This window comes from Onychostoma macrolepis, chromosome 07 (assembly GCF_012432095.1).
Source record: "Onychostoma macrolepis isolate SWU-2019 chromosome 07, ASM1243209v1, whole genome shotgun sequence".
In the NCBI taxonomy this organism is placed as follows: Eukaryota; Metazoa; Chordata; class Actinopteri; order Cypriniformes; family Cyprinidae; genus Onychostoma; species Onychostoma macrolepis.
In genome coordinates this window covers 26596587-26668675 of record NC_081161.1, presented here as the reverse complement: position 1 = coordinate 26668675, position 72089 = coordinate 26596587, and positions in this window count along the sequence as shown.

Below are 72089 nucleotides of genomic sequence, written 5' to 3'. Positions count from 1 at the left end.
AGGTCAGAGGGGTGGACCATCCCGCAGCGTTACAAATATCGTGCATCGATACACCAGATGAGAAGGCCTTGGAGGCCGCCATACCTCTAGTAGAATGAGCCCTGACCCCCAGAGGTGAGGGGAGATCAGAAGACTCGTATGCAGTAGGGGTTGCACAGACTAGTCAACTGGTCGACTTTAATGCTCTGCCGCGACGCTTTTTGATTGAAGTCGACTAGTCGTGTGGTGCAGATTATGTGATTTTAACGTGAACATGGCAGCCTTACACACGAGGACCGATCAGGAACCCGGTGGGTCATTTCAGCAAAGCAGCAGTGGCATATCAAGTGTGTGGAAATATTGCAAAATATGCAAGTCCGTCCTGAAGTACAACAAAAGTACAAGTGTGATGCACACTCATCTGAAAAGGCATCCACTAACGCTAGGTGAGGAACAACGCAAGTCATCTACACAGCAGTCAATTAAAGACTTCACCAAATGTCCTACTGTGACAGACACAAGACGGAAGCAAATCACCAATTTACTGGTTAATTTCATTGTCAAAGACATTCGACCATTAGCTGCAGTGCACGGAGAAGGTTTCCGAGAAATACTGCGCTTTTTTGAACCTGGCTACAATGTTCCATCTTACAACACATTGTGGAACACAATCAAACACCAGTACGAGACCACACGTAAAAATATCGCAAAAGAGATGAGAGGCCAGACGGTGTCGCTAACAACTGACTTGTGGACATCCTCCACAATGGAGCCATACATAACGGTAACAGCCCACTATATCACCAACACATGGCAGCTAAAGGCCCGAGTGCTGTGTACATCTATAATGTCAGAAAGACATACTGCAGCCAACATTGCCAACCGTCTGTCTGAGATAATTGAGGAATGGGGCATACAGGTGTTTTGCACGGTCCACGATAATGCCAGTAACATGAACTTAGCCATGGAGCTATGTGAACTGTTTCCCAATGATCTGGGTTGCACCGGGCACACACTACAGCTGGCAATAAAAAGTGGCTTAGCCTTACCTGACGTTGCTAAGGTTATTGATGCAGCAAGGAGAGTTGTCAGCCACTTTCGCCACTCAGCAGTGGCCACTTGTGCCTTGAAGAGACGGCAGGAACAACTTGGCATAAGAGCCAAAAAACTCCAGAATGACTGTGCGGTCCGATGGAACTCCACATACGTAATGCTGCAACGGCTGTTCGAGCAAAGGATCGCGGTGCAGTCTGTGCTCGCAGATGAAACGGTAACCAAGCCATCCGTCCAAAAGTCACTCGCCATGAGAGCATCACAGTGGGAGCTGCTGGAACAGCTGATTCCAGTTCTGCAACCTTTGGCCAAGGCCACCGAAATAATGTGTGGTGAGTTGCATGTAGGACTGTCTTTCATCTTTCCAGTCCTCACACTGGACACACACAATTAAGCTTTTCCTGATCAGAATCCCGAAAGGGAGGTGGACAGAATGCCTGAAGAATAACTGGCCATGGAACAACTGAGTGCACCTTCGGGACATACCCCGGCCTGGGGTAAAGAAATGCTCTCGCCATACCAGGCGCAAACTCGAGACATGATGGGGCCACTGACAGGGCCTGCAGATCACGACTCTCTTCAAGGAAGAGATGGCTAAAAGAAATACAGTCTTGACTGTAAGAAATCTCAAAGGAACCTCTTCCAGGGGTTCAAAGGGAGCTTTAGAAAGGGCCTCTAGAACCACAGCGAAATCCCAGGTAGGGATTTCCAGCCCCCAATGGAGCCCCACCTGGGCTCGACCGAACTTCTTCCAAATCTGCTCCATCACCTTGGTGTGGAGCATCCATTCCCCGTGCCTCAGCCCCTGTCTCGACAGGATGTCTTCTCCCTGACTGAGGTACCCAGGGATGTACACTGCCCTCAGGGATAGCAGTTTCCCCTGGGCCCACAGAAGGATCTGTGAGGGAGGCATGCGTCGTTAGTGTTTCGCAACGAAACGGAGCCACCAACATGGGGCCTTGTGACAGGAACCACGGTTTCTTCCACATGTCTAAGGCATGTAAGCATCGCATTTTCCTAGGGGAAAACCCTGTGGTCCTGAGCCACCACTGCAAGGGTCTCATGTACAGCAGGCCAAAAGGTATCACGTTGGACGCAGCTGCCATCAGACCCAACAGTTTCTGGAACTGCTTCACAGATGTGCCTGCATCATGATCGAATCCCACACCACGCCCAGATAAGTGGTCCTCTGTACTGGAGGAAGCGCACTTTTCTTTGCGTTTATTCTTAACCCCAAGTCTTTCATGTGAGCGATAACAACATCTCGATGCCGAACTGCTATCTGCTCTGATTTAGCTAGAATCAACCAATCGTCGATGTAATTCAGTATGCGGATGCCCTGGAGTCGCAAGGGAGTCAGAGCAGCATCCACACACTTTGTGAAAGTGCGGGGTGAGAGTGCTAGACCGAACAGAAGAACCCGATATTGGTACGCTTTGCCCCTGAAAGCAAACCTAGGAACTTCCTGTGTTGAGGAAGGATGGATATATGGAAGTAGGCATCTTTCAGATCTATAGTCACAAACCAGTCCTCGGACCTGATTTGAGACACGGCTTGCTTGATAGTAAGCATCTTGAACTTGAGTCTCATGACTGAGTGGTTCAACAATCGCAGATCTAGAATTGGACACAACCCCCCATCCTTCTTCGGAACGATGAAGTATCGGCTGTAGAACCCGGACTCTCTGTCGAGAGGAGGGACCACCTCAATGGCCTCCTTCCTCAAGAGATTAGCTACTTCTTATTCCATTACCAGAGCCTGCTCGGGGCCCACCAGAGTGGGAAACACCCCATTGAATAGAGCCTCTCAGGACCGCTACGTTCCCGGGCGGAAAACCCGTTTCCGGAGTGTACCGCTCTTCCCCAGAAGGGCCTGCCCTCAGACGCCCTGAAGCGAAAGCGTCAGGACCTTTTGGAAGAAGCCTTCTTATTGAAAATGACGGTCTACTTTGAGGACTTTGACCTGGAGCGCCGTCCCCCTCCTGTCTTTCTCTTTGAGGATGGGTACAAGTGGCAACGGAGCGATATGAGGACTGGTACACGGCTGGGGCTGATTCCGCCTATCAGCCCCACTTTGAGAACGGTGAGGGAGAAACCGGTTTCTTAGCCTCCTGTAACCTGTTTTGAACAGGCCAGAAGGAGGAAATAGGGGCGTCTAGTAGAAAGACCCTATCTAATATTAACGATAAAGACAGTGTCTTTCTACTAGACGCCCCTATTTCGCCTTCTGGCCTGTTCTCCCTCGCAGTTCTCAAAGTGGGGCTGATAGGCGGAATCAGCCCCAGCCGTGTACCAGCTCCTCGTTAATATTAGACGGGTCAACCACAGATGTCTCTCCGTGGCCACAAGGGCTGCCATAGACCGCCCAATTGCTCTGGCGGTCTCCTTTGTGGCCCGAAGCGACAAATCTGTGGCTCTATGCAATTCAGCGATATCATCGTTTTTAATATCTTCTCCCTCATCCATTTCTTTTAGCAGGTCAGCCTGGTATGACTGCAACACTGCCATAGTGTGCAAGCAAGCTCCAGCCTGACCCACTGCCATGTACGCAGCTCTAGTTCCTGAAGGGGAACAAGATTTGTGAAATATTTTTGCAATTAAATATACTTTAAAATACTAACTTTTTGCAATTAAATAATTAATATAACTGTTGTGCTGCGTGATCATTTTTTGGGAACCTGTGATACTTTTTTCTTTGATTCTTTGATGAATAAAAGTTCAAAAGAACAGCATTTATTCAAAATAGAAATCTTTTCTAACAATATAAGTCTTTATATGACTTTTTACCCATTAACATATCTGAAAAAAAAGTATTAATTTCTTTAAAAAAAAGAAAGAAAAAAGCATTCCCGTGAAGCAAAGCTGATTTTTCAGCATCATTACTCCAGTCTTCAGTGTCATGATCCTTCAGAAATCATTCTAATATGCTGATTTATAATCAGTGAAACGGTTGTGCTGCTTGATAATATTTGGGACCTGTGATACTTTTTTTCACGATTCTTTGATAAATAAAAAGCTTAAAAGAACATTGTTTATTCAGAATATAAATTTTGTGTTACAATACACTATCCAAAAGTTTGGGCTCAGTAAATTTTTTCTTTCTTTTTTTTAAAGAAATTAATACTTTTTTTTTTTTCAGATATGTTAATGGATAAAAAGTCATATAAAGACTTATATTGTTAGAAAATATTTATATTTTGAACAAATGCTGTTCTTTTGAACTTTTATTCATCAAAGAATCAAAGAAAAAAGTATCACAGGTTCCCAAAAAATGATCACGCAGCACAACAGTTATATTAATTAATTATTAATTTATTTATTAATTATATAATATTATTATATAGAGAGATATTTATTAGGGAAAAAAAGATCATGTATCTTACTAGCAGCAAGATACATTGATGCCTGTCACAAAAAAGGGAGGAGTCAACAAATCAGTGATGTGCCCACAAACACACTGAATTTTGAATTGTTCATAGAATTCTAAAAAAGCAAAAAAAGCTTTCTGTAAAGAGCTCCTGGTTCACCTGGACCACAGCATGATTCACAGTTACACGATCTGACTTACTGGGCTCTCTGAGAGACACATTTCCTGTTGGGGTTGTGTTGTGTGTTTCTGGGTCAGTGGCCTGGTTTTTGGGGGATGAGGGTCTTTTGTAGAGCACCAGAGTCCTAATACAATAGAGGCTCTTCAACAGCTGCCCTGTTCTCAGCCTGCCAAATGAAGTGACCAAGCCCTGATGAACTTTTCCCTATTGTTCTCTGGCTCTGCCATCTTTTTCCCCCTCACTGGATTGGCAAACTCAAATCATTAGGCTTCATTGGAAGTGATGTACGGTTGGGTTTTGTTTGGGCAGTGCTGTTGTCATATCTTGTAATTCATTAGACACAGCAGAGTGCACAAACACAACAGGGACTGCACTGAATCAACCTTACATGCATGTTGATTATGTAATGTTGAGAGTGCATGATGATGATGGTTGTGTACTGATTAGTGTTGATAAGCAGCATCTGTTTAGCTCAAACCTGCAGAATAACCTTTCTTTTCTTCTAAATAAGGTTTCTCTGCACATCAGTGGAGAGGGACTATCTTCTGTGTGCCAGAACGTCATGGTTTATTTTCATCAGATTAAATGATTCTGATGTTGAATCACATCTTTTGCAGCCTGCATAAATAAAAAAATCCTTAAAATGCGATCTTCAAGAAATATTTAGAGGCAAGGCTGCAACATTTGATGGAGAAAGTTAAAGAAATACCAGTCACATATATGCCGTACTGTAGTTTACAATACAGCGTTTTAAGTAATGTTTTTTTCTTTTTTTAAAATGTATACATTTTGCTCTGTGGGATGTATAAAATACTTTGCCTTAGAGCAAGAGAGAAGCTGGGAGATTGTTGCAGAAATAATGTTATCCTGACAGTATAAATCAGCTCCAAAGTAAGGTAAACATTTGTGTAGCTGTCACATTTAATAAAGTGCCCTGGCATTTCAAGCAGCTTTGAAGAGTTGTTCAGCGTAATAAATAATATATCTAGCCTTGGACTTCAAGACCTCGTATGGAAGCGAACAGTAAATATTAAGAGGAATTTTGTGTTTCGAGTGCCGACTAGTCATCAGATTTAAAAACGAAACCTGCAAGGGTCGACTGTGTTCCCAGACATACAGCCCATTCTTCTCCATACTATAAAAAATGAAATTGCCTTGACAAAATACACTGTCTGTACTTCATACCATGTCAAAAAATGTGATCTAAGTTGGCATGGCAACAAATCTCCAGGGAAGGAAAAGGTCATAGTGGCTATAAATTCATTGCTTCAGTTAGAACGAGGTGGTTTCCTATTATCATCTCCATTCTGCAGTAGCTTTATTCTCTCTCTCTCTCTCTCTTTCTCTCTCCCTCATGCTCTTATAAATGTGGTGATTCACTGCTCCAGAGCTAAACAAGCTGATGATTTTAATTTTCTGTTTTCAGAGTAATAAACATTGACATGAGAATGTGCCTCAGGCTCAGGCTCCTAATGAGAAAATGAAATTAGTTTTTCAGCTGACTGATCAGCAACATTTTACACGTAATAATCAAGCATTTATTTGAGTGTGGGAGCTCTCTGTTTATGAATGCTAGTATGTGTTTTGTATGTTTGCATACATTTCTAGAAAAAAAAAAAAAAAACTTCTGATATGTTTGTGCCCGGGAGTTGCGATGTGTAAAGTTCATATTTTTATTCATAGCGCCACTGAGCACATAAATTAGTGTTTTTGATTTTGCTGTCTTACATCGAAGGTTGCAAACTAACACGGTCGTATCTATAATTTATCTTTGTTGTAGTTTGGAGGTAAAAGAGGTGGCCCAATTACCTATCTGACACAACATTTATTCCATTTACAAACTGTCTGACCTCACATCTCAATGAATAATGCACTCCAGGTGTGTATTTGCTGCAGTGGCACAGGTCTTGAGTCATACACCAGTGTCTCAATTGCTTACAGATGCGCAATGGCTGATGCAAGAAGCGGTCAATAAGAGAGGCCCTCTTTGCCCCTTTCTGCCCTGGTGTATAGAGTACGGTTGTGTTCTCTCAGACGATTTGATTTGAGAAATTGTTCAGGAATCCCATACACCAGAGATTTTCAAAAGGTCCCTAACAGGAAACATTAATTGGACAAGGGTGAAGCTAGGAGAGCTGTGCATGGTGCATTGTGGGTAAATGTAGTCGAGCGAGAGTGCTTGCCAGGCTACTGTCCGCATAAGTTTAAAGTTTACTCATTCACGTACTTTGGTCCAGACTCGCGTGAGCCAAGTCTCTCTATCATTTCGTCCATATTGAGCTGTCTACCTTTGAACTGAACATGCTTTATTAGTTTTATTCCTGCTGTTGGCAGCCAGTGTTGGGGAATCACATTCATTAGTGTCAGTTTCATTGCCCGCTGAGTTCAAAGCATTTATCTGATGAGAGAGAGTTGGCGCGGTTACACTGAAAAACCCACAGCACCTCTCCCCTGCTACCACTTTACATCTGTCACTCAGCTGATGCAAAACACAAAAACAGCAACTTGTTTATTGGCATTGTTTTGTTTGGTTTTCTCTGTAGCGTTTCTCAGAGGAGCACCTGCTGTGATCATTTTTGTTTGATAGAAACTTGTAACAAGTTTGCTTGCCCTTGAGGGTTTTAATTAGCAGTAGTGAATAAACAGGGAGAGCTGTATCATGCCCTTGTGGTCAGTTAAAGGAATAGAAAATACATGAAAGTTATATATACTGAAAAATAAAATGAATAAAATCTTATGCCAGTTATTCAGGTCTATTTCTGTGTGCTGTGTCTTCTTTTAGCGTTTAATAAACACATAAACATAAAAAATGCTAGATCATGAGTTTTGAGCCAGAGGTGGGAACTGGTAGGGAGCTTTTAAGTCATTAAAAAAAAAAAAAACATTTGATAAAAATACTGATTTTCAGGTTGAAATCGTGTGTAACTCACTGTGTATAACAGTAACTGATTTGATTGATTTTGTAGTGGCCTCATTTACAACTATTTTCTTTGACAGAGCAAAACTAGATAAGGTAACCAGCAATAACGAGTGTAACACAATTCTTAATTATTGAACTGTTCTTGTGTGATATTCTCTAATGATAACATATCCTAAAGAAAATATGAATGTCCAGTGAAGTGCAACACCCTGGACTAATCTACAGATCATCTAGTGATGATTTGTGTCAAATCATGATGAAATATGCCTGTTTGCCGTTTACTCTCACCCTCTGAGCTTGATGTTGGACAGGGCATCAATTATTTGTAAGTGTTTTATACAATTTACTTCTAGGGTTTGGATCTCACATAGATTAAACAAACTACATCCATATAGATTTTCTCCCAGGCTGTTCTTTCTTTGAAAGCCAGAATTCAAATATTTAGCCTGCACCTGAGTTTCAAGCTTTCACTCTCACTAAAGCATGGATAAAAATAGTCAGGAAATGTACAAGAATTTGAGAAAACCATCTAATCAAATGAGGCATGAAAAGATTCTAAGACTTTCTCAAATAGTTGTAGGAGTGCGCATGAAAGCACATTTCACATGTGCTCCTGCAAAATTACAAAAAATAAAACAAAACATGGCTTTCCAGTAAAAATACTTAAAGAATCATCCTTAAAGAAGATACAGTTGTTTTAAAAAGCAAAATTGTACAAGATGACTAGTTTTTATGTTTAAACACTGAACTCTAATATATATATATATATATATATATATATATATATATATATATATATATATATATATATATATATATATTTTTTTTTTTTTTTTTGCATGCATGCATGCATGCATGTATGTATTTATTTATTTATTTTGTGCAGTACTGTAATTTTTTTTGTTGTTTGTTTTTACTATACATTTTTATGGCTGCTTTTCTTTCTTTTTTTTTTTTTTGATTGAATGTGGTTTTATCAACATTATGTGACAGTTTTCTGTTGCTGAAATAATAACTCACCTTACCATTTCCCAGCAACCTCATTAAGCTTTGGTTAGACAGATGTGACAAATTCAACACCATGTGTAAAAATCACCTCAGGCTGTAATTCAGTCAGGTAACACTGACCTAAAGCCCAATTACAGACCTGTGATGTCCTAGTACCAACTCTCAACGCTGACCCTGCACCTCACAGGTCTACATAATCTCCCACCATCTGCTTCTGGGAACTACAGTCCTGAAAAATTTCAAAACAGATGCTGCTACACCAGAGAGTGACAGGTGACTAGGGAGGGAGCAACAGTAAATCAGCAAAAACTATGAAATGTCCCACACCATTTATGCTACAGACATGAATGGTACCTTAGATTTCATGTATTATTGACAAGATATTTGTGACATTGCTTTTACATGCAATTAGACTTTAAAAATTCACCTGGTGTTTGAAAAAAATGTTTTAGTAGACTATCTATGTTTTAGATAGTAACCTCTTAATACCCTAAATAAATAACTGCCCAAAATAAAACTATATTTGAAACACTTCTTAGGCATCAATTTTGTACATACCTGGCACAAAAGGCTCCTAAAGGCTAATGGATATTTCTGAAATTAGTAGAAATTTTGAGGAGTGGGGGAAAAATCAATTCACATATGAATCTCAAGTCAGTCTTCTAGCGATTCGCATCAATTCACAAATTGTTCTTTAGAGTCGGCTTGGTGTGTCCCAGCCTTTAGGGGTTCCGTAGTACTCGTCAATTCCTTTCCGAACATGATGTTCGGATTCGGGCACATCCCTAATGGGAAGTGTCAAATATTTTTGATTTATTAGGAAGTTAATAGTTAATAGGAGATTTCTTGAGTTAGGACTACCCATACTAAAGACTGGTGCGTTTTTGTATCTAAATACCGGTGCGTTTGACTTCCAGTGTGCACAAAGCAACTGATGAAAAACTGTAAATCGTGATTGAAAATGGAAAAATTGTGAATTGATTTTTAATCGGATCATGACCCCAAGAATTGATATGAATCAAATCATGAGGTACCAAAAGATTCCCATGCCTAGTAGTAGTAATATACTGTAACACAGTATGCTAATGAGAAACATGTACTGTATCACAAATGAGTAGCGGGAGAAAAAAAATCTCTCTTTAATTGCTGGAATGATTTCCTAGCAAATTTTTTGAAAAAAACAACAACAACAACAAAAAAACACTTGCATATATATATTAAAATACCTTACCGTTATTTTCAATACATAAATATATTTAAACACATTCATGCGTATAGCTTCATCCAACATATTGGATGAAAATGGTCTGATTTCCAAATTAGTCTTCAGAGGCAACATTTTTGTAGGAAGGTGCCATATATATCTGTAGCAGCCTACCCAGGAAACATAGCCGCATTCCTACCTCAATTATTGTCTGAAATTGACAGCAATTTCCGGCTTTCCTCAAGTATGCATAATGTAGCCTACCTGCCCTGTAACCTTTTTTTGAACCTTTTATTTTTAAGTCTGTGCTTCACTTATGTTAGTCCACTTTTTTGATTTTGATTTATTTATTTTTTTTAAATTTGATTATTTTTTATTATCTATTTTTTTATTTTGCTATCATTGTGGTTGTTGCTTTCTTTGTATTTCTAAAAGGCATGCAGTATTTAGGAGATCATATATTCCACTGTCTGTGATTCTGGAGCGTGCTGACTAATGGTAATGGAAAATATCTGTGCTACTGAAATGCTTCTATGTCATCTTTGCTAAACAGTGTAGCTCTTTGATGTGCCGTACATGTGAGTTTAACGTATGCTTCTGTTGTACATGTCGCCATGTAAATATAAAATCAGAATATTATGGTTTTGTGAAATTGAAAAGGAAGGTTCAGTGGGGGATTATGATTTTCTATCCTCTGACTTGAACCCTAACGCACACCAACACAGAGCTGTGCTGAACATTATGTAGTGCAAAGCACAAAATGAATATTTTCATATCAACTGCAATTGGTTTTACCTAAATGACTGCTCCCCTCAGTGCCAGGTGCACATGCTTTATGTGCAGTTTTACATTATTGCATTCTGTTATTTATTTATCTGCACCAAATTGAATTTTCCATCTGGCTCAAGCTATAAAGCCGTCTTTGTTTGCCGTTAGATCATTACTCATGATTTTACCTTCTTTTTCCTCTCAGGGGACGTCAGGGCCGCTTTATCCAGAGGAGAGAAATGCACTGTGAAACATTGCCCCGTTTCCACAGCGTTAGGGTTATTTCATCCTGCTGTTGCTATGCAACAATGTGAAATGTTGGCACAACATGATTTAGATCTCGCACAACAATAAAATCCTGTGCATAGCGGCGAATGAAACCTCTCTACCTCCACACCTTTAATGTTGCCAGCTGTAGGCGAACACAATATAAAACACTTTTATTATAGATTTTCTGTCTCAAGTACACCACGGTCTGTTTCTCATTCAGAAAGCTATTTTTTATTTTCTTCTAATCTTATATTAATGCTTGATGTCTGTCCGTATAAATTTGATTTGGGATCACTGGTATATTTTGCATGAGACAAAATAAAAAAGAGAGATGCTGGCTATGTTTCAACTTCCTGGTAACTGTGTGCACATGTATTTTACACTAACTGCTGCAGAAAGAGAGCATTCAAATAACACTTTAATCAGCCCCGCTGTTGATACGTCCTAGATAGCAGCTCAGAACAGGTGTTATTCAGCTGATAAGATCTTTCTTATGTTAAAACTGAACTGATAAGGTGCAGTGTGGCATGAAATAGGCATAGTTTGAATGTAAGGTTAATGTTTTTGGGCTGCATGTTTGATAAAGATAAAACTCAATTACCAAAGCTTTTATTCACAGATAAGAATTGCTTAGCCCTTTACGACTTATGCAGAGCCTATAAAGAAGGGTGATGCAACTGCTTTAAAAAACTAAAGTATGAACTACAGTATTATTGTTAGCCTTTAGTTCTGTTTCCAATCAGCAAATGTATAAATTCGAAAAATGAATTCATATTCACACATCAGCTAAAGGAATCGATCATCTCAGTTTATAATATTTAAAAAGACGTGAGCCGACGTCTAAAATGGCTTTGAAAGCAGCCTGCCATTTAAGTTATGAAATCACCACACTGTTTTCAATAATAAATCTTACAGTAATATGAATATTGCCAACATTAATGCTTGCTGGTAATTCTACTATCTCAATTTAACCTCTACCGTGGCGAGCTACAATCATCTGACATTGTGTCTATATTAAGAAATGTGAATTACAGCATATTAAACACAATCAACGTACTTTATGTGGGCTGTAAAGAAAGAGTCTCGAGGATGTGTGTGTATGTGTGTGTATGTGTGTGTGTGATGGGGAGGGGGAGGTATAATAGTGCCTGAAAAAGGAGCAGAGAACATTAATCATGGCTCTCTTTCACGGCCTTGACACATGAGTCACAGAAAACTCTGTTTATCTGTGCTCAGAGAAAGAAAGGGAGAATAAATATAAACGCTTTATAGATAATTCCCCACAGAGCTGCAGAAAGCTGTCCTTTCAGACAGCTCTCTCTTTCTCCTGCCATCAGACAGTGCCTCAGATCATCCAATTATTTCCCCCACTGCCACATACCAATTAGTTAAACCATCCCGTCTTTATCTCTGATGGCTGCACCAGGTGCTTCGCTTAACTTCCTGTGAAAGGGTGTTTAAGTTTGAGGGAACTCTATTAAGACGGAAACATATGGGTGACTTTCTGTCATTGTCCTGACACCTTTTATTATCAAGAGAGTGAACTCTTTGTTCATGCTGACATTGACATTTTGATGTTAATGTGTGTTTGTTGTGGGGGTGTTCATTAAAAATAATTAATCAATGGAAATGAGCGTGTGTTCACTCTTTTCAAACTTCAAATGACGCTGACATACAGTGCTGCTGGAAAGTTTGTGAACCCTTTAGAATTTTCAATATTTCTCCATAATTATGACCCAAAACATAATCAGATTTTCACACAAGTCCTGAAAAGAAAACCCAATCAAACAAATGAGACAAAAAATATTTTCTTTGTCATTTATTTATTCAGGAAAATGATTGAATATTGCATATCTGTGAGTGGCAAAAGTATGTGAATCTCTTGGATTAGCAGTTAATTTAAAGATGAAATTAGAGTCCATCTGTGCAGAGGTGTTTTCAGTCAGCACTATCAAATGTCAGTACGTGACCTGTTTTATTCAAAGAACAGGGATCTATCAAAGCCTGATCATGTTTGTGGAAGTGAATCATGTCACGAACAAAGGAGATTACTGAAGACCTCGGAAAAAGAGTTGATGTTGCTCATCAGGCTAGAAAAGGTTACAAAACCATCTCTAAAGAGTTTGGACTCCACAAATCCACAGTCAGACAGATTGTGTACAAATGGAGGAAATTCAAGACCCCTGTTACCTTCCCGAGAAGTGGTCGACCAACAAAGATCACTCCAAAGCAGAACGTGTAATAGTCTGCAAGGTTCCCAGGGTAACTTCTAAGCAACTAAAGGCCTTTCTCACATTGGCTAATGTTAATGTTCATGAGCCCACCATCAGGAGAACACTGAGCAACCATGGTGTGCATGGCAGAGTTGCAAGAAGATAGCCACTGTTCTCCAAAAAGAAAATTGCTTGCTAAAGATTATGTGGACAAGCCAGAGGACTATTGGAGAAAGGTTTAATGGATGGATGAAACCAAAATAGAACTTATTGGTTTAAATGAGAAGCTATTATGTTCGGAGAAAAGAGCGCACTGCATTCCAGCTTAAGAATCATATCCCATCTGTGAAACATGGTGGTGGTAGTATCATGGCTTGGGCCTGTTTTGCTGCATCTTGGCCAGGACAGCCTGCCATCATTGATGGAACAGTGAATTCTGAATTATACCAGCAAATTCTAAAGGAAAACATCAGGACGTCTCTTTAAGAACAGAGTCTCAAGAGAACGTAGGTCATGCAGCAAGACAACAACCCCAAGCACACAAGTCATTCTACCAAAGAATGGTTAAAGAAGAACAAAGTTAATGTTTTGGAATGGCTGAGTCAAATTCCAGACCTTAAAACCCAATTAAAATGTTGTGGAAGGACCTAAGCAAGCAGTTCATATGAGGAAACCCACCAAAATCACAGAGTGTAAGTGGTTCTGCACTAAGGAATGGACTAAAACTCCTACATGTTATTGTGCAGGACTGATCAGCATTTACAAGAAACTTTACCTTCAGTTACTGCAGCAAAAGGGGGTCACACCAGATACTAAAAGCAAAGATTTGCACAGATATGTAACACTGGATCATTTTTTTCAATAAATAAATGACAAAGAAAATATTTTTCTCTCACTTGTTTGATTCGGTTCTCTTTGACTTTTTGACTTATATGAAAATCTGATGATGTTTTGGGTCATATTTATGCAAAAATCTAGAAAATTCTAAAGGGTTCACAAACTTTCAAGCAGCACTGTATATGGTTACTTGCCTACCAAACAAGAATATTTGATATATAGTCAGTTCAGGTTCCTTTGTGCATTCCAGACACACAGTGGGAGGATTGTGAAGTGAGTTTTTAGAGTATATCAGTGCATCAATAGGTATTGACTTTGTCTTTATGAGTGAAACTGACTCATTCATTCAAGCGATTTGTTCAAAAACACCCTGCCTCTCAGTCTGCACACTATCCACCCTAAACAGTATTACAGATTAGATCTTGAATAGGATTTATGGTGGATATTATGCAAATCTTTTTCAGTCTGATTGTTTCAGAAATGAAACAAGTGCCTGTCATTATAATATTGAATCATTAACTCAATAATTTATTCAAAAACACAAACTGTATGTTGCAGAGTTTTTGATTATGCTTTGGCTTCCTTTCTGAACTATCTTCATCGATACACTAAAAATACACAAAACTGACAATATTTGTGTCCAAAATGTAAGTTATTTAATAACATATTGTTTATATAAAAGCAACATCATACTGACAATCATGCTGATGGTCAACAACAGCACATCACTCTTGCTTATATGATTTGAAAAATTGAATTAAGACCATAATAATTCTGTTAAACAGTAAAAGGTACTTCAATGTTTCGAAAGTAAACTTAATTGCTTAAAACGGATAACATCTCACTGTGTTCAGCTTTCAAGCATATAGCTTTGTGAAAATTGCTACTCTTCAGACAGTCTGATAAAAAAACACCATGGACATAGCAGAAAGATAGACTTATGAACAGCTTTTAACCTGCCATTGTGTGTGTTTCTTTCTTTTCTCCTTCTTTCTTGTGTAGTATTCATGAGGAAAACAAGAAAGTGACATAATCACACTGGGAGGTGGACAGTCTGACAGTTTGTGTGAGTTTACACCAGGAGAAAGCCATGGTTGTTCTCTTGCTCTCTCCCATCTCTTGCTCACACTCCTCTCCTGCGCTCCCCCTCAGCGTGAGTTTAATTATCCTGCTCATTCTCTTATCTGATTCACACACACATCCAAGACTCCATTTTCTCTGCTTTAGGACCCTTACCACTTCCTACTTTTATTCAGCCTGAAAGGGAAAGCAGAGACTCAGCTGGCAGCATGGTGGATTTTATCATAAAGAGGTTATTGTTGTTTTATGGCCAGGGCAAGCTGAACAGATTTCTTAGTGCTGTCTGAGAAAGTTGGTACAGTAGCTTTGTCTGTACTGCTTTGCCTGGAGTGGGTTGTTGGTGGTTGGCTGTTTTTTAAAACGTCAGGACATAATGTTTACTTTTTGTGTGTTCTCATGAGAGATTACAATGTATGGTGAATGAACTTATCACATTTCCTTCTTATAATAAGATGCCGTAGCTTGAAAAACTAAAACAAACCATTCACTTAAAATGTTTTTGTTTGTTTGTTTGTTTGTTTGTTTGTTTAATTGTTAATCATTACAGAATGAATTTCCAAAAGATGTAAAAAGTATTCCCTGGTTCTTAAACTTTGGAAAATGCCACAGCAAATGGCCTGAAGCTTTCTATCGTGTAACTCTTTAAAATGTCAAAATGTGAAAACTCATTCTCCACCTAAGGATTTTAAGAGCTCATTTTCATTTTATGGGATGGATTGATAGTCTTTCACAGAGCTATTTGCATTTGCTCAGAACAGCCCTCACCATTACGTGCAGCTAAGCCAGTCATGTAAATAGCTGGTTCTTTAGAGAAGCACTAAAGGTCAGGTCTACACAAAGATGGCTTGTTTTTAAACAAGGAGGCTGGAGGCTGGGACTTCACCAAGCTACAATTGACTTAAATCTGAGTGTTTCACACTCAGCCTATAAACCAGTATGGAATACAAAAGACAATCCACTACCAACATGTCACAACACAAATGGAAAATGGGATTCTAATTGTGCTTTCTCTCCCCTCCCCCAGACACAGAATGGCTCCCCCTGTCATAATTGATACATGGCTCAGTCAGACTAATTCGTATTGAGAGTAACACAACATAACTGCAATAATAATGTTGTTTTTAAATGCAACACACTGGACATGAAACAGTAGACAAAGACATAATATATTCTAAAGCCAATGGCCAAGCCTTTATGTCGATGAAGCTGTGGATTTGAGCAGCACCTTTTACAGAAGGTTGAATGAGAATATAGTCTCTATGTGAAATATAGCCTCAGGTTTTTAACATTTGTTTGGTCAAGAGACACATAGCTTGGTGTATCTGCAAACCTCTCTCAGAACTGGTCTGCATCTCCACTGACTTGATCACATAACCTGCCCACAAATAAACATGGTGCATCACAACCCAAAGTCATTTAATTTATTATCTTTATCCCATCCGTGATAGTACTGGTTCAGCTGAAAGGGATACATGCTAGATTGTTCAGGAATGACTGATATGTAAAGAAAGCAAATATGATTTCAATCTATAGATATTTGGGGGATGCTATCAGTATAACTATGCATTGTGGATATTTCTAGATGTTTTACATCTCAGTTTTCTAATGTGTTGTACATGCAGTATACTGTGTTCCATCTATACTTCATTGGGTACTTTTGAACAAGGGATTTTTGGTTGTTTTACAGTCTTTTTGCTGTTTCTGTGCAACCCCACCTCTGACATATAGTTTAGTGGCTGGATAAATTGTATAAAACACTCACCCTGAACTATATCAAGCTGATCTCCACACAATTTAATCATTTCTTAAACAGAATCAAAAGTTTGAGACAGTACCAATATTTTAAGATCTTTGGACTAGAGCCATTCACTGGTTTGTTTATGTGCATGTAAGCAGTCTCAGTAAACAGTCTGAGTTTGTTTATGAGCTGGTGATGCTGAGGGTTCCTGACAGGGCAGAGAGAGAGAAAGAGATGCTGATAAAGGTGCACTTTAGCCTCCAGACAAACACAACATGGGCGACTCAAGGCAGACTGTTGCTCTGACTATGTTGCAACTGCAGTTTCAGTTATCCTTGCAGATAGAGAAAGAAAACAGACGCCTACGGGCATCTAAGTTATAGATTTTGGTGGATTTTCTGTTGTTTGTTATTAGTAAATAAAACAATTTTATGAACTTGTTAATGTGTTGTTCTTATATTCGTCTATTTTTTTTCTTCAGTAACTCTTTCTGCATGTTACTTTGACTCACCAGTAGGTGAGTAGCTTTATAAGAGAATAAATCCACCCATGAAGAGCACTTCAGTGTAAGAACCATCATGGCCGCCATGTAGAAGGGCCATTCCAAACCGAAGTGCTCAAAACTGGCTGCTTCAAAGGGCCTTCGTAATGAAGGATTTCGAAGGGTACAACTGATGGACACTTTGCTCCCATGATTCTTTTTGCGCAAGTTTTGTTTTTTAAGGTGTATTTTTTTGCCATTTTGCCTTTAGGACTAGGGTGACCATACGGGCCATTTTTATGGGATGCATCCTTGCCAGGATTTCTATATTGCCTAAAATATTCAAGTTTTGGCTGTTTGCACTGTGCAGGTCGACCGTTGCGTGACATTTGTGAGCGCTATAGAGAGCAGAGCAGATGGCTCCTTATGCTTTTGAATCGTTCGCACGCTTTGGTGACTTTTTTGATCGGTGCACAGCGACGCTTCAAGTCGAACGAACGAACAAAGGCTTAGTTCACACTGCAGGTCTTAATGCTCAGATCGGATTTTTTGCTGAAATCCAATTTTTTTGCGCAGTTGTTCACATTGTCATTTAAATGTGACTGCCATCAGTATCATGTGTGAACCGTATACGGCCCTGAAGTGACCCGCATGCACAGAAGAAGACGTGACGTCAGACGCAGCGCACTGTGTTTGCGGACATAAAAATGGATGCTGCGAGTGTTAGCGAGTGTTTAGCCATTTTTAAGTTAATGTGCAATCGGAGCCTAAATAACGAAGTGATAAGAAGAAGGAGAGTACGATTTCCTCCAGCGCAGAATTGTGATGTCTGTCGCATTTCAATGACGTAAAAATCGCATGAAAGACCGTTCAGACTGAAGTCGCATTGCAAAACATCGGATATGTATCCGATTTAGGACCACATATGAAAGTGGCCTGGGCCTGATTTGAAAAAATCGGATTTGTGCTGTTCAGACATTGGTCACAGACATTGGTCACAAAGAAAATCAGATATTGGTCACATAAACAGATATGGGCAAAAAGTCGGATTTGGGCCACTTTAGCCTGCAGTGTGAACCTAGTCAAACACGTGCGCATATTTGCATCGCTTTGAGCGTTCTCTGTAGATCTCAGCTTCCCACGCACAGCGCCACGATTGGTCGATTATGTACAATACCTGCATGTAATTGGTCAAACTACTTTGGATGTTTTAGGCAATATTAAAATCCTGGCCAAGACGTGTCCCGTATAAACGGCACATATGGCCACCCTATTTAGGACAGTGTAATGACAGGAAGAGAAGTGGGAGAGTGGGATCGGGAAAGGTACACGAGCCGGGATGCGAATTCAGGAAGCCCATAGTACAACAGCAATATGTCGGTGCCCTGCCCACAAGGCTATCGGCGCCGACTTTTTGCATGTCAACCTTTAAGTAAAACGCTGTTTTACTGTTCACTGAATCATTCATTCAACCAATTCATTTAAACACACCGATTCACTTAACTGATTAGTTTAGGATTCATTCAGGAGCGCCACTGCGTGTTGGTTGGAGATGGGCACAACATATTTTCTGCTTTAATTTAGTTTGGAATCTGTTATCCGCACAACAATATACAAAGTAAATGGCAATTTTGCATCTAAAATGTAATTTACTTAATATTAACTTGTAGTCTTGTATAAAAAAACATGACACTTGCAATCATGCTGTTGTTAATATGGAGTATCAAGTCAATTTAATTTATATAGCACTTTAGAGATCTTTAAGCAGCTATTAATCTATTTGACTTTCTATTAAAGAGAGTAATCATGTCTTAAGATCTATTTTATAACATCAGCTCTTTTGCTTGTGTAACACAGGTTATGTTAATAACACAATCATTTTAATATTAGGCTATATGGTCAGACTTTATTTATTCTCTTGTGTTTGCTTTTGCACACAACAAACACACCAGCCCAGTTTTCTCCTATCAAGATAAACATTGGCTGTTAGCTTTGGAGTGTTATGAAATAAATTACCACCCACAGACCAGAGTGAATGAGGAAAAGCACTGCTGTGATGTTCTGTCTTAACTAGCTAAAGTCTGAACTAACAATTCTGCCTTTGCCCTCCCTGACAAATTATTCATCAACTGTTTAATATGCATAGCTGATATAAAGGGAAAAGGGCTTTCCGTCACATCTGAGTACAGACATAGTCCACCTGAACATAGCCTACAGTTATTTTTATGTGTGGAAATGCAGTGCAGAGTGAAATGGCAAGCAAAGGCCATTACTGTAAACTAAATTATGTATAAATAATGCTGAACATTACTTGTAGTTATATAAGCCCAGTTCAGTTCGTGTTAGGTCAACCATAGTGAAATAGTGTGAGACGACTAGTTGCTCAGGTATGCTATAGTAATAAATATCATTGCAAATAAAATAAAAACAGATACACGTATACGATAGCAATTTGATGTGTGTTTGTATGTGAATTTTTTGAAAATTGCAGACAATTTAAACACACTGCCATGGGAAAAAACAGGTAATTATAATACCATTTTCAACAGATTCATCTGGCTGTGTGGGGGTTTGAATTACCCTTTCCTTATCAGGAAGGTTAAAGGTACTGTTTTTCCCTTTAGTCTTCAAATGATTCACTCTGCTACATTCAGTAGTCCAATAAAAGTCCCTTTTAAAATTACTCCCTTTAACAGCAGGACAGTTATCTCAGAGTGAAGCAGTAAACAGCATGAGAACAGACACAAAGAAAGACCTCATTTCACTGTTAAATACTACTTTGCTCTGAACATGTATATTTTTTTAGCAAATGTGTATTTCATAAATGGCTGCCTTTGGAAAGCAGCTACACAGGAAGATAATGGTGTAGATAGAGATGTTTGTGTAGGAGGATTAAACAACAGTCCTTCATTCAGAGCTAATGCATTCAATTACCTGGCCGTGCTGACGGCAGTCTCTTCACAGAGAGCTGTGGGTAAGTGGTTGCATTGTTGATTACCTGAAGCTCCTCCAAACACAAAGACCCAGCTGCTTTCTCATGTCTCTGCCAATGACAGAGAGCCCATCGGCCTTGGGAGAGGACAACGAGAAACCATCTAAAAGAGACTAAGGGGAAAGTAAAGAGAGATGCACAAGAGGGGGAACAGATAGAAATTGCATTTGTTCCACAATGTATTCACAGACATCTGTACTAAAATGAATAGCAAACAATTTACATACCGCCAAGGCAAGGTTTAGTTTATTTTCTGCCATAGTTGGCATGTTTCCATCAAAGCAAAAAAAAAAAAAAGAAGAGTGTGTGTATATACAGATATATATTTGAATAATCTGAAATATTTTTATGAACAATTTTAATTGCAAATAAAGCAGCTTGTTTCTAAGTTTCCATCCCATGTGTTCAGGAGAAATTGTAACTCATAGAAATTTTGTCTCTGTAAAATAAAAAGATACTCTTATGAACAGTTTTCTTATGTCGGTGAGCGGCATCGTATTAGACAGTTCATCACGTATTCAGTAACATAACTTGTGGAATCTATTTTATTCACATATTGGTGTTTCCATTTATATACAAAAATAATACAAAATATGTGGATGTATAATTGGTCCATGGTCACTGTAGCATCCAAACGAAGCTGATTGTATTGTTTATTTTGTGTTATTTGGGAGTATTTCCCTTTTTACATCACTTACTCATTAGAACCAGGCAGCAATAGACCAGTTAGCTTAGATTAACCTTGGATCTCAAATTTCAGTCTGGTTAAGAAGGGACATATTGACCCGGAGCACAACAGACCTTCTCTTTCTTCTGCCACTTCTCCTTCAAACACACCCAGTCAACTACACACACACACACACACACATCCCTCCAGTGGTGGTAAGTGAGGGGGCTAAAGTGTGTGATTTTATTTTTACATTTCTTCCAAACAGATTTGCTAGCTACAATTCAAGAGTCTGTATTAACCTATCTTCAGCCTCTTCCCCTTTGATTGCAGAAACAATCAATTTCTTTTTTTTTTTTTTCCTACGGCTGTTTTTGAAGAACATGTTTGTGGAATTGTATATGTGTATATATGATTACACATAGGCATTTTGTCATCCTTTTTGTCAAAATGGTCTTATTCCTCTCATCTTCCTTATAACAACAGACATTACATTATGTAATGTCTGTTGCTATCATAGCCAAATGTAAGTGCTGCATTAAGCTACTTGTTGCACCCTTGAGTGCTCAGAGACAATCACACAAGGTTTTCTGCCAAAAGGGCGGAGCACAGCAGACCGACAAGTGTATTTTCCTGTTCTCAGTGAGTTCAGTGTGAGAACAACCCTTTGTGAAAGTCAAGTTTACTATTTCTGCTGCCCATGGACTCTGCCTAAACTCTACAATAAAGGATGTGCACCTAAACTGAATTCACATTTTAATGCATCCAACTAAACTATAATGCATCCAACTAAACTCCTAGACAGATATATCTATCTATCTATCTATCTATTAGTGCTGTCAAACGATTAATCACATCCAAAATAAAAGTTTTTGTTTACATAATATACAACCCAAATTTGAATAAAATGAAAACTAAAAGACTTTCAAATTACATGAGCCTATATTTTATTCACAATAGAACATAGAGAACATAACAAATGTTTAAACTGAGAAATTGTACAATTTTATGCACAAAATGAGCTCGTTTCAAATTTGATGCCTGCTACAGGTCTCAAAACAGTTGGCACAGGGGCAACAAAGGGCTGAAAAAGCAAGAAATTTTGAAAAGATTCAGCTGGGAGAACATCTAGCAACTAATTAAGTTAATTGACATCAGGTCTGTAACATGATTAGCTATACCCCAACGTCCCAAATGTCACATTTCCGGAATTCGGGTTGTATGTGCCTGTACTGTGTATATTTATTATGAATATATAAATACACACACATACAGTATATATTTTGAAAACATTTCCATGTATATATTTATATTAATAGAATTTATATTACATATAAATATTTTAAATGTATAAACATTACATATTTTTGAAATATATACAGTCATGGCCAAAAATATCGGCACCCTTGGTATATGATCAAGGAAGGCTGTGAAAATTAATCTGCATTGTTAATCCTTTTGATCTTTTATTTTAAAAATTCACAAAAATCAAACCTCTGGTTGGATAATAAGAAATGAGGGGAAATATCATTATGAAATAAAAGTTTTTCTCTAATACAGATTGGCCACAATTAATGGCACCCTTTAATTCAATACTTTTTGAAACCTCCATTTGCCAGTTTAACAGCTCTAAATTTTCTCCTATAATGCCTGATGAGGTTACAGAACACCTGACAAGAGATCAGAGACCATTCCTTCATCCTTCATCCAGAATCACAAGTTAATTAATATTACATACAAAATAACATACAACTGATTATGTAAACACTCAATTTTTAAATAACAACATTGATACATTGTAGGCCTATAGGCTATAGGTTTTATATGTAAGGAATAATTGACGACGGGCCGTTGGTGGTGACGCGGTCACGACGCGAAGCGGAGTGGCCGTTACACCTCGGGTGTGCATTATTTTTATAATAATTCAACGGACCGAAGTCAATTATTCCGCTTATACTACAGTTGCCACACCTCAAGACATCGATCAGATGAGATATTTCAAGGCATTCGTCCGGTAACGTATTTCTACTTAAATCGCTATTGTGAGTAGGATTATTTCTTCCGCATCTCATCCAGCGCCTCAGTTGCTAATTCCTAAACGACATTTTAAACCTAGTAACGGAGGTTTGAGCCGTTGATAAGAGCCTAATAATGCAGTTAATACAGTTAATAACTAAGTTATGAGAGAGAGAGAGAGAGAGAGAGAGAGATTACCTCTGTGCGTCTCTCAATAGTGTTCGGCAGCAATGTCTCTAGTTATAGTGAAACTTAGTTCCTTTTGTTCATGAACAGCGCCGATGTTGTTACCTCGCTTGTGAGAAATCATGTAGTTTTTAAGTTGTTTACTGATAAAATCGTCAGAGTAGCGCTAACAACATTAGCGCGATGTATGCTAGTGTGTGTGCAAACTGTAACTGTTATGTATGTGCGGTCTGTGAGGGAGAGAGAGCGGGAGAGATAGAGTATGTGCTTTCCGTACATAATAAAGCGTAATTTTGTGGCAAAAACATGGACATGATCTGTCGTTTTTATCATATTGTTTACTATATTTATTTGTTTGGCCAGTGTCATTGTGGGTCTTGGTTATTTTGCTGTTGTAAGACCTTTGAAATAACAGAAATCATTTGGCGAAGTGATATGGTCATGTAATGCGGTCAAGAGCTGCCTGGAACTACTTCGCAGTGAGTTTCCTTGAAAATAATTGCACACCTTAGATTAGAACGTTCGGCAGCCAATCAGATTCAAGCATTCAACGGCCCCGTAGTATAAATAAATATATATATATATATATATATATATATATATATATATATATAAAATTTATTTTTCAGACATCAGTTTCTTGTCACATTTAAATTGGTTGTCGACACTAATTTGTGGAAATTCAGCTCATTGTGAGTTCCTCAAATCTGAATGCATTAGGCCTATTTGTAAATTGACTGTTAAGATAAAACATTTTGCACGGTTTATTATCTGTTACACCATTATAGCCACTGGATGCCTGTATAAAGCTCTATGTAACAATCCCTAGTTGCTAAGAAATTGTCATCACACATAAATTAATTTTATTACATTTGGATTTGGGTACATGTTTAGATATTATCAATGGCTACTTTTTGATTTTATTTGTTTTTTTGTTCAATTGTTTTGTTGTTGTTGTGTCAGTTATTGCATTATTATTTCAGTCAAACCTATAAAACCTTTTGTTACCCCAAACTACATAGGCCTATAAAAGCCTGATCAGTGACATAAAAGTAATCAGAATGCAGCTCCTTGTTCTTTTTTTACTCTTTGACGTGTGAACTTCCCCTTTAAATAACGCGACGCTCTGCCCTCTATATGACGCTACTCCTTTTAAGTGCTGTTGGAAGCGAATTAATTTTTTTTTTTTGGAAGCGAATTAATTGATTCAGCATTTCGACACTTCCATCAGGATGCGTTAAATTTGACAAAGTGGTTTAATAAAGTATGTATTGATCTTAATTGTATTGATTTTAATTGGCTGTAAAAGTTTTATATGTAAATATTACACGACACACTGAACCTTTAACAATGCATTGGCGCAAAAACGCACACCTTTTAGACCAGTTTGACATGAAACATGATTTCTCGACTGCTACATACGCCATAAACAAAATACTGATTTTGTGCACTTTTTATGTAGCCTACCGATATTTTAAATTGGCCTTTGAACTTGCATGGCAAAAAAAAAAAAAAAGCCTTACCTTGCCAAAACACTGACTGAACCCATTGATCTAATGGCATTGTTGAGCGCTCCAAACCCAAATGCAAACTTTGCATGCAAAAATCAGAGGCAGCAATTGACAGCGCTCTGATCCAATGGCATACAGGCATCGTCAGAATGACAGTCCTCTAGCCCAATGATGTTGGGGGATCCAGTGGGGGCGGCAATCATATTTCAGGGTGTCCGTGCCACTCTTGATCACAACCCTGTTAAAATGTAGTGGCACTACGTGCGCTCATTGGCGCCCCCTCCAGCTGGTGGCGCTCTAGGCGACTGCCTAGCTTGCCTATGCCTAGAAACGGTACTGGCGTGTAGGGCAATAGCACATACAGCTTAAAAACCATTACGCCTATGGAATGTCCCCACTTTTCACAAACACAAACATGTGTGTGTGTGTGTGTGTGTGTGTGTGTGTGCAAATTGTGTGCTGTTTTAGTTGAAGCCCTTGATAAGAGGGAAACATGCCCTGCATGGTGCGCATTGATAATAACTTGTAAAACAACACCGTATCTGTCAGAAACAGGACCTTCAGTGTGTCCTATAAGTAGCACTGACCATCACATGCTGAAATCCCTTCTCGTGTTCCTTATATCCCACGTATCTTATCTCTCTTAAACAGTCTACTTCACATCTTCAGTGTGGCAGCAGGTTTTTTTAGCCTGAGCTACATTACGATGCACATTTGGATCTGCTGCAGCTACATTAGCTCTATTAATCTCTGTCCCAGCTGCCTGGGAAAGCTCACTGAGCACAGTGCTCAAATTTAGGATCACATCTGCTGTCAGTACAGCCTAGAATAGCAGCTCTGCTTATGTAAAACCCTTGTATGACTGCATAGGGCCAGGCAGCAGGCAGTGGGAAAAAGGCCTGGTCTTGTCATACTCTGTGCTGGTGCAGCACGCCTGGCTGAAATGAGATATGCTGAAAGAAAGCTAAACAGCAATGGACATCAAGCATTCCAGGAGGAAGTGACAGTTCATGAGAAGGCTATATGGGGACAATAGAGTACAAGAGTATTATCTACTCTACTCTAGAGTCATTTATTAGGAGTCTTTCTTCATTTGTTTAAAAAAATAATTGTTGTCTTATTTGAATAGGACCAAACATTCAAAGCTTTTCTTTCCAACTGCTATATTCACTTCTGTGTTATACCATATAACATTACATATTAACAACACACCTTTAAAATGTGCTTTCATAAAACAAAGTAGACATTTCCCCCCCCTGATTTAAGTGTAGAGGACGTTTTCTTTTCAGTATTTTTCTAATGAGTGCTGTATTGAATAATAACATTTTTTGTTTCTGAAATAAATTTACTTTTATTCATTAATGATTCATTAAAGAGGTCAAAAATGACAGTGAAAACAATTATAATTTTACAAATGACTATTTCAGTGTGAAATAAACAACAGTTTGTAAACCTTTGTCAAAACGTCCTCTTGCAGTAGTGAAATGAAAGAAACATCTTATGCATTTAGCAGTTATATTATAAGACAGTTTATAAGAAAGTTTCATCTCATGCTTTTCTCCGCACTTCCCATTGGTGTGATTATATAGTTTCAGGGATCAAACCTTATCCTCAAACAGTTCTCAGATCAGTTTAACACCTCAAACTAGGATTCTTCACTCTTTTCTAACCATTTATTGTCCAATCTTTAAGCTCTTTTGCCCATTCTACCCTTTTCTTCTTATTTTTCAGTCAGATATAGCTTTTTCTTTGAAACTCTTTCTAAAAGAGTCTTCTCCTCACTACTTTAGATAGTGTTTAGCATGTATTGTTGAATGAAACTTCCAGCTGAGCATCAGTGAGAGTCTGTTTCTCAAACTAGAGGCTGTGATGTAGGCCTACATGTTCTCTTGTTGGTGTGCATCTGGGTCGTCTGCCGCTCTCTCTGTCCTGCTTAGATCCAGCTTGCTTTCTTCTTTCTAGACAGCAGTGCGTGGAAAAGTCTTTCTCTCTGAAAAGAAAGAATAGACTGATGTTTCTAGAAAAATGTGTTTGTGTCAAAATATTACAAGCGTATTTTTTATTGTGCACTTTAATTTTCGACTGTATTAATAATTACAAAGATTTCTTTGGCTAAGACAGATTAGTATTAGACTCATTTCTTAGATAACAATGTTTTCTTAGGTGACTGGACTAAAGGCTACTGCAAATGGGTAGAAATGGGTAAATATTGGACTGTGTCCTATGGTGTGACATAGCAAAAGCGTAGGGGGGGAAAAAAAAAACTTAACATACAAATAACATGAGAAAAATGTATCTTCATTCTTAGAGTTACAAATAGCATGAGAGAGGTTTATCTTTCAATGTTAGAGGTTATTTATTTTTTTATTTTTCCATCACACCATATGGCACATTGATACGTCAACTACCCAAATACATTTCTGTGTTCATGGTGACGATTTGTCTCTGTAATCTCAGAGAGATCAAATAACAAACTAATCAGTATTATTGAGAATATGAAAACCACTTTCTTAGAAAGGTTTTACAAATGGACAATGGCAAAAACCAATTAATTACAAGTTTCAGAGCAACTGTCAAAAAAAAAAATTATAATATGACTATACAAGCAAAGATACGTCTCTTTAAAATAAAGCTCTTATTTAGACTTTGCATATAAAGTAGGTCAATAAAGGATAAACATTTTAAATCAGTCAATTTAGATGATTTTGAGACATCAGGCTGACGCAATGAAATCTTAAATACTCTAATACCTTAAAATGTTCATCATTTACTTTAATCCTAGATGAGGCTGCAAAGAGGCAGTGAAAGATATGTACTTGTTTCTCTAATAAAAGTTTGTGCTGGTGAGTGATCCTTCATTATTGATGAAGTTCCTTATGGAAAACTCAGAGTCAAATTGCAGTGGATTACATCTTGTTGTTTGAGTGACCTGCTAAAGCCACAGCATCTATTGTGAAGCAGCAGCAGGTGGCCTATGTACATGCTCTTTGTTGTTTGTGAACTTGAGATGCTTTGGCACATTAGTAGTAGTCCCAGGAGATGGCTGATGGGATGCAGGATGTTAGCCTGGTTCTTGAACTTCAACAAGGCTGATGGAAGAGGTCATCTTTGTGTACTTTTTGTGTGTGTGTGTGTGTGTGTACATATATATATATATATATATATATATATATATATATAAATTTATGTTAGTGACCATTCTCTCCCTCAATTTCATTCTTCATAAACTGGCCATTTATTCTGCTGTGCCTTTAAAACTTATGCAAGGAAGTCTTTCTCATTTAACAGCTCTTTTTGCACTGGGGAGAACATTTGAGTTCTCAAAATTGAAGTATGTTTTTAAAGTCTTTTATCTCCAAAGATCAAGGAGAATTTCATTCCTCACAATATGACAACAGTAATATAAGTCATTGCTCATTAGTTTACAAGATAAAAACTGTAATTTCATAAATTAGAAAAATAGAACTGTCCTTGTCCGTCAAATTATGAAGAGGTTTTGCTGAATAAGTTCAGTTATTAATTTATTTTCTTTTGTATTATAAAAAGTCTGAACAGGTTTTCAGAACTGGTAAATTAAACATTTGACATTTTGAGACAGAAGCACCAAGTGATTTTCAATTTTAATAACCTTCAAAAAATCATTGCTTCCATATCGTTGCCGTAGTAAATGTCTTTTCAGAATAATTTAATGTCCTCAACTGCCCAGTTCTGATCGACTCAAAACATGATGGAAAGGCACAAAGGGATCTTAGGACAGTGTTCTTTTTCCAAAACTCAAAAGCCAGCAGAGGCATTCTCTTGATCAGGCAGACATGCAAATATCTCTCTGAACTTGAGGAGCAGACTTGTAATTAAAGACAATATTGCCTGATATTGAGTCAGACAGACAGAGTAACAAAGACGTACTGACACGAGCCTGTTGCATGTCTCGCTTTAAATGGCAGAGTGTGATCACTCCTATTACTGCAGGCTGTTGTGCTGCAGAGGCCCTGGGGCAGACAAACAGCTTTAGATAGGGCTGGCTGAAGGATTGCTATTTAACTGATAGAACACTGGATAGAACAGGGAAAAGACTCCAGCTGAGTCTCCTTTGCCTTAGGCTCTGCCACTAAGTTCAAATCATTTCTGTGATACAAGATAGAAAGAGAGAAAGAGATGGGGAAAGACAAATAGACAAATGCCAGGCCCTTATCGATACATTTTAGCGGAGAAGGCATGACAGGTGCATTTTTCTCCTGACGAGCACAACTGCAGCTCAATTACACGTTTTAGAGTTGTGCTCAGTGCTGTCCTGACAGCTGCCTAAAATATAAGCATCTGTTCAATGAGGAGGTTTATTTTAGAACAGGAAAACTAGGGCAAGTAATATAATCATGGCCATTTGTGAAATAGCAACCTTAAAGGGTTACTGCACACCAAAATGAAAATTTATCATTAATTTGTCATTAATCACTTACCCCCATGTTGTTCCAAACCTGTAAAAGCTTTGTTCGTCTTTGGAACACAATTTAAGATATTTTGGATGAAAACCGGGAGTCTTGTGACTGTCCCATTGACTGCCAAGTAAATAACACTGTCAAGGCCCAGAAAAGTATTAAAGACATCGTCGAAATAGTCCATCTGCCATCAGTGGTTCAATCTGACTGTTATGAAGCGACGAGAATACTTTTTGTACACAAAGAAAACAACAATAATGACTTTATTCAACAGTTGGTTTCCTCTCTGTCTCTCCACGTCACCGTAGCGCCATTTTGGAGAGTATGCACTGAACGCAAACTGCGTATGCTGTTCTATGTCAGCCGCAACACACGGATACGCTGTTTTCGTTCAAATCAAAGTGTAAATACATGTAAAAGACGTATCCGTGTGGTGTGGCTGACACAGAACAGCGTACAGGGTTTGGAACGACATGGGGATAAGTGATTAATGACAATATTTTCATTTTGGGGTGGAGTCGTTTACTAAAAAATACAAATTTGCTGAAAATATACTCACCCTCAGGCCATCCAAGATAAAGAGAAAATTTAGCATTATATTACTTGCGCACCAATGGGTGCCGTCAGAATGAGAGTTCAAACAGCTGATTAAAAACATGTCACTGTTATTTATATAGCGCTTTATCGCTGATTCAGTGATGTCATCATCCATCTCAGTTCAGTTCTCATCCAATAGTGTCTTGTACAATCAAGTGAATCAGTTGAACAAATATTTAACACAATAGCATGGTAACAACAATCCACATGTAATCAACATTACTCCAGTCTATCAATTAGCATCTGGTAAAGCAAAACACTGTGTTTGTAAGAAACAAATCCATCATTACAATGTTTTTAACATCAAACCGTTGCCATCCTTGTCTTCTCCAGTGAAAAAGTTGTCTCGTCTGAACCAGGAGAGAAATATGCACAGATCAAACACTGCTTACAGTCCAAAACAGTTTTCAGCTAATTTTCATTTTGGGTGAACTTTTTAGAAAATACTCTTGTGTTCAACACTGATAATGAGTCAAACTGTGAACATGAACAAACATGATAATGTTTTATCTTGCATATGAAATACCTTCCTTTAAGCAAGCATATTATGTTGAACTAGTTATGTTTAATTAAAAAGAAAAATGAGGTCAGCCAAACATATATCATTCACAACATTTGATTTCATCAGTGCATTGAACATTAAATACTGATTTGTTAAATTTTTGTTACATTTTTTTTATTTTTAATTCTTGTGGCTGTCATGAAGGCATGCTGTAGTTATTATTGTCTCTGTTAGCTATTAGGATTTCATAAAACTCTATGGACTATTCCATGAGACAAATTTTTACCATTACATGATTGTAAGTCTAATATCTTAGATGTTAACACAATGTTATCCAAAAATAAATCTTAAAAATGATTGTATAAATCACTCAAATACTTATGAGATTTCTCTAGATCTTTCTCTCTCACATATAAATACTGGGTGTTGGTACAGTTCAAAGGATTTTTCCCTCCTCTCTCTTAAGATTTAGAGAAACTAGGTCACTCACCAGTTGCTCTGTCAACATGCAAAAATGAGAAAAATACATTTTACTGTGTGCGGTTGCCAGACTGACAGCATGCTTGTAATAGCAATCTTCTCAGCAAAGTTTTACTGAAGCCTTATATGAAAAACACTTCAAATAGAAGATCATTCATTCATGTATTTGTTCAGACTCCATTTAAATTAATAACATGGTATTTTTGTGCATGTTAATAGTAATCATACAAAATAAATAATAATAATAACAACAACAACAATAATAACTCTTATTGAACATATAGGCAACATATTTGATGGAGTTTAAACCCATTATTCAGCCTTTGACTGAGTTAAGAAAAAAGACGAGGTACATTACAGCCTGCAAGGAACACTAATATTAATACTTTTATTTTCTGATATTGGGTTGCTAATCTTTTGAGAGTAGCACATCTATAAATCATGGTTTATTGCTTGCATATTATTGGTTGAATCTCTGTCTGCAAATCTGCATTAGCACCATGCATGCAGACTATACTGTCAGTGGTGTTTTCAGATGAAAATGAGAGAAGTGGAAATGCAATTGCAAGCCTGGTGTGCACTGTGTTTATTTTTTGTCTTGACTTGTATACCTGATATTGTTCATACCTAATTCCAAGGACACTTATTGGAAGCAGGACACCATTCTGTTCCTCTAAAAACAGGATGTAAATGTTGAGGGAAATGATGAACAATGGTGTCTTTTTTTCTTTCCCCAAGGACCATCAGAGGCATTTTCGAAAGACTTATGACATGCTATTCTATAAATATAATTTTGTTATTTTTCAGTGGAAATGCATATGCATGTGTACTATTGTAATGTTGACCATGCAAGGAAAATTCTATCTCTGTTGCTTTATTGTTATGATTCAAAAACATTCTCCTTTGTGTATTTTAGTGCAATTAAGATGCATATAAAACACTTCAGAATATCTCTATGTGTGTTTGGGAAAACATTTACTTGGAAGGCTCAAAGTGCTATTAACAGAATTTAAACTAATTTTGTCTTCATTATTATTCCTATCACAGCAATCAATGGAATTTAAACGCAGGACACAGGTTTTAATTAACCTATGCAAATGAATTGTATGCACACAATTTATAATAGTTTAAATAACGTAGCATGTTCCTCTTGATAAGGATTAGCATTTTTATAAAGAAAAAAACTGTGATCTCATTCTTGAAACCCTCACTCTGTCTGCACCAATCTGTTGAGAGAACATTGACATTGACATTGTAAGATGTTCTGTGCTTTGTAGCCAGAGCCGAAAGTGTTTACCATTCAGCAGGGTTTAATTGGAACGGCCTTGTCAGGTAACAGAGAAGGAGAGAAAACAACAAAGGAGCAAGAAAACAGTTTTCATGTGTGTACATTCATGCTCTGTGCTCCTCTATGCTATTTTGGTGTTTTGACTGATGATTTGCCAACATTTTTGGTATACAATATAAATGTATTGCACATTTTGAAATGTTTTGCAAAATAGTAGTGATTTTTGGCATCATATTGACCGATAACATTGCCCACCCAGTTAACTTGGAATGTTCTCAGAACTTTGGTTCTCTCAAAGTTATGAACAAATGTTCATCTAGTAATGTTACTGGAATGTTCGTTCAAAGATATCAAAACATTAGCACAAAACATTATTTATACATTGCTCAGTAACTTAATGTTTGGAAAATTATATAAAGAAGTATTCTCTTAACGCTTGCATAATGAATGAATAAATAAATGAACAAACAAACAAATAAACAAAATGTTTTAACACTTATAAAATTATATTTATAATAAATTTAAGTGAATTTCAAGTAAATATTGTGTAAAAATATTTCTGCGTCGGACAGTTCCTTCAGTATGTGGTGAACAGCTAAACATGACTTCATTAATAAATGATACAAATATTAAAATGTGTGTACATACCAAAATAGTGGTGGTTGTTTGCTGATACTGTTTATAATTTGTCAAATAACATCATTCTAAATATAGCAGGCAGTATAGAACACTTAAGTATGCTGCATCGTATTTATACATATGAAAATTGCTTTTGTTGTGTATGCATTTTTTAAAGTCATCTATTTTGTATTGACTTGTATCTGTAATTGGCTGCAATGTATTTTCTCATTTGTTTGTGCTGTGCGCAGGTCTTTAAGAGACCTTTGGGGGACTGCCGTATCTGTGAAGCTGCTGGTAAATGTGGTGGCTAATCCCAGAGCATCCAAACAATTAGCTGAGTCTAGGTAAACATGGTTATTAATACAGGCAGCTGTCAGCCTTCTCTGCCTCTGATTAGGGATTTGATCTAAATCCTGGCTCTGTACTACCACATTTTTCTCTCAGGACTGGAAAATGAAGATAATCACTTGTGATCATTTAAGTATTTATCTGTACAAATGCACAGTAGCTGTTTATTCCTTCTCATGCTATCAAACACAGTTGTGTACAAAAGATTTGCCCAACAATATTTGCATCCTTTACTTTGTGCTCATTCGTATTATCAGTGACTACTGCATTTTGTGAAATATTGCCTTAGTGAGCTGTTGGTCAGTTGGGAATGCTTTATGTGATAAAATAGCTCATAGTAACAAAAATGCTCTCCAGCCAGTTTGCTATTATTTTGCAGTATTTTGAGGCTCCCATTTGCCTTTTTCTAATAAAGGCTCTACATTCCCCACTGTGAATAAACATCACCCTGGCGTTTCAGAGGATATGGGTTCAAAATGAAAGACAAACAGCTGGACAGCAGAACAGTCATTTACACCATCGCTCCTGCATAGACATCATTATAGGTTGCAACATGTCAGCATGTGGTCCATCCTGATTTCATCTCTCACCGCAGAGACACAATGAGCAAAGAAGCCAAGGGACAAAATGACCAGGTTTCAGGATCATTGTATGAAGAATTGGATGTGCGTTGTATCAAAATGCTGGTTTTGATTTAGCAGCCAAAAATCTTTCCTGTGGACTGCAAGGCCTGCATTCGAATGGTTATAATAATAATTGTGGGCCTTTACGAGACCCACTCCTTAGATACTTCCCTTTGTGCCCAAACAACAGTCCTTCCCAAAAGAGACACACAGATTATTCCTTAGCAACAGTCTGGTTTATTGCACTTCCTGATGGTAATCATTTTGACAATCTGTTGTTTGAGGGAATGGTGACACAAACGCATTTCCAATCCTTGGCTCTGGGATTTCTATTTAGATGAGTACAAGAGTTTTTCATGAAAAGCACAAGTCAAGTGTAAGATTATGTCTAGATTGCTTTGTTTTGTTCAGGGGGTGTGAAAGACAGGAAGCTAAGTTTTATGTGTAAGCTGTCCGGCTTGATTCCTGTGGGCAAATCTTTGGCTTCCAGTTTCATTTCCTATTCCTATTCAACAAATTCCTGCCATTCAAAAGATTCACTTTCACAAGAAATTGCATCAAAAAGGCCTGAAGTATCCATAGATCAATCAAATTGCTACATTTTACATTGGACTAGTACAGAGCAAGTTGGTTTCATTTTCAAAATCCTCTATCTATGTCAGTTATGCAGAATGCTAAATAGGCAGATACCCTCTTAAAAATAAAGGTTCCAATCCACCTTTTTCTTCAACATGGAAGTAAGCCTATGGGTAAGACTTCCGGTTCATTAGCCGCTATAGGTAAATAACAAGGAGAATGACAACGTGCAGTAAACGGTAAAACTGTTTGCACTACAAACCAGTGTGATCATAATTAAGATAATACATTAAAATAATATGATAAGACACACCGATTTTCAATATCAAGCAGCAAAACAAACTGTTTTGTACAGCTAAAAATAGCTGGACGCGGATGAGACCAGAAGCTAGACCCTTAGAATTTACCTGCGCCCATTTTTACGGCAAGAAAAAGGTGGATAGGGGGTTTTCACCGCGATACCATAGAGGAACCAGTTTTGGTTCCTCAAAGAACCTTTCAGAGAACAGTTCTTAAAAGAAACATTTTTTTCTTGGTGTTAAGAACATTTTAATAATCTAAAGAACCTTTTATGGAATGAAAAGGTTCCATGGATGGTAAATGTTCTTTGTGGAACCACTGATGCCAATAAAGAACCTTTTTTTTTAAGAGCCTAATAAAAGATTGAATAAAGAAACTGTGAAGTTACAGTCAAATACTTGCAGTAGAGAGCAGAATTTTGATTAGCTTTTTTCTGCAGTGAGCAAAATTTAAATGGAAATGAAAAATGTTTATTTTTATGGAATCACGCAGGTCTATACATACTTAAAAACCCATAGGTACATTCTAATTAGCTCTGTGCCTGTAATCACTTTGGACAGGGCTGAAAACAGCCATCTCAGAGTTGTTTAAGGATTAGAGGGGCTGATATGTGTTAAATCCACCCCTAGGCATGATTACTGAATGAGAGTCAGTACATACTGCTGTAATCAGTATAATTGTGGCATCGGGGTGGAGAAAGGTGGTGGGGGAGATGGTTTCATGTATCATTTTTGTTCTTTTACAATCAGACATTTAATACCTCTGAGAGGACTAATAGAAAGCAGCAAAATATGTTCAAAACAAGAATAAATGAGACTGAGGGTATTTGTCACTTTTTTTCTGCAATTAATATTTTTTTACAGCAGGTTTATTTTTGAAAGGGTAAGTGGCATTGAACAATGCAAATATAAAAGAGATTTTCAAGTCTCATTCTGTGAACATTCTTTTGCATACATTAATAATTTCCAATAATTTCGGTGACAATTCCCTCCGCATAGTCATTGGAAAGTTAGCGCACACTATCAATGGAACTTCATTGGCATGCAAAACGCACTACTGAGCAAACATTTACAATGTGTTCCTCTTGTGAACAAATGAGTGAGACTAATGATACGGAGCCCCTGCGTACCACTCTGGTCCTTTTAACACTGACCTAATTTTACTTTTCTCACAACTTAGCAGATGGAACAAGCTTTGGCTACAATTAATTAAGGATAATAAGGGGCATTAATTAGAACAGAAATGACGAGGAACTCATTAGTCTGATATGGATAACACAGAAAAGCAATGGAGAGAGAGAGGCAATTGAACTCCTGATGATAAACAGTGTTGAGCTATCAGAGAAAGGGGAAAACATTCTCATTCTAGTTAAATTGACTAAGCAGAGGGCCCACTTTAGTTTTTCAAGCATTTTTCACATTTAAATTACAAGACTACTGATTTTACTGTTGTTTATGTGATTAGTTCAGTAAATTAATATGAATTTAGACAGTGTTGTTATAGTAGGCTATTTATACAATTCATTGCAGGTCTATGATAAAAAAGGGAGCATTTTAATCTTACATGAATTCTCTTGACAAAGTATTTTAACATATAACATCTGAGGGCTAAATGGGGTAGCTTAAATTTCACTTATGCAAATGTATTATGCAACTTTTATGATCTTATGTGCATCCTGATGATATATGGTTTTTTTTATTATTATTTAACATTAATGGTGCAACAGCTTGTATGTGAAAATAAAAAAAAAGTGTTTTGTATTGTTTCAAAATCTTATAAATGTATGAGGTGGCACGGTTGGCCTTTTATCCCATACCCACGGGTTAAAAGGCACTCACTATTGATATAAAGAGCCTACTTTAGCTAAAGTAATACAGTATGGTTTGCATAATATTTAAGTTCATTATTCAAAACAATGACTTCAAAAAAAGTTTGTAGCCTACTATTTTTTGTTTATTTTGATCTATAAAATATTTCTTCATACTATAATTAAAAAGATCATTTTAAAAATACTATCCCAAATTTAAAAAAATTATAATAATAATTATATCCCATAATAACTCAATATGGCTTTACATTACTGCAAATATTGTGTTGTTTATCTGTAAATTGCACACCTTACTAAATTATATTAACCACCTGAATCTAATCATGTCTGTTTATTTTCATATCAATTTTTGATGGCTATACACCCTCTGGCTCAGTCTGCTACAGTAGACACGCTACAAACTCTCGCTATTGGCTGCGCGGAGGCACACAGGTACATAGGTTGACAGTCAGGTAGGACATCCTATCAAATTGGACTAATATTTTATGGTTCTCAGTGTGTTGGTCATTACTACGGTACGGAGCCCGGGAAGTCACCTGTAGGAGAAAAAAAAAACACGGTTTTGCAATCAGTTCCCTCAGTTTATAAACCGTACTCACGAATTCTTAAACTGTTCCCTCGGTTTAACAAATCGTGCCCACGGATTAATAAACCGTACCCACGAATTTCCAATCCGTGCGCTCAGATTTTGTAAACCGTACCCTCGGTTTTTGAATCCGTACCCACAGATTCATAATCCGCGCGCACGCTTTCGCAATCCATTCCCACGGGTTTGTAAACTGTACTCACGGATTCATGCAGCAAGCTCCTATGTAGCCACGTGTTAACAAATCGTATTGTATATTGTTTTATTGCATATTATTATTATGTGGAATAGGCCTACAGCAAATTGTAACGGACACGAGTTGGAATACAACGATTTAATAAGAAAGATGTGCGTCAAAATCTTGTTTAATTTGTGATCATCTTAGACTTGATTATTATTGTATAATAAACCTGGCATTGTGACTGACTTTGGAGTTATTTGTTACTCTTTTGTAAGTCGTTTTGAATAAAAGCTTCTTCTAAATGCATGTAACCAAAATATATAACAACAACAACAATAATAATAATAAAATAATAGTTATTATTATTATTATTATTTTAATTCATAGGCTAAATAAATGACAGTACTTAAGACAGTAAAATGTTTGTCATAAAATAATTCATGAATGCTTTATTTTTAATAACATTTTACAGTTTTGGAAATGTGTTTGTGTACTATTCATTCTTAACACGAAGACTTATTTTGGTGATTTTATTATACATTTTATATAATCAGTTCGGAGTAGCACAGTGCTCATTCAACAAATGCACAGCTAAACAGATGAGTTTTGAGTCTGCATTTAAATGTGGCTAATGTTTTAGCACATCTGATCTCTTCTGGAAGCTGGTTCCAACTGCGGGAGGCATAATAGCTAAAAGCAGACTCCCCTTATTTTGTGTGAACCCTTGGTGTTTCTTTTTTTTTATTATTTTTTTTTTTATTATGCAAACAAACATACAGATACTTCCAGGTAACAAATCAAATACAAAATAACCAAGGTCAACAAAACATACATGACAGCCAACATGATTTGTGTGAGTGAGTGAGTGAGTGTGTGTGTGTGTGTGTGTGTATGTGTGTTTGTGGAAGTTGGGGGTGGAAGTATATAAATAAAGGAAAGTACAACAGACATGACAAAAGTAAAAAAAAAAAAAACATAATAGTAATGATAACAGTAATAATAATAATAATAATAATAGCATTAATAACAAAAATTTGAGGATGGAGGATGAGGAAGGTGATAAGTAATAATAGTAATAGTAGCAGCAACAATATCAATAAATAACTAATAACAGTAATAATAATAATAGTAATTAACTCAATTAATCAGAAATGAGGGGAAAGTTGGAGGGTGAGGAGGATGACAAATATCAATAATATTTGTATTAAATAGTAATTAATAGTAGCAACAATAACGATTATAAATTTATTCATCCGAGACAGGGGGTGGTTGGGGAATCAGGAAGAGGACAAATTGTAATAATAAAAATAATAATGGTAGTAATAGTAATGACGAAATAATAATAGTAATAATAATAATAAAGCTATAAATAGTAAGATATTGTAAGGCTGCCTCTGGGCCCTCCATGCGTAAGGCATAAATTAGGCCCAAAACGAGCCATCAAGGAAAGGTGCTGAGGGGCACAAGGCCCAAAGTCCCACACCCGGCCGCCACTCACATGCATATGTATATGTATTGTTGAGTGTATGATGCTTTGAAAAAGCGTGATGTGCAGCGTGGAACCAGCCCAGTGCAAAGTCCAAAGTCCAACCCTTGGTGTTTCTAACTCGATCCTAATGAACTGAGTGGTCTGTTAGGTTTATATTCAGTGAGCATATCTGCAATGCATTTAGGTCCTATGCCATTGAGTGCTTTATAAACGAGTAAAAGTACTTCAAAATCAATCCTAAATGTAACTGGAAGCCAGTGTAAGGACCTGAGGACTGGTGTGATATGCTCAGATTTTCTGGTTCTAGTCAGAATCCTGGCAGCAGCGTTCTGGATGAGCTGCAGCTGTCTAATGGTCTTCTTTGAAAGGCCGGTGAGGAGACCATTACAATGATCCACCCTGCTGGTGATAAAGGCATGAACAAGTTTCTCCAAGTCTTGACTGAACACAACACATCTAATTCTTGCAATGTTTTTGAGATGATAGTATGCTGATTTAGTTACTGCTTTGACATGACTACTAAAACTAAGGTCTGTCTCCAGAATCACCCCAAGATTGTTTACTTGGTTTCTAGTTGTTTGACCCCTAGACTCAAGGTATGCATTCACCTTGAGAACTTCATCTTTGTTTCCAAATGCGATGACTTCAGTTTTCTCCTTGTTTAACTGAAGAAAGTTCTGGCACATCCACATTAACAGTATCTAACTCTGGGGGGGAAAACTTAGTATAATAAAATCACCAAAATAAGTCTTCGTGAATAGTACACAAACACATTTCCAAAACTGTAAAATGTTATTAAAAATAAAGCATTCATGAATTATTGTATGACAAACATTTTACTGTCTTAAAGGAACACTCCACTTTTTTGGAAATAGGCTCATTCTCCAACTCCCCCAGAGTTAATAAGTTGAGTTTTACCGTTTTGAATCCATTCAGCGATCTCCGGATCTGGCGATAACACTTTAGCATAACAGCATAGATCATTGAATCCTATTAGACCAGTAGCATCGCGTTCAAAAATGACCAAAGAGTTTTGATAGTTTTCTTATTTAAAACTTGACTCTTCTGTAGTTACATCGTGTACTAAGACCGGTGGAAAATGAAAAGTTGCGATTTTCTAGTCCGATTTTGCTAGAACTATACTCTCATTCCGGCGTAATAATCAAGGAACTTTGCTGCCGTAACATGGCGCGGCAGGCGCAGTGATGCGCGGGCGCCTGAAAGTAGTCCCCAGCCAGGTACCTGGTTATAATATGGCTGGGGACTGCTTTCAGGCGCTGCGTATCACTGCGCCTGCTACCGCAGCAAAGTTCCTTGATTATTACGCGGACTGGGAGTATGGTTCTAATCATATCGGCCTAGAAATTCGCAACTTTTCATTTTCGCCGGTCTTAGTACACGATATAACTACAGAAAAGTCAAGTTTTAAATACGAAAACTATCGAAACTCTTTGGTCATTTTTGAACGCGATGCTACTGGTCTAATAGGATTCAATGATCTATGCTAAGCTATGCTAAAAGTGCTATCGCCAGATCCGGAGATCGGCTGAATGGATTCAAAAACGGTAAAACTCAACTTATTAACTCTGGGGGAGTTGGAGAATGAGCCTATTTCCAAAAAAAGTGGAGTGTTCCTTTAAGTGCACTCATTTATTTAGCCTATAAATTAAAATAATAATAATAACTATTATTTTATTATTATTGTTGTTGTTGTTGTTATATATTTAGGTTACATGCATTTAGAAGAAGCTTTTATTCAAAACGACTTACAAAAGAGTAACAAATAACTCCAAAGTCAGTCACAATGCCAGGTTTATTATACAATAATAATCAAGTCTAAGATGATCACAAATTAAACAAGATTTTGACGCACATCTTTCTTATTAAATCGTTGTATTCCAACTCGTGTCCGTTACAGTTTGCTGTAGGCCTATTCCACATAATAATAATATGCAATAAAACAATATACAATACGATTTGTTAACACGTAGGCTACCTAGGAGCTTGCTGCATGAATCCGTGAGTACAGTTTACAAACCCGTGGGAACGGATTGCGGCGTCTTGGCGGATTATGAATCTGTGGGTGCAGTTCAAAAACCGAGTACGGTTTACAAAATCTGAGAGCACGGATTGAAATTGTGGGTACGGTTTATTAATCCGTGGGCACGATTTGTTAAACCGAGGGAACAGTTTAAGAATTTGTGAGTACGGTTTATAAACTGAGGGAACGGATTGCAAAACCGTCGGCACGGATTGTTTTTTATTCTCCTACAGGTGACTTCCCGGGCTCCGTACATAACAGCTCAACAGCGGCCTCTGGCTTTGCGTATGAATGGAAAATATCTTCAGGGAGCTACTGACGGCTTGACACGATCATTTATATGATTGAACAGGTATGTGCTTCTTTATTTTTCTATAACTACGATTATTGGACAGTACAATAGGCAGTACATGTAAGTAACAACAAAACATCGGTCTGACTGTGCGTACCATGACTGTAGCTGCACTCTACCATCACAATTATAACTCAACACTAACAATTTTAACATGCTAGGTTTTCGTAACACTGGTTGTATGTTAAGTAATTAACTATAACACAGAATAGTTATACATTATAAATTAATTTAACTATAAGACATTATTAGGTATAGCCTATTATATTTACAAGTTGTTTTTTGTTAAATGTCAGTATTAATTTCTGAGCTGACAGAGCTAGTTTTTGTCACTGGTATGGCTGATGACTGAAGGAGTGGTTGTCACAAATACACTTACTGAGATTGGAGAGAGAATATACAGGTGCATCTCAATAAATTAGAATGTCGTGGAAAAGTTGGCTCACATTTAACAAAAACCCACCAATTCACTCAACAAATCTCAATCTCAACAAATTAGAATACTTCATAAGACCAATAAAAACATTTTTTTTAGTGAATTGTTGGCCTTCTGGAAAGTATGTTCATTTACTGTACATGTACTCAATTCTTGGTAGGGGCTCCTTTTGCTTTAATTACTGCCTTAATTCGGCGTGGCATGGGGGTGATCAGTTTGTGGCACTGCTGAGGTGGTATGGAAGCCCAGGTTTCTTTGACAGCGGCCTTCAGGTCATCTGCATTGTTGGGTCTGGTGTCTCTCATCTTCAAGTCTGGTGAGTTTGCTGGCCAATCAAGCACACCAACACCATGGTCATTGAACCCGCTTTTGGTACCTTTCGTGTGGGTAGGTGCCAAGTCCTGCTGGAAAATGAAATCAGCATCTCCATAAAGCTTGTCAGCAGAAGGAAGCATGAAGTGCTCTAAAATTTCCTGGTAGATGGCTGCGTTGACTGTGGACTTCAGAAAACACAGTGAACCAACACCAGCAGATGACATGGCAGCCCAAATCATCACTGACTGGAAACTTCACACTGGACTTCAAGCAACATGGATTCTGTGCCTCTCTACTCTTGCTCCAGACTCCTGACCTTGATTTCCAAATGAAATGCAAAATTCACTTTCATCTGAAAAGAGGACTTTGGACCACTGAGCAACAGTCCAGTTCTTTTTCTCCACAGCCCAGGTAAGATGCTTCTGACGTTGTCTCTGGTTCAGAAGTGGCTTGGTAGCCCTTTTCCTGAAGACGTCTGAGCGTGGTGACTCTTGATGCACTGACTCCAGCTTCAGTCCACTCTTTGCGAAGCTCTCACAAGTGTTTGAATCAGCTTTGCTTGACTGTATTCTCAAGCTTGCGGTCATCCCTGTTGCTTGTGCACCTTTTCCTACCCAAATTCTTCCTTCCAGTCAACTTTGCATTTAATATGCTTTGATACAGCACTCTGTAAACAGCCACACCTTTCAGTAATGACCTTCTGTGACTTACCCTCTTTGTGGAGGGTGTCAATGTTCGTCTTCTGGATCATTGCCAAGTCAGCAGTCTTCCCCATTATTGTGGTTTCAAAGAACAAGAGATACCCAGAATTTATACTGTATGGATGGTCATTTATTGAAACTCATAGAAAATATTCTAATATTTTGAGATACTGATTTTTGACTTTCATGAGCTGTAAGCTCTAATCATCAAAATTAAAACAAACAAAAAAAACTTTTGAAATGTTTTACTTTACATGCAATGAATCTAAAATATATGAAAGTTTCACTTTTTGAAATAACAAAATATTGAACTTTTTTTATTGAGCTAATTTATTGAACTAATTTATTGAGATGCACCTGTAGTAGTTAAGGCCACTTAATATAAAGTGTGACCAATTACCAAACTAAAATTAGATGCTCTAAATTCTTGTTTTTTTTTGCATTTTTTCTAGTGCTGGGCGGTATACCGGTTCATACCGAATACCGGTGTTTATTTTTCTTATGATATGAATTTTTAAAATACCGCAATACCGGTGTTATTTAAATAACGTTCGGAACGTGACACACTGTTTGAGAGTGGTCTCTTTTCACTATTGCATTGTGGCAAGAACACAGCTGTATGTGTTACTAAGCGTGTTCTGAAGCTGTAGAACGTGATGATACAGAAGAACTCATCCATAATATCCACCGCGCGCCGCCACCATCTCCCGCGTCTCACACGCGAGCGTGACTTTAGCACTATATTTAGCAACTTTCAGACCCTTTTAGCGGCTTTTTTTCCATAGAATATACAAACTGACAAACCTAGAATGGTTTGGATAAACCTTAGTTATGGTTCAGTTGGAAGATGTTGCCAGTGCTGCCCCGCGAGCGCGAGATCTGACTCCCAGCGCAGCGTCGCGTCTGTTCTGTGCAGCGAGCGGCAGAGAAGCACCGCATTCATTTGGCCATACCGCGACTGTTTGGAATTATAAATATGAGCATAGTTCGTCTGTTAATATTATGCACTTTTTTTTTAGTTTACTCAGACGCAGGCAGTGCGCTGCATGAGACAAAAAAGTAATATAGCCAAAACCACCGCATAGCCTCTCTTTAGTATAACGTTAGATGCATGTTGATTTTATCAGACGATGTCACGATTATAAATGAGAATGACTCCTGGTTAACATGTATTAATGGGTCGTGTTTAGTCACTATTTAGTGTGGAACTTTTCTACAATATTCGCTCATCATGACAGTAAAATAGGGCATTCTAAGTCAATCTACTGCAGTTTTTCCTCTCTCAATCAGTAGAAAATGTGGTTAACACCCGATCATGCATGAAAAAAATAAATACCGTCAAATACCGTGAAACCGGTATAATTTAGAAAAATACCGTGATATACATTTTTGGTCATACCGCCCAGCACAAATTTTTTCTCATGTTGTACAAATATTACACATAAACCGATGTGATATTAAAATAAAGTATTTTGTGTATATAAACCATTAATTGAATATAAAAGCACAGAAACTGTGAATCTGGGACATATATCTATAATGGAAAACACTCTGCAGTGGTCGTACCACATGATATTTGGTCACACCACATGATATTTTTAAATTCAGCCAAAATTTACAAGCACAGAATTAGCCACCTAAACAAAACAAGCTAGCTTCCCATTAAAGGTCATTATGATATTTATAATAAAAATAAATGATTGTAGAAATAACTTAATATTCATTGTTTTTTTTTTGAGGTCATACCACATGATATCCAAATGTGGTAACTACATATCAGGATTACAAAACATTTTGGAAAACATGCCAAATAGTGCAGAAAATTAATCTGAATAAATTTAGGGTAATTTCAAAGATGTTTCCAAAACAAAAGTTATGGCCGGACGGTCGCACCACATGATGTTTTGACACTTTGAATTAGGGCTGTGCAATTAATCGCATGCGATTGTCACGCGCATCTCATCAGTAAAGCCGGTTCCGTAATTCGCATTAAATCGCCATCACCTGGGGCCTCATTCATAAAACTCTCCGTAGATTTCATCCTAAAAGTGTACGTAGGCACAAAAGTTCGATTTTGCGTACGCACAAATGTTTTCAGATTTATAAAACCATGCGTATGCATGCCGGAACCTGCGCAAAAATCCCTTTATAAACCCCAGTTAGGGGAAGATTGTGCGTACGTGCATCTCCACCCCGACTCCTCCCCGAAATCACCATATATGGAGCTTACAACGCCTAGTTTTACTATGCATAACCTCATCTGCATATCATTCCATGCATATTCCCATCCACGTGATACCATGTTTAACACCGTCAAAGGTACAAGATATTATACCATATGAGATACAGACTATAAATGCCATTTGTGCCAAACATTTAATTTTTATTTATAAAATAATATCATCCAATATCCTTGTTATATTTTAGAATAAATATATCAAAATATTCATAAAAAACTAAACTGTTTAAAATAGTTATCAAATAAATATTTTAGAATAAAGTTTTAAAGTTATAAAGAATAAAGTTGATCTTATTCTTTTACACTGGCTATTTTTAGTGGAAACAGGCCTATATTTATTGCAGTGTAAATTGTCTGACTCAGCGCGTCACTGACGTATTTTAAAAATGAAATGTGCAAATCTTACCGTTTGCTTCCAGTTGTATCCTTCAAATACAGTGGTATTTTTCATAATGTTGTGGAGATGTCTTCACACGATATTAACACCTCTGTGCAGCTGCGGTTGTACAGTAAGTTATTATCATTGGACCTATTCAAACCGGACAATGGACCGTTCGACCACTGAGTTTCCAGCAGTGTCCGCCATAATATCGAAGTAAGTGCGCATCATTGATCATTGATCTCCCTAAAAATAATTTTCTCATAACATGAGATCTGCAGTTTAAAGATAAATTATTGTGCACCTATAGCACTCCTCGCTGTCATTAAAACGCATGCCTCAGGAAAAGTGATCAAGCGCATCCACTACAAATATGTCTAAATTCATATAGCCTAACTTATGCATAATGACTTTATGTAATTTTAGTGCTTATTTACATTATGAGAGGGGAATATTTAATGCAAATGTGTATATCGACACGAAAACAGAGTTTAAAATCATTGTTTACTTCATTAATTTTTTTCACTACTGGAAAAAGAGTCCGTATGGGTCAAAGTTTGTGTGCAGGTGCGCAAATTTTCCCGTCAAGTTTGTTTTTATAAATCCCACCTTTTGCGTAGAAAGTGGCGTACACCTCTTTCAGGTACTTCTTATATATGGCATCTTTTTTATACATTTAAACCAATTTTTAACTGAAAAAATGCAATCGGACAGAAAATTTAGGCGTCACGTCATTGACCCATATATATATATACAGTGTGTATATATATATATATATATATATATTTATGTATTCAAGTTTTAACATTATTCACAGTGCTTTATGGAATAAACAATGAAGCTGTCTACTTTCTACTTTTTTACAATAATACTTGATTTTTCTAGGAACTCGTAGCCGACCCCGTTTCAATTGAACTGCACTTTGGAAAACTCTGTTCTATGTAATGATCTGTAGGGCCAAATGAATACAGCATCACACACTCGCAGGGTTAAATCACTCAATGAATTGCATCCTAATTCAGTCTATCACAATTGTTTATGTTCGCACAGTGCTCCTGTTCTTATTTTGGCGAGTGTCACGTTGATTTGCTACCAAAATGGCGTGTTGCAGTACATGACAGGGAATTGGAGAGAAATGTCAGAGGCAGTCATTAAATCTTTCACCTCTGTTCCATTCTTAATCGTTGAGTGTGACAGACCTCGTCAGAGGGGGGTGAGATTTCAGCAACAGCAGTCAGTAGGTGTTGAGTTGGCTAGTGTGACACCAGCTTAAATCTGAATTGATGATACTACAATTAATGCTCATTCAAATAAGGGTGCAGGCAGCAGTTCTATTATTTTTTTGTATAGACAACAGCAATGAAATTACCAAAAAAAAAAAAAAAAAGTGTGCACGTGTGAGCAGAATTTATATAGAAGTAAATACAGATTAGTAAACAATTAAGTTAATGGACTTCTATTTGCTGTGTGGTCTCATGAGAAAACTGTGACTATGCATATGTTTTTGCAAAACATGCAATGCATTGGTGCAGGTACAAAGTTGCTTGATGTTGCAGAGAATGGCAGGTGCAAAAATCAAGTATAAGCAAATCTAGATTAAAAAGGGAAGATTTTTGCTTTATAACACAAAAGTATTGTATGGCTTCATAATTCTCGGATTTGCTTGGGTTTTGTGGAAAAGAGCAGCTTGAGGATTTTTATTTTTTATTTTTCATGTGAGTCATCCCAGTACAAATATGTTGTTGTATTATAAGGCTTTTCTGTAGCTCTACTAGTGTTGAATGGCATTAGCAATATCAAGGTCATTCACTCTGAAACACAAACCGATAGAATGAGCCCTGAATGCTCTCTAAGTAGCTTAAATGCATCGCAAAATGCTGGAGTCACTTCTGAGGTTGAATTTTGGGTCTTAAATTACATTTAAAATACAGGTACTGCTCGGTTTATGGTTAGAAGTAATGCTTTGGAAAATATGCATTCTTGTTGGTTGTGTTCATACATTTAGGACATTTTTGAGGGTCAAAAGTCTGTGTGCACCACAAACACCACCCCCATATGTGCTTGCTGAATATTTTTTTCAAATCTGTGGACATTAAGTATAGGGAGGTGGTCTTTTATTTGCTGCTAGTACAACTTTCATCATTCTGGGAAGACTTTCTGCTAGATGTTGGAACATGGCTACAGGAATTTACTTTAATTCTGTGAGAATAGTGAAGTCCACAGCTGTAACAATAACGACACAGGGGAGCAATATTGTTGGAATCACTTTCAGATTTTTTTTTGTCCCGCTGATATTTTTTTTCCTGTTCTTTGTGTGAAGAGACCTTTGGGCAGTAGTATTGAAGTCAGACTGAAGTCAGCATGTCAATTCACACTTACTGAGACTGGAGATGTGTGAACGTATAGATGTGTATACTGTATAATTATTGCTATGTAATGTATAATTACTGCTACTAATACTAATATTTAGGGATTATGTACATAGGTGTTCATGGGGGTGCAGTTAATTTCATTCCACTTAGAGGTGGGTGATATACTAGCAGACACGATAAACCGGTAAAAAATTGTCAACTTGTAGATTACAAAAGTTTATCATTTACATTTGTTTTTAGCATTCAAGCACAATAAGCAGCGAAAAGGGCTCATACTGTATGCGAGTACAGAACTAAATCGTTTTTGGTGGCTTTTTGCTTTTGAATGGTCAAATACAAACACTTGCATGTCAAAATGCCCTTCTTTGCGAGCATTCATGTAAACTCATTCGATTAGGCCTATGTCTTAAGTGAATGTAGATAGCTGTCAGAAAATCAGATGTGTGTTAGTATATTGAATCCATTGATCTTAACATGGCAGCAGCCTCATATACCTGCTGCTGTCTGTGTTGTTAATGTGAATCAAACAACAAAAGACACAGACATTCACACACTGCTCTTGACTGATTCACTTGTTTAACTTTAAAGGTAGGGTATGCAAATATATATATATTTTTTTAAATAGGACAATCTACTGTAATGTTCACACTGAATAATGTGATTGGTCGAGCATTTTATGGTCCTATGCCTTCCACAACTGATATAAATACATTTAGACCACTTAACTTAGTGATTGCTATTGGGATGTGAAGAGCATTATGCAGGATGTGACCAGCATAACAAAAAATGTTTTTGAACCAAATTACCTACCCTGCCTTCAATAAGGTTAAATGTATACTTAATTTGTATAGAGAAGATTATGATGTTTTTTTTAAATTATTTATAATTTTTGGTTATTTCTGGTATAAATAGTGTTTGAAGTTTTCAGTTAAGTCTATTTAATTTGTGTCTTTGTTCTATTATTTTTATTTGTCCTGTTGCTTATAATTAGTTTCTTTGTTCCTATTTTATTCTTAATTATGAGACTTTAAAAAGAAATTTAGTTGGGCTAGTTTTTTTTTTTTTTGATGATATCAAAATCATTGATGAGAATTATAAAATTTCAATGGTATCAAAATTTTATATTAATATTGTGATAAAAGGATTTAGTCGTATTGGCCACCTCTAATTCCAGTATATGGATGGACAAATAAATAAGTTAACCATTTTCTGAATGCTAGGCAATGTGTTCTGTGATATGTTCTCAACTTTGCTAATGTCAACACAATTTTATTTCTTACTTTTTTTAATGTCTCAAGCTGTTTTTCTCTAAGTTCAAGAATTGGATATTGTTTTAATCTACTTAGTTTTTGGCAGGCAAGAGAAATAGAATCCATCCTTTCATCAGCTCACTCATTCATGTTTTTTTGTGCTGATTTGCGACTGATTTTTGTTAGACGTCTGCACAACATATGTTTCTGCAAGCATTTATTTTTGCAGCAATTTCAGCTGACAGCGCAGACTAAATGCCAAACATGTCTTTTCATTACCTGCTACCCTCTCTATTTCCCTCATGCTCTGAAGGACCACGATTGTGTTCTGACCGTAAGTTAAATATGGAGAGCATTGATTGTTTTGGATGGTGAAACATCCGAATTAGATTATTGACTTCAGTAGAGGGGGAAAAAGTACTTTACTGCTGTTCCTGGCAAATACAAGTGAATCAGACTCTGAGCCAAAAGCGTCTGTACATGATTTTTTTGCTAGCTGTGTCACTTACTAAAATCAGACTGTACCCGAGCCCAAAGGGAAAGGCAGAAAAAATTAATGAGAAGCATCTAGACTGTAGGCTGCTGTGTGATTTTGATGTATTCTGGGTTACTGCAGCTGAATTATTGATTAATTGTAATCATGTTGTTGTGATTACAGTGACAAGGATTTGATTAAAATCAATCAAGCAAGATGTCATTCTTAAAAATATGCCATCTTCATAAATGTACATCTGTTCCATTAAGGCAAGAATGACTGAACAGAGATCGATTTCTTTATGTACACATTACAAGGAGAATTATTAACACTAGGCTGTAAATGTACAAATCTGAAGACAGTCTATTGAATTCCATTGAAATGTATGGAAAAAAACAAACCCAAGAGACAATTTTCTTCTGAGGAAATAGGTCACAGATTCAATTACAGTCACTGAAGCGTGCACCCAATCTATCATGCCAAATTAAGTGCATTTTAGCAACCTACTTTTCTCTCTGAATTTTATAGACACATTCACTCTAGTGAAGATTCTGCAAAAAAATAAATTACTGGCTTTGTTCCCCCTTTAATATATAGCCGTTTTAAATGTTTTGCACACTGGAGAAATATTTTTCCTCAGAAGGAAAAAAACAAAACAAAAACTGTTAAATCTGGCTTCAGGCTTTATCTGTTTTGGAAGCAAAAACACTTTCACCTTTTCTTGGTTCTCATTATACATTTTAAAATTGCTTCTACACTGACGCAATTCAAATGTATCACCTCAACAACTGCTGAGTGCTGGGGTGAGAGAGGTTGAATAAAATTGAAAGCAATGCTGAGAGCTAACTTTACAGTAAACTGGCTTGAATTTACAATGAATGCATGTACATTCATGGCCAAAAATATCGGCACCCTTGCAATTCTGTCAGAAAATGCAACCCTTCTCTCAGAAAATTGTTGCAGTTGCAAATGTTTTGGTACTCGTCATGTTTTTTTTTTTTTTTTGCATTGGAACAACACAAAAAAACAGAAAAGAAAAGTCAAATCTAATACAATTCCACACGGAACCCAAAAAATGCACTGGACAAAATTATTGGCACCCTTAACTTAATATTTGGTAGCACCCCTTTTGGAAAAATTAACTGAAATCAATCGCTTCCTGTAACCATGAATGAGTTTCTTACACATCTCTTCTGGAATTTTGGACCACTCTTCTTTTGCAAACTGCTCCAGGTCATTCAGATTTGAAGGATGCCTTCTCCCAACTGCTGTTTTGAGATCTCTCCACAGGTGTTCTGTGGGATTCAGATCTGGACTCATTGCTGGCCATTTCAGAACTCTCCAGCGCTTTGTTTGTAACCATTTCTGAGTGCTTTTTGAAGTGTATTTTTTGGGTCATTGCCCTGCTGGAAGACCCATGACCTCTGGTGGAGATGTAGCTTTCTGACACTGGCCACTAGTTGCGTCCCAAAATTCTTTGGTAATCATCAGATTTCATGATACCGTTCACACAGTCAATGCATCCAGTGCCAGAAGCAGCAAAGCAACCCCAAAACATCATTGAACCTCCACCATGTTTGACTGTAGGGACTGTGTTCTTTTCTTTGAAGGCCTCATTTCTTTCTCTGTAAACAGTGCCATGATGTCCTTTACCAAAAAGCTCTACTTTTGTCTCATCTGTCCACAGTACGTTCTCCCAGAAGGATTGTGGTTTTGTCACATAAGTTTTGACAAACTCCAGTCTTTCTTTTTTATGCCTTTGTGTCAGCAGTGGTGTCTTACCATAGCGTCCCTTTTCATTCAGATGGCGACGGATGGTGTGAACTGACAGCCAGTACGTTTACATAGACATCAATACTCCGATTTTAATATGATTAAGACAATACTCTGATTAAGAGTTTACCATGTAAACAGAGATTTTTGATTACCTTAATCCGGCTAAAGTCAATCGAAGAAAACACAAATCGAATTAAGACGTGGAGTATTCCTATTTTAGTCGCATTATTGAAGGGCAGTACAGACATGTAAACACCTTAATCACACTATTACCGTCGTGTAGGACTTTTCGCCGCATTTTGCGACATGATAAACACACGGCAGCGGTCAACCGTTTGACGGCAAATAAAAGAGCTTCAACACCACCGTCGTCTGTATGCACGTACAAATAATTAACTGCACTTGAAGCGTTCATAAAATTAAAAATGAAACCCCCAAAACTGTATATGGCATCATAACGAAGACGAACTACTGTATATGTTTATACGTGAAAATCTGGAGGAGACGTCGGATGGCGTCGCGTGGTGACGCATTCCATTAATCGATCTATGTACTATAACATGTAAAACGGGAACATGAAAGGATTATTCTAAAAGCAACTCATGTAAACACCTTAATCATAATATTGTCTTATTCAGAATAAGGTAAATAATTAGATTACTGATGTCCATGTAAACGTAGTCACTGTTGTACCCTGTGTCTGCAGATCAGCTTGAATTTGTTTGGAAGTTAATCGGGGTTCTTTATCCACCATTCGAACAATCCTTTGTTGTTTTTCATTAATTTTCCATCCACGTCCAGGGGCCTGTTCCATAAAACAAGTTTACCAAATAAACCAGGCTTATTTCAGTAATTCTGACCTATTTTCATTTGATTTGGTTTCTGAAAGCAAAATTACCATAGCTCAAGCTCAGTCACTGTGGCAACTTATGCTGGCAAACTAACCTGGTCCGGAGCAGGCTAACTGTCAGGCTAAGCTGAGCTCCTCTAACACTGACCAATAGGAATGCACATACAATTAGTTGACTTTATTATTAGTCCAAAAATAAAAGTAGCCTATACAGAAAATACACCTTAAATAATCAAATAAATAAAAAATAGGCTACAACCAACTGTATTTAATGTATTGTGCCCAAAATAGTCTAATGACATTTTAACATAGTTGCTACTTGCGCGTTTAGTTGATCAGCAGTTTCTAGCCATGCAGCCTTTCTCTCTGAATTTATGACAGCTGAACCTATTATGGTTATTAGAACATTAAAACATTGCAATCTAAAATGGCTCTTTAAAGCATTGAAAACACCAAATCAAAAGTTAAAATCACTGAATTAAAAATTTAAATGAATAATAGAAATCAGACTACATTTTAACTGATAAGAGGAACACACATTTAACTCTTTTGAGCTAGTATGGCTGTATTAGCCAGCTTACATTTGAAAAATACACTTATAAGTAGGATTCAAATTCTATGTGTCACATTTAATGTCCAACAACAAATATTTTAGCAGAATGTATATTGTATTCGGAATTCTTGCGCTATTATTCTATTCTGCTCCATCTGTGTAGCGCGCATGCGCGCAGCAGCGCTCGTTCGCTCGCTAAGCCTTGCCCACTCCTGACAGCAAAATGGATATATTTGCATGACTTTCTAACATTTACAGATCAAAAATATACCTGTGACGTGTCAGTTATGCACTGAGGAAAACATAACGTTTCAAATGCATTAAACAACACAAATATTCGCTGTTTGCCATGCTAGATCGATTTGATCAATGATCGACATTAAGGGCTGCTTAAGAATAAGCATGTACATCAAATTATCCTGACTCACTGAACCTGGCTCGAATTAGTGAGATTGTGCGAACCTAAATTGTCGTTTATGAAACTGCTTTAGTCCCGATTGATTTGTTAGGTTATTTCAAGTCAGGTTTTGGACTTTAATCCCCGCTTTTCTTAGCGTCTTTTATGGAACAGGCCCCAGGGAGGTTAGCTACAGTGCCATGGGCTGTAAACCTCTTGATGATATTGCACACAGTGGGCACAAGAACATAAGATCTCTGGAGATGGACTAGTGGCCTTGAGATTGTCCATGTTTTTCCACAATTTTTTCTCTCTCAAATCTACAGACAACTATTTACACTTCTTTCTTTTCTCCATGCTCAGTGTGACACACAACACAAAGGTTGAGTCAACTTTTCTCCATTTTAACTGGTTGCAAGTGTGATTACTATATTGCCCACACCTGTTACTTGCCACATGTGTATCTAAATACAAATTACGGGAGCATCACATGCTTGAAAAGCAATTATTTCTTACAATTTTGACAAGGTGCCAATAATTTTGTCCAGTCCATTTTTGAGTTCTATGTGAAATTTTATCAAGTTTGACTTTTTTTTTCTCTGTTTTTTTGTGTTGTTGCAGTGCAAACAAAAACAATAAGCACGTGAATACCAAAACATTTGCTTTTGGAACAGTTTTCTGAGAGAAGTGTTGCATTTTCTGACAGAATTGCAAGGGTGCTGATATTTTTGGCCATGACTGTAATAGAAACAGTAATGAGAATGAATAAATTAAAATTGCTTAATATTTCATTTAAAGGGTTTATGGTCAACACAACTAAAGGTCAGCATGAATACAAGGAAAGCCAGAGGGGGAATCGTGGGCTTTGTTGGATAATTCGAGTTATGAATTCCTCCTCATTGGTTGCCTGTCATTAACTGTGTTGCTGTACATGGTTGAAGAGTTTTGTCGTAGACCCCGTACACTGTTGGATCTCTGGTGTTGCTACATTACCTCAGGGCTCATAAGAGGCCAATTCTCATATTGTGTTTCCTGATGGCTGATAGTACAACAGACTCCATTTTCCTGGCTGTTTGAGTGGGGAAAAATCCATCCAGACATCAACATGTCATCTAATCTCATCCTGTTACCTTTTTCATTTCCCTGTGTAGTTTCTCATTGAGGTGGTTGCCATGGACATTACTAACATTGACCATCTCAAGAGGGCATAGTCTTTGTGCCTTGTCTTCACACTTTGACACCCTTTACCCATGCAAGTTCATTTTTCATTAAACCTGACTGCACACCAGTGTGAGCTTTTTTTTAGTAGAAACTACTTTTAGCATTAAATTTAACTCTTATTATCCAAGGTTGTGTTTGATCTCAGGCTTGTACAGAGCTTCATATTCAGCAGTGGAGAAAGCTCCATAAAGAGTCTTCAATAATTCATGACACCAGATTTAGATTTGTGAGCTTCGCTGTTCGAAAACTGCAAAATTCCACACTACATTACTTTGTGGAATTGGCATGGGTCTGCAATTTAAGCTTTGTGCTACACTTCAGCAAGTTTGACTTTTTTTTTATTTTCTTGAAGTAGAATGGTTTATACTACATATGCATTTGTGTTGACTTAGTTTTAATTAAAAAGTTAGAATGTGCGAGAATCATTTTGACAAATTTAATGCAAACATAATGAAAATCCTGTCTCTTTGAACCTTTAATGAATTTTAAAATTATATCCAAGTAAAACTGGCCTCTGTGAGGGTAATGAATGTATGATCCATTTACAGCATATACCATATTCCATATCATGCAATGCACAGATAGTTAACCACAGATCACATGAAAAATGTCCTGTCCTCCTGTTCCGTCCTCTGCTGCTGTACATTAAGGACTGTTGGCTTGTCCCAGTTCCATTTTAATGGGACAGACATGAGTGACGAATGGAGAACAGCCGTCTGAGTGCTCTAAACACTAATGCAATGCAAATGGAGCAACATAATGTGCTGTGAGTAGCATCTTTTTACATTTGCATCATGTTTATTGTATTCACATGCAAATGTTAAAGCTGGGTAATAGATTTTACTCAGTTCAGTTGTTGTAATTTGTCTCACCTAAACATGAACGGTGCTGATAAATTGTTGCTTATTCTGTTTTGTCTCTTTTAGTATGCCTGTCAGTTGGTCTACATGTTGGAAGTGAATAATCAAAAATAAAATAGACAACAGAGGTATTTTTGGAATACTAGTTGATTGTATATTATAAACAAGCATGAATTGCCTTCTGTTATATTAATTGATAGATTAACTTTTAAGACACCGGCAAAATGAAAAGGTCCTGCTAGGTCCTACTAGATTATATTAAAGTGAGGAATAACCAAGAAACTCTATAATATTTCCAGAAAGATATCTGTTAGCATTCCTCTTGCTCTCAATGGTAGCTGCTTGGCTGACGCAGATCTGCCATCTTTGTTGGTTTTGCACACTGATAATTTTAGACACAATTGTTTTTGAGCCCTTATAGTGACTATTCTGAGCTGTGACATCAAAGGCAGCAGAGAGAGAAAAATATAACAGAGAGCTATCCAAAAAATAACCTGTCACTGCTGAAACATATACTTTAATATAGTGAAATACTTGATATTTATGCATTGCGTAGTCAGAATATGCTTTACTTTTCAATGGCTGTCAATAGAGAACGATGGTGTTTGCTCCAAGACTACTGCAATTATAGTATCTACCAGTAGGGGTAACTGGCCCATGCTAATGAGCCAAATCTTAACCCCTTGGTAATGATAGCCATTGCTCTTTAGCACTACTTCCATTGGATCTAGACCCTCTAAATGACAGTGACATCTTACAGTAGAGTACATGAGATGGATCACAGAACAGTTATGTTCCTGACCTCTTAATCTCTAGGTCTCTGTGGGCGACTAGAGATAAAGATAGAGATGGAAGGTATTTAGAATGGTACAAATGTCATTATTTTTTAGTTCTGTAAATTTTTTTGCTTCAAATAAGTATACATTTGGCTAGGGCTGGGCGATATCATAAATACAATCTTATTTATTTATTTTTTTTATTTATTTATTTATTTTTTGAACGTTTCACCAATTCAATTCTTGTTAACTATCTGCATATAAAAGATGCATAAAATATTAAGGCAAATATTGAACAAATTTGTTTTATATTCTATATGAAATAGTTTAAAATAAAAAAATAAAAAAAATTCTTAGCCATAATGTAGACATTCAGATATAGAAGTCAACTCAAAAAGTCAACTCGATGTTTACTTATGTTATATTTATACCGATCATTTTCGTGTCAGGCTCGTGTCGTGTTGCGCTGACCCGCGCCGCAACAGCTAGAGGCTGTCTGCACTGGACGTGACAAAGCAACCATTGCAAATCATGTGAACTTTGTGTCAGTAAGTCATAAATAGAATGCAGCATCGGTTTAAAGGAGACCAATTATGCCCCTTTTTACAAAATGTAAAATAAGTCTCTGATGTCCCCAGAGCGTATATATGAAGTTTTAGCTCAATATACCCCACAGATACATTTTTATAGCTTGTTAAAATTGCCACTTTTAGGGTATGAGGCAAAACGCGCAGATTTTGAGTATGTTGCTTTAAATGCAAATGAGTTGTTGCTCCCGGAGAAGAGGGCGGAGCTTCAAGAGTTCAAGCTCTGCATCAGCAGTGCTAGCCTTTGCAAATAAACATTGCACTATTAATACAAGCCTGTTCACACGCTTCTTTACAGAAAACGTACTCGGATTCAAAGTCAGTCATTTGATTATACTGTGCATAATAAATTTGCGTTTATTAATTACACAGACGGGGAGCACGGCGGGATAAAAATAACAACATAGCTGGTCTCATGCCATCACAAACTTTATAAGTCCCACTTCTAATTATGAGCTTGACAACTTCAAGTGATCGACTCACATTGCTTTCATATGCAACATTTAACTACCACATTCCTATTTAAGATCATTCTGGTAGCACTTGAAGGCAGCATCAGTGAAAACAGGCAGAGACAGTGGTAGCTTTAGCAATTAGCCTTACAGAGTGCCAAGAAGCACTTTCAGAAAGGCAATTTGGAAAACAAACGCGTGATACTTACTTAGCCTGAAGCTGACGTTCGCGCATGAAGCGTTGATATTGATTCCTAAACATTTAGGGGACGTTACTGATTTTTTCCGTGATATTTCCTGCGAAAATTAAATTTAACCTCAGTGTCCTTGGCTCAGATGGGGGGAGATTAAGGCGACTCCTATGCTCATTAGTGCATCACAAAACACAACACTGGTAAAGCGTCTTTGGCGCTGACATTGTATATATCTCCAGTAATGACAGACCGCAGCTTCTCACTCAGGGCTGTGTTTATGCTAATAGGGCAGAGAGCGTCACAAATGGGCAGGACTTTTTCCCCTCGGTGACGTGAACAGAGGGAGAATCTGAAACAGCTCGTTTGGAGAGACTGTTCATGATTTATTGGTTTTATAAAAAAATGAGTTGGTGGATTTTTAACATTATAGGCTGGTTGTTTTCACACGCTGCAGCCACACAACTATGTTCAAACACCTTTATAAAAGTTATTTTTGCATAATAGGTCTCCTTTAATGTCGGGAATTTGTTGTGCACACCGCATCCGCTGTAGACAGCATCACTGATTATAGGTTATTATTTTGTCGCGTTGCGCTGCTCTGCTCATGTCCGGTGTAGACACGGTGAAATCCACGCAGATGCACGTTAACACTCAGTTCTGTTCATCTCCGCATCTATTTGTGTCTGAAATGACACATACTCGCGAAACTGTCAAAATGCATGTCTCTGCAGGTTGCTTATGGCTTGGGTGAAGGTAAACTATCGAGAAAATAAATGGATAGTATTGGTTCACAGCAGTTTAATGTTCCTGAGGGTTTCTTGTGAATGTTAGTCAAACAACAAAACACATAGAGAAAAATCACTTTTGTAGCTTTACAGATTTATTAGATTTAATGTATACAGTGAAGACTATGCAGTGTTATTTTACATTTGATTATTCAATTTCTGTACCTGAATACTGTTAGACTTAACTGAAGAATATAAAGCACTGTTTATTTCATTTGTATAATTTTTCTATTATATTTATCTATGTTTGTAATTAGCTTATTTTCTATGCTGATTTATTCACCTACAAAATCACCCCAATCACTGATTATTTTTTTTCCAAATAGAGCTGTTCAAGTCATCTGGTGAATTTTTTTTTTTTTTTCTTTTTTCATATCGCAATATATATCGCAGGAAAAAAAATATCGCAATGTGAGTTTTTTTTCCAATATCGTGCAGCCCTAATATGTAATAAAAATGTAAATGTAAAATAGATTTCAATTTATGTATTATAAGACGTGCGAAGGCTAAACTTCCTTTTAGCTTTACAGTTTATTTGGATTTTCTTTACTGATGCATTTTTACAAACGAGATGTATGAAGGTCATGCATATGGTGTGTGTTTGCATGCAGGGTCATTTCCCAGAAACAAATTAACCACACATCACTTTGAATTAGGTTAACGTGACCATGCTCCATATAAGGGCTTTTGTGTGCATGCGTGGGTGTGTATTTGCCTAAATCTTAAATCTTTCTTATGTATTTTATGTGCATGTAAATGTGCTATCAGAGCTTCTATAATTGGGTTATGTGCATGTATACAATCTCTGTAGTAATGTTGTATCCCAGCAGATCACACTCCTCATTAATTGACCCTTGAGAACATGGTTAACATGGTAATACTGGTCATCAGGGGTCACACGGGTGACGGTGGTACATTTGACTTCAGCCTTTGAGCATCACATTGCCTTTTGTATGCCATACGGACATAATTATCCATATCAGAGCAGCCAACTCCATAATGTGATCATTATACAGCTCAGCTCATTATCAAAGACTCAGTATCTTTGCGTTTTACTGGGATAATGTTGGTAAGGCTGTAGGGTTCTATGTTATTAGGGGCAATAATGCAGTTTTTAATTGAAACACTGAATATTCGGTGACACGTAGAAGCTGGATATATTTGACACACCAAACACTCATGACCCTTCTCTATCTCTCTTTTTTTCTCGAACACTCACCTCTTTACGGATTTAATGAACATTGCTAGGGTCATGTGCAGGTCACAATCAATTTACCAGACTACTGAAAAAGACATGCACACGTGCACACAAAACCACATACTCATTGTGTACATAACCCTAGCCTTTCTCGCCTGCTGTTTAGTGTTGGAAATATGTTTTCCAGTGTAAGTAGTTAGAGTGACTTTTGGCTGTACTGTGGCATCTCTGTGGTGTTTTAAGCTGTAGGTGGTTCTTGTGGAGCTGGTCATAACAGTGGGAGAGGCGCCCGCTCTCTTTTATCTATTCTCACTGTCTCATAGACTACAGAAGACTGAACTTAAAAAAATGTTTTAAGGGGGGGAGGGGGGGGGGGGGGTTGTATTTTATTTCATACTAAATAACTTTAGATCCTCAAATGAAATCTGACATGAATCATCCTGCGTAAACAAATAGTTTGTTGCACAAAAAAAGCTATTCAACACCTATCACCCATGTGGAAATCTAATTGATCTCTCAATAAAGTCCTCATGACATCAAAACTGACTCTATTTACTTTGGTAGCGCATATTGCTAGTCTTGAGGTGAACAATTAATCCATGCAAGTTAATTCACTGGAAAAAATTGTCTTTGTAATCTTTAATCAAAATCTGAAAATTTTCTTCTGCTCTGGAATAGCATTTGGGTCTTTCTGTGTCAAATCAACCAAATTTTTGATTTTGCTAATATTTTTTTCTGAATATGGACAATAATAAATTTCATGCAGTGTTATCAAAAGTACAGACCGCAATACCAGTCGGTACTGAAATTTTAAAAAACGTCCATTTCCCACTAACGTTTGAGTGTTGTTGAGCGGATTCTTAATGCTGATTGGCCATTGTGTTCCCGCACTCAACAGATGTGACTGTGATTGGCTACAATGATCATCGCTTCAGAAGCTTTACAATTTGGTTGTACCACCTTTAGCAGCAATAACTGCAAGCCAACAATTCTGTTAACTGGAGATCAGTCTTTCACAAGTGCTGTGGTGGAGTATTGTATAATGTCCTGCCACAGCATATAAATTGGTTCAAGTTTGACTAGGCCACTCCAAAACATAATTTTTTTTTTGAGCCATTTAGAGGCTTTGGATCATTGTCTTTCCGCAAAATCTAGTTGCTTTTGAACTTCAACTTGCAGACTGAAGATCTGACATTCTCCATTAGAGTTTTCTGTTAGAGAGCAGAACTGTCAATTATTGCAAGTTGCCCAGACTTTGAAGCAGCAAACAGTTTGTCTTTCAACAGGGCTTCAGACTAACTATTTTTTACTAGGGGAACACCTTAAATCAGCCTGCAATGCAATCGTTCACATATTTTCCCCATTTTAACTGTATTACTGACAAATGCATTGATAATAAATAGACTTAACTCATAGAAATTACAATGTGCGGTATTCTTTTAATTTCAGAGGGATATGACAAATATATATATATATATATATATATATATATATATGATAAAATTACTATTGTTTTGCATTAATAAGTGCAGTTATTAATAGTATTACAGGTTTATTTCATGTTTATACACATTTGACAGTAAAGCACTAAGCTTGAGTTGGGAAGCTTACAAAATTTATTTTATTAACAACAGTAACATGTGCAAAATCTAATTATGTAGAAGAGGTATATAATCTACTCTTATTAAATGTACCATTATTATTCTATAGTCTTATATGGAACTGACCAACAACTTCAGTGATTATGAGCACTTTGCACATTTATGAGCACAAAGCACTTTGGGACTTTTCTTACTTCATACACAAAAAAGAGCAAAACTCTGGCAAAATCTGATTTCTTGATGATTTGTTATTTTATAATAGTGATTTTATAATTGTTATTTTATCATTTCAAAATATAAAGAAAAAAGTAGCTATAAATGAATAACTAATAAGCCAATAGGTGCCCATCTGCTGCCAGCTACAGGTTATAATGTTGATTTGATGTATTTTAAATTTTACATAAGTGTTTGTTTACCACAGTATATTTTAGTCATCTTATTAAAAATAACATTCAAATCGGATCATTTAGGAGCTTTAAAGTGTTGGAAACATTTGTGTGAAATGCTTGAAAGTTTTGTTTGCCTTTTGATGTTTCTCATACGCAACAGAAATGGCAATGCTTACAAGTTGAACAACATGGTGGTTGCGCCAGTGTGCAAAAATGGTCACAGTCTGGAGCCCTGTTCAAACATTTCCACTTTCGACTCATCAGTCCACAAGATATTCTTCTAAATGGTTTGCAGATCATCAAGGAGATTTGGCAAAATTAGTGGTGTCATTAACAGTGACCCTTATTTGATGAAAGAGAGGCCTAGTGTTGTTCTTGGGTCATTTGTGGTTTGCTGCATGAGTCGTCGCTATGCTCTTGTAGGAATTTTGGAAGGTCGGCCACTTCTGGGAAGGTTCGCTACTGTGCCAAGCTTTTTTTTTATTTGGAGGTAATAGTTTTCACTTTGGTTCAACAAGGTGCTGGAAACATTCCTTAAAGATTTTTGTCCATTATTGAAATGACAAATATGACACAATTCTAGTGCTGGGCAACTGTTAATCGCAATTAATCACATCCAAAATAAAGGTTTTTGTTTATATAATATACAGTCATGGCCAAAAATATCGGCACCCTTGGTAAATATGATCAAAGAAGGCTGTGAAAATTAATCTGCATGGTTAACCCTTTTGATCTTTTATTAAAAAAAAAAAAAGTCACAAATATCTAACCTTTCATTGGATAATAAGAATTTAAAATGGGGGGAAATATCATTATGAAATAAATGTTTTTCTCTAATACACGTTGGACACAATTATTGGTACCCCTAGAAATTATTGTGAGTAAAATATCTCTGAAGTATATTCCCATTCAATTTAAATTTATTTATTTTTTTGTTGTTGTTGTTGTAAAAGTCTTTTCTATACTTTTGATCAATTTAATGCATCCCTACTGAAAAGTACTAATGTCTTAGTTTTTAAGGTTATATTTTTTTTAGACAAAAAATGTACAGAACTTTTATATCTGCCTTATTGGTATTCTGCTATAAAATGGAAGTAATTATCTGCTTGTTGAATATGTGTCATTTTAACTTTGGTGCATCCCTATTTTACAGTAATATTCTTTCCACAAAAGCAGTGTGTAGCATCTACACTTTTGTGGAACCATCCACACTTTGAGAAATAATAGAGAGAGAGTTTTCTGCGTTCTGAACGCATTTCCCATCTGTGAAATACTAAGAAAATTAATTCTAATGCCTTCCGATTTGTGGCAGTCATATCCTTTATTATAGCCATCAAGAGCCAATGAGCTATTGCAAATATTTTATAGGAAAATTTAATGAAGCTGTGTCGCCCTGAAATTATGTTGCAAAATGACTCTTCAGTTGATCACACTGGAAGAGAAATGGCACCATTCCTAAGTATCCTTGAGTTTTTACTTAAATGTTTTTGCTGGACAGCCTTTAGCAAATGGTCCATGGAGGCAGACTATAAAAATGAGCAAGCGCTAGCATGCGTGAATGAATATGACGGTTGAAATGATACAGGATTTTCCATTATTTATTTGACCACATTTCAAGTTCTGCCAATAAATTACTCTGTAACAATCTGATATGTTGCTGTTTGCTCATTAAAAGGCAGGTCACTTTTCTGTTTCGCAACTGATATGTTGTTTCAGAACACGGTGCATTAACAACAAAAAATTGAATCAAGTATCAGGCGCACACGTCGCAAAAACAATCATTCTTAATGTCTTTAAATAATACACTTGAAACAAACAAACCATTAAAAATCTGACTCCAATCCTCCATCTAGCGTAAACACGCCTCATATGATGTCTTATCATTTTTCCTCTTTCACCAAATAAAGCAATCAGTCTGTCTGTTGCTGGCACAGTTATGTACTAACAATTAATTATCATGCCATCCTATTTCCCAGCACGGGATTGTGATTAGAATAATGATGTTTGTTGTTTGAATGAGGACATCAGCTCAATGTCTCTATAGGCTGGGGCTGCACTTCCTGGTGTGCTACAACAGTGCCATCTAGTGCAAATGGTCTTTAGAATCCAAAATGGCTGTGTTTGTAGAATTCATTAGTGTTTCATGTGTGCTTATTTTTCTCCTCAATGAATTATGCAGGAAAACAGTAGCAAACCGTTTAATTACGGTCTGATATCAAGACAGATTTTTCTGTGTAAGCAGTTAACTTAATCCACGTGTTTCATGTGTTTGCCCTCAGCTCATAATGTTTAGATGACGTTTAGGCTATTAGAACATATGTATTGCAGGTTGGTATGGGTATATTAAAGGAATGATCTTTATTCACTTATTGGTCTAAAAAAGGAGGAAGCTACTGTATCTGTTAATATTTCCATTCATCTCAGTGGCAATTTGTCAACTGGTGCAGGCCAGGGCCCCTGAAAGTATGAGACCTGAATGTTGTTTCAGGGACATTTGTAATGTGAATGATTACTTGTCAAATACAGCAGACGGGGGGAAATATTTCCATTAACTTGAAATTTTTGTTTTTTGCTTGGAAAAAAAATATCAGAATGCACACTTTTGATTGACCATCTCCACGGTGTAGATGATTTCTGGTTTTTACTGTTGTTGTAAGGACATTGGGATAACAAAATTGTTTATTTTTATTATTTATTTAATTTTTAATTTTTCTTTTTTTACTTCTTTGTATTTGCTATTAGTTTATGCCACCATGCTAACACTAACCCTTGTGTAAAAATTAAACTTGCATACCAGGTACTCTATATTCTATACACATTATTCCAGTGCATGTTCACGTTTATGCAGTATGTCACAGTGGAATGCTGATCAAACAGCTTCACCCAGTGGTAGTCAGCAGGTATTACAAGATATTAGGTAAATTAAGTTTGTAGGCAGGGTTTTATTTTATTTTATTTTATTGTTGTGAGAATGTGTGGGCACAGTTTTTGTATATATTTGGTCTTTTCAGTCTCAAACAGTAATTTTTACACTAAGTGAGAAATGCAATGTCCATTTAATGTCTGGTATATGTAATTGTCTCTAATTGTAGGCTCTGTCTTGCATAAATAGTATAAATTATGTACTGAATTACAGTCAATGTGCAATGAAACTAGTCTTTTATTAATAATATATATTCTTTGATAACTTTTGTCCTGCAAAGCTCCAGTGTGTTGTTTGGCACAAATAATGGCAAATCAAAGTCAGTTCCTCCCACACACTGCATGAATATTTAAACATGTTTGCAATCTAGTTGTGTTATTAGCAGTCCGTGAGCTTTCTACAGTCCATTTAAAGCGAGTTTAGATGTTTTTAGCTTTAATTGTGTAGTTTAACAAACTGAATATTGGGTTCAGTATACAGACAATACTGGAAGTAATGACATAACATTACTTATGTACATGCAAGTTGCTTTCCAGAAAAAAAACAAAAAAAAAAAACATTTAGCTTGGAGAGAGAGAATAAAATGTCTTAATATGTTGGCTCAGGTGTGTACGTGGCAAAAGCACAGCCCAACAATCTCAGTCTTGTGGACAGCAACAAACCTCACAATCAGATGTTATCAAAAGAGGCAGACAAATCCACTAATCCTGAATCCTTCTGTGAAAATGCTTAAATGCTGACCTTAGGGAGACTGATTGCCAGCGTTTGCATTTCAAATCTCCCTTCTCATGAGGCCAGTCAATTACTAGAGATGGAAAGTGATCTCAAACTAATGAGAGACTGGAAGAGAGGTTTTCCAAACCCCACACTTCAAACAAAGTGCACAGGGATGGTAGGATTATTCATGTTTTAATTGGCAAGAGATTAATTAAAACTGTTTATCACCAGGAAGAATGTTTTTGTTTCCTGTGTGTTTTAGGCCTACTGGGTACATTTACTGTATACACCATGAAACAATTCAATAACCCAATCCTGAATGCTCAGTTCAACAACAGCAAGCAAGAATCGGTTACAATGTTTTTAGTGTTAATTCGGTACGAATTCTCTGTATACTGCCGGTCAGAAATTTGGACACCTGTTCATTGTTAATTACGATTTCAGATATTTTATAATAAACATTTAGAATAAAAAAGTAAAAAATGTTAAACTAATTAAAATGTTATTTTATTGCAACTTTTTTTTTTTTTTTCACAGCAGCCATCTTTCGTCTGGTTTGCAGCATTGCACACTTTGGACATTTTTTTCAGCCAATCATATAATCAACTAAATTTATTGAAGAATTACATGTATTCCTTCACTATTTGTTCCAGCTCATCCATAAAATAAAAGTGTTTTTGTAGACAAATTCATACATGAGAACAATTTATATTTGTTTACAAAATAATCAAGTATGCAAACAAAAACTGTAGATCAAAATATTTGGTCCCACTTTATATTATGTGGCCTTACTGTACATGGGGGAAAAAAAGTACAATGTACTTATTGTGTTCATATTGTGTTGCAGAGCATTTTTGTTCCTATTGAGGTGGGATACGTGTAAGGTTAGGGACAGGTTTGGTGGTATGGGTATGTTTAAGGGTTGTTTTATGGTGTGAGGGATGGGTCAGCAGTGTACTTGTAAATGTGACTGCAGAAATGATTACAGATGTAATTACATGCTGGTATTTAAATATATTTAAGTGCAATGTAAAACCATGTATGTGCACAATAAGTGCATTGTATCAAATTATTAATTTAAATTTAAGTACTTAAAGTGGGTAATATAAAGTGGGACCAAATATTTTTAAACTGAAATGAGTCTACTAGACAGATTGTATCTGTTTTATACACATATCAAAACTTTTGCGATACTGCTTATACACTTTTAACTTGGCTGTTGTCTACGGTGAGTGACAAAACAGATTGATTGTATTGCAGAGAGTGGCTTGCTCTGCAATCACTGCTGTGAATTAGTCATTGGCAAGGGATACATTGTATCACATCACTTGAATAAAATTGTCTGCCAAATATGTGAACATTAAAAGAGTGGTGTAGAGATACAGCATGAGTTTGATCATTATGGGTTTTCATAAAACAACTTCAAAATCATTGTTTATGATATGCACAGGATTTCTTAAGTAGTTATTTTTAATAGCTTTATTTACTGAACATTATTGAACATAATAGCTAAAACAAGCTCTTCTAAGTTGTATGAGCAGTTTGAATGCATATTTATAATTACTGAACACCATTTCACTCGAAGTACTCTGATGTTCTATCATTCACACAGTTTACATGTGATGGTCATTGTGAAATGAATACAAACGGCTGCCTGCAAGACTATTGACTAGAGTAACAGAGAGAATGGCGAGTGAGTTTATTACAGGTCTTTAGGTTTATATTTACTCCTTGAAAAAGTTAAAGCCTTTACTTTATCATTACTGTTTAAAGGAAGAAAGTGCGGCGGCTGTGTACCTGATAGTCTTATATTTCACCAAATAAAACATTGATGCAGCCTCTAAAGGTGCCATCCTTCTTACGAGCCAATTCTCAGACAATAGCACTTTGCGGGTAATTTGTTTCAACCAAGATTTATGGCATTGTAAATATTTAAAATCAAATTTGGCAAAAAGACAGAGATGAATGTCATACCCTAGGGGTGCTGGGAAGCCTCTCTCTCCCTCCCTCCATCTTTTTCTTTTCATCCTCCTATTCGTGGTTCAGGTTGCCGTTGCCTCTAGGTGGCAGCACAACCTTAGCACTGATTTAGCTTGGCTTTGTGCTGGCATGTGCAGACAGTGTGTCATGGGATGACAGAACAGGGAAGACATCCAAACATACCCACTGTGTGTTTATGTGTGGCTACCACACTCCAGTACGGCCCCTCTCTGACTCTGTGTTTGTTGGTGTTTGTGTTGGAAGACGCAGAAGCTAGAAAACACAAGGCAGTCAGCAGCGATTCGGGCCATTCATTCCTTCTCTCTGGATTGCAGACACAGGAACACATTACTTGAAATACAAGAAACCTCCTGCTGTTCGGGTATATATGTACATTTAGTACGTGAAAAGCTTTATATTTGTAGAGAGCTATTCGAAGTGATCGGATAAAGAAGCCAAAACCACAATCTGATATCATCTTAAGTGATGTAACACTACAGGAATGGTAATATCAAGACCAGACACTGGCTTCCTGGAAGCTGGATGTTTTAAAATCTGATGTGTTTGATGTATGGCCACAGAAATGTTTCCTCATCTATCTCAGGCCAATAGTAATGTTGAATTTTGGGGCTTGCCCCCTGGCCTGCTGTGATGGATGGCCTGCGTTGAGATGGAGGATAATGGTAGTGTATGAGTAATGTGCATCAGAGTGCACTGTAAGCCTGTGCAGTTTCTGCTTACCTCTCTATGGTGACCAGCACATAACACTAAGACCACTAGAGACTAAAGTGAACCGGTCTTGCACTGGGATGAGTAAAACAACTCCTTTATGTGATAAATCAGTGTAACGCTGTCTCTGCAGTGTGTGTTGTGTATTCTCTTAATGAAAGTTGTATGTGTGTTTTTAGAGGTGAAGCATGCACCCCTCTGTGGCGAAGTCCTGCTTTAATATTTTATGTGTCATAACAGGTTTCTTACTTCTAGAGGAATTTCTGTAGTTAGACACACATACTGGATTTTTTTTTTTTTGAAAATTGTTTTAAAGGGATAGTTCACCCAAAATCATTGTTTATTAACCCTCATTTTGCAAACCTCACTTTATTTCGTCTTTGTAACACAAAAGAAGATACTGTATTTTGAATGCCGAAGACAAAATTACACTGGACCCATTTTACTTTCATTGTATAAATTGAGGAATCTTTCAAAAAATGCTCTTTTTTTTTTGTTTGTTTTTTTATGTTCCACAGTAGAGGGAGAGAGGGAAAAAAACATACAGCATTAGAATAACAGTAATAATGATAATGACAGTTTTTTCATTTCTGGGTGAACTATACTTTTAACAACCATTTTGACTATGTAGAACCGAGTTCCTGACTTTACTTTGCTATCAAATATGTAAGAAGAAAAGAGATGTGTACATTGGGTTTTCATGTTTCATTGGAACTTTCTACAGACATAATGGATGATTTTATCCTGTACAAACTATATACTTTCTAGCCCAACTTCTAAACCTAACATCACAGTTGTCTGCATTTTTACATTTTCTAACCCTGTTCATATAGTATATGATTTATTAGCTTTTTTCCCAAATGGGGACCAAAACATATCCCCACAACGTAAAAAAAAATCATATTTTACTATCCTTGTGGAGACATTTGGTCCCCACAACATAGGGTTTATCTGGACCCCATACAAATATATACATAAAACGAAAAGGGAAGCATAACGAAACCTCTGTCCACCCACTCTAAATTCAATTTATCAATGTACATACCATGACACCGTAACATCAAGGTTTTCTCTCTTCATGGACTAAAAATACCAACATTACCAAGTGTTTCGGTCTCTTCATAAGGTCGTTGCCACTGGGGGGAGCCGTGTTGTTGATAATTTCGTACTTATTCACATACTCTAAAGTTATTAAAAAAAGCAACTCAAGCAAGATTAAATGGTTCCATGATGTGTTAGGCATTTGGTAAACAACAGAGTAAAGGAGGAGATGGCACGTGTTTGACTCCCGGAGAGTGGGCACACTGTGCTGGGGACCAGGTTTGGCTCTGCCCCCTGTAATTAAACCCAGCCCTGGAGCTCTAGCAGGGCCATGTTGGAGACATTAAGGATCTATGACGTGGTAATCAAATTGCATAAGGCTTTGCGATTAAAATGTGTCTGTGCCGTCTTTAAATACGTCTTGGTTTGAGCGTGTTGAAATGTGCGAACTGTATTTAATGTATACTAAACCAAAATATTAAAATCCCGTAGTATTTTGTTTGCACATTTACAATCAACTGATTGATAAAATATTTAAAATAAAACCGATTTAAGTCAAATATCTTTGAGGTGATTTTATGTTCATTAAATCAAACAAATATTACACAAAAGTCGGGCTTTCTTTCATCACTGATTTCCCTATATATTTAAAATATTTTAATCATCATAAGACAGTATTATGATGATATAAATCAGAAACACAACAAAAACAAGTACTGCTAACACATTGGATGTATTACAGTGCAGCTTTGATTGCTTGGGTATAAATAAAAAAACCCACTACCCACAATCCTGACGTGATGCATTCGATTTGCCCGATCTCAGGCCATGTGACTTCTCCTCTTGGCCTCTCTTGAATACTCTCTTGACTAAGAACGTGAAGTTGTCTAACTTGGCACACACACCTACACCGTCGTGACAAGTTTGTATGTGATGTAGCCATCCTTCTTCTGCAGATAAAATCAGAGACAGCACACACACATTTACCCAGATGACCTCGTCTTTGAGACGAGAACGCTTTATTAAAGCAGTTTGTGACACAGGACACAGGAAATGGATGCCAGACACGATAGTTCCCTGACCTTATCATGACCTCTGCTGTGGCCTGTGTGAGTGTATGTATTTATACAGTGTCATGATGCTGTATTAATGTAGGTCAAAGTGAATATTTCTAGGCAAACCTATCTAGTGTTTAAATGCATTTAACATTCAGTGTAGATTTAGTAAAGTAGACTGGATTGCTAATCCTTTATTTATTACTTTTTTACAGCATAAAAAGGTGATATATAATATTAATAGTCTTTCCCTTTTTTGGTATTATTTTTCAGTAAAAGAGTATGGTTTAAAGTATGGAAAATGTATTTGAGGAGCAAATGGGATAATGAATTTGAGACTTGATGTTGAGATACACAGTATATGAGATTTTGTTTTGAGGCAATATATCTTAAATAATGTTTAAAATGAATTTGTTTTAAATTAAGTTTTTCATACCCTAGGGGCAAATTTATTATTATTATTATTATTATTAATCTATTTCTCAGAGGTTTATGCCTAAATGAGAGAAAAAATTTTCAGTTGTTTAAGAGAAATAAACTTAAAAATTGACAGAAATGTAAGATTTATTGGAGGCGTCTTGTAACTCAGTTCTAGTAAAATGGCCTTGAACGTTTAATGACAGATAAAGTAATTTAACCTCAAATCAATATTTATTTATTTATTATTTATTCGTTGTTATGAGCTGCTTACATTTTATCCCTTATATTGAAAACATACTTTTTGCACAGTTTTCCTTATGACGTAAATGAGTCTTCTCTTGATTAATGTTTTTATCTTGTTTTTCAATACTGTATAGATTTTGGAAAACAAGATAAAAAAATACTGATTACGACAATTTTTTTTTTTTTTTTTTTTTGCAGTGATGGCCACTAAAACCAAATGGAAAAGAATATGGTGATGTAATGATTGTAATGGGAATGAATTTGCTGTAACATCCTTTATGAGAATGAGCTGTTTTATTGCGTGTGAGTGGCCGATGAGCGGGCTCCAGTCTCAGAGTCTCCAGTTAAAGGGCGAGAGGTCGGGATGGTCTGGGATGGTTTATCTCTTCATGAGCTATCCACTCTAAACTCACAACATCAAAACATTATGCTCTTTTTTTTTTCTGTTTACGTTACTAAAAATTCTGTCATCATTTACTTACTGTCATTTAGCTCCCAATCCATATGACTGACTTTCTTCCGCTGGAAAATAAAAAGAAGACATTTTGAAGGCACATTCTTTTCCATTTGAAGGTTCACTGAATAAGCCTTTGAAGCTTCAAAAAGGACACAAAGGAAACAAAATGATCATAAAAATGGTCAGTACAGATTATGTGCTGTATTCCAAGCCATGTGACACCAGTACAATCTTCATCACTCCATCACCCGTTGTTTTTCACAGTACAAAATGATGACCAAATTTTCATTTTTTGGATGAACAATCCTTTTAAGTATGTTAAGCTTCTATTAGGGGCAACAGAAGTGAACATGGGTGAATCAAAAGAAGGAGGGGGGCAGAAAGAGAGAGACGAGAGGAGGAAAAAGGTGCGAGAGAATCAAAGAGGAGGAGGGGTAGAGGAGAAGAAGAGCTTTTAAAGCAAGCTGAGCTCTCCGCCGCATCTCTCCTCTTATCTTAATAAGTAATGAGACTGCCATGGGCTGACAATGAAGTATTCTGAGAATAGTTGTAATGTATGGATGTGAATAGAGCGGCCAGGCAGTGATATATAGAGCAAACAGGGATGGAAACAAGTGAGATATTAATGACCCGTTTCCCTGCCAGTTAATGTGGGAGTTACCTGATTACTGGTGTGGGAGGGGAGGGGCTGGAGGTAGGAGGGTCATGGATGGCTGGAAGGTGAGATTGAGAAGTTGTGTGTGTGTGTGTGTGTGTGTCACTGTGTGTATACACGCAGGGATACCTGATCTGCTCCCAGCCTGCTCGGTTTAACCTGCTCTACCACGCTCCATATAAAACCTGGCATGAAACAATATACTAACATTACCTGCAATTAGCACGAGCTGTTCATCATTATTTGTGTGCTGAAACAAATGGCTACTCTTGTGTTCTTGAGTATGACAGCCAGGGGTGTACATGGTAAAAAGCACTGTGGGATTTTAAGTAGATTAGGAAAGATATTGAGTTTAGCTTTTTGAATTCAGCGGTTTTCATAAGCGGTTTGGTACTTAAGTCGTTGTCTACTCTCCCCGACTGTGTCCTGCCATGTGTGTCGCTCTCACATGGTGTGCGCTGTAAACGTCCTGTAAAGGAGTGCTTTGGGGTCTTTGGTGGTCGAGGTGGGCAGCAGTTTTACAAATGTTTTTGAAAACTGGGTGGCCAAAGCACTAAGTGAATGAGGTAAGCAAGCTGTTGGTGTCACGACAGCCAGGCGAGGAGCAGGACCGGTGTGCTGACCGAGAGGAAGAAGAAGACAGGGCTGTTGTGAGTGACCCGTATATGACAGGCAATTTAATTACGACTAATTAAATAACATGTACCGACTTATCAACATATTGATGTGAAACTTTATTTCTCAGCAAGCAACATCACGCAAGTTGCATAGGCATTGTTTTTATTATTTTTTTCTCTCTTCATATTAAAGTATTTTGAGAGTAAATAAAAAAAAAAAAAAATAGAAATTAAATTAAATTAAATGAAGTTAGTCCCCAATTTCAATATATTTAAATCTTTTGTGCAAGTACAAGTGTAACTCTGGTTATACTGTATGTACCACAGGAGGGCAGCAGAATGACAGGTTGCAAGAATGTATTTATCGAATGTAGAGTAATGCTCCATCTTACGATGCCTCTATATATTATCTATTCCACTTTCAAAGCAAATTGTGTATTTCTCTTGTATATTCATTCTCTGTGCTGCTTTATTGTTCCACTTCTTTTGTTGTTCTTTCTTGTGTTCCTTTAATGTGGTCTTAGATTTTTCTATACTTTTTTATTGTAATCCTGACCAGGTACTGTTGTATTGGTTCATGTGTGTTTTGTATCTGCACTTAAAAACTCTGCTGTTGTTTCAGTAGTGCAGAATGGATTTGGATATGGTTTCTTCATATAAATAAGTTGTTCCCAAACCTTTCAGACTGCACATTTTCTCCTTATTTTTCTCAGTAGTTGTCAAACACC